General features: G+C 37.9%; 1 protein-coding gene across 1 annotated transcript; it reads right to left on the minus strand.

Moving 5' to 3' along the window:
- Positions 1 to 17,127: 17,127 nt before the first annotated feature.
- On the minus strand, positions 17,128 to 43,249 carry VSTM2A (V-set and transmembrane domain containing 2A). The gene is made up of 4 exons (XM_064290386.1): positions 42,683 to 43,249; positions 41,341 to 41,391; positions 37,648 to 37,987; positions 17,128 to 17,303 (listed from the first exon to the last, which is right to left on the minus strand). Exons 1-4 carry the CDS (start codon positions 42,866 to 42,868, stop codon positions 17,227 to 17,229), a joined length of 654 nt encoding a protein of 217 aa, XP_064146456.1. The 5' UTR covers positions 42,869 to 43,249; the 3' UTR covers positions 17,128 to 17,226.
- Between the last annotated feature and the right edge of the window lie 28,840 nt (positions 43,250 to 72,089).

The raw sequence follows: 72,089 nt of genomic DNA on the forward strand, positions 1-72,089 counted from the left end.
TGAAGTGTTAATGCCTTCTTTTCACATTTATATCTTTAAATATTAAGAATATAATCCATTTATCTGTTACATATTTTGCCTCTTGTTCTTTTCAAGTTGTCTTCCAAATTTTTTTTTACTTACAGAAATTTTATATTTCTCTGTAGTAGAACTACTGATTATTTTCCTATAATACAACCCTTTTATTCAAAAATTTTTCTTGCTACATTTTCCATCTCTTTTGTTTTTTATTTAATTTGTTAATTCCTAGAATACATTTGGACTCATGGTGAACAGTTACTATGTAACCAATTCTTTGATCAAATCAAAATTATGATTGAACAATCTCACTTTTCCAACTACTTGTTCATGTTACCTTTATATACTATTTCTTATACACACTTGAGTAGTTTCTGGAATACTCATTGTGTTTCATTTATCTCCTTGTCAATTTTTGGGCCAGGATCACATTATTTTAATTGTTGTACTTTCATTATCTAGTAGGTTAACACTCCATTCATTACTCTTTTAAAATTTTCCTTGGCTATTTTCCCTCATTTCTTTTCCAAGATAAAGTTTATAGTAATTTGGAAAAATTCCAAAAAGAAAGAAAGAAATACACCTAGCTGGAATGCGTTTGGAAATGCATGGCTTCGGGAAGGATTGTCATCTTTACAAAGACTCATTCTGGATTTCCTGACAATTAATCTTCTTTTGTGCCCTCAGTAATTTTTTTTTTTTTTAAGGTCTGCATCATCCTTGATATTGCCATTTTTGTTCAATCTGTTTAGTGGTGTGTTCTCACTGTGAATACATTTCTATTTCCATGTTTTTCTAATTGACATAGAGGAAAATGTTCTTTTCAGATATTAATATTTTATCTTTTATCATATTGCAGTCACTTTCTAGCCATAAAATATGTCCATTTACCCTCCCGTGCTTTTCAACAGAAAACTATATTACCTCCAAATTATGATCATTGTATACATCTTTCCAATTTTTGTTTATTTCTGTGTTTTGCACTGGCTACATCATCAGATCAATGTTAAATATTAAATAACAATAGCAGGGATCTTGGTTATGTTTCTATTAATAAGGCTATAGAGGTGATCGCTATATTTTTTTACCTATGTTACAATCTTGTATTACCTTAATAACATATTATTAATAAGTCAGTAAATAATAATTTAATTATTAATGTTATTAATATAAATAAAATGTAAAATTATTAATATAAATGATGTGAATAAATAAATAATGATAAATAATGTTTGGGCTCAACAACTTGAACTTCCCCTCGCCAAGATTGCTCCGGCTATAGCAACTGCTGAGTACCCAATCTGTCAATAGCAGAAACCAATGCTGAGCCCCCAGCATGGCCCCAATCCTAAGAAGACCAGCCAGTCACTTGGTAGGAGGTTGATTACATTGGATTTTTTCCATCATGGAGGGGAGGTCATTTGGCTGTCTGGAACACACACGTATTCTGCATACAAATTTTCTTCAGTCTGGTAATGTTTTTGTCAGCTACATCATCCCAACATTGTATCTGATCAAGGAATCAACTCCACAGCAGAAGTGTGGTAAAGGACTCATGATAGAATTCACCAGTGTTGCCACATGTCCTATCACCCAGAAGTAGCTGGCCAGATAAAACAAACGGAATGGCTTAAACTCAGTTATTGTCCTAACTGGTATAAACACACAGGAATAAAGAGGTTCTATTTTTTTTTTTATCTTAAAGATGGAAGGAGCCCAGTGGCATGGTGGTTAAAGCACGTGGCTACTGAAAGGTAGGAGGTTCAAAACCACCAGCTGCTCTGTGGGCGAAAGATATGGCAGTCGGCTTCCATAAAGATTACAGCCTTGGAAAACCTATGGGGCAGTTCTCCTCTGTCCTCAAAGGGTCGTTATGAGTTGGCAACGGGTTTATCCTAAAAGTAGTATATGATTTGAATCAGCATCGATGTGTGGTGCTAATTTTTTCATAGCCAGAACACATGGGTCAAGGAATCATGGGTGGAGGTGGGAGTGGCTCCTCACTCTTTTGTTGTTAGGTGGAACTGAATTGGTTCTGACTCATAGCAACCCTGTACACAACAGAATGAAACCCTGCTTGGTCCTATGTCATCTTCACAATCATTACTATGTCCACTGTTGCAGCCACTGTGTCAATCCCATCTAGTTCAGCGTCTTCCTTTCTTTGCTGACCCTCTACTTTCTGAAGCATGATGTCCTTCTCTGTGGACTGGTCTCTCCTGACAACATGTTCAAAGTACATTAGACGAAGTCTCACCATCCTTGCTTCTAAGGAGCATTCTGGCTGTACTTCTTCCAAGACAGATTTGTTCGTTCTTCTGGCAGTCCATGGTATATTCAATATTCTTCACCAACACCATAATTCAAAGGCATCAGTTCTTCTTCAGTCTTCATTGTTCATTGTCCAGCTTTCGCATGAATATGAGGTGATCGAAAATACCATGGCTTGAATAAGGCACATCTTAATCCTCAAAGTGATATCTTTGCTTTTAACACCTTAAAAAAGGTCTTTTGCAGCAGATTTGCCCATTGCAATATGGTGTTTTTAATTTTAGACTGCCACTTTCATGGATGCTGATGTAGATTCAGGTAAAATGAAATCCTTGACAATTTCATTATTTCCTCCATTTATCATAATGTTTCTTATTGGTCCAGTTGTGAGGATTTTTGTTTTCTTTATGTTGAGGTGTAATCCATAATAAAAGTTTAGATTTTTATTAGTAAGTGCTTCCAGTCCTCTTCACTTTCAGCAAGCAAAGTTGTATCCTCTGCACGTTGCAGGTTGTTAATAAGTCTTCCTCCAATCCTGATGCCACGTTCTTTTTCATAGAGTATGGCTTTTTGCATTATTTGCTAAGCATACAAATTGAGGAAGCATGGTGAAAGGATACAACCTTGACATACACCATTTCTGATTTTAAAACACTCAGTTTCCCCTTGTTCTGTTTGAGGGACTGCCTTTTGGTGTATGTACAGGTTTCGCATTAGCACAATTAAGTGTTTTGGAATTCCTATCCTTCCACAGGAAACCCTGGTGGCGTAGTGGTTAAATGCGATAGCTGCTAACCAAAAGGCCAGCAGTTTGAATCCACCAGGAAACTCTATGGGGCAGTCCTACTCTGTCCTATAGGGTCACTATGAGTTGGAATCGACTCGACGGGTTACGCTTCTCCATGTTATCCATAATTTGTTATGATCCACATAGTCAAATGCCTTTGCATAGTCAATAAAACAAAGGTAAGCAACTTTCTGGTATTTCTGTTTTCAGGCAGGATCCATCTGACATCGGCAATGATATCCCTCATTCTACATCTTCCTCTGAATCCAGCTTGAATTTCTGGCAGTTCCCTGTCTATGTACTGCTGCAACTGAATTTTCATTATGTTCAGCCAAATTTTACTTGTGTGTGATATTTATGACCTTGTTTGATAATTTCCACATTCTGTTAGATCACCTTTCTCTGGATGGGCACAAATAAGAGTCTTTTCCAGTCGGGTGGCCAGGTTGCTGTCTTCCAAATTGGAATTTGAGACTGCCCATTTGAACTTCTCATGCCACTGTAGCTATTGTGTATTGGCACGTACATGACATTCTTGTACAACTTTTAGTGTCTCATCTCTCATTATAAGTTGTAAAAACGTACTTGTTTTCTTCCCTTTTACTTGAGAACATCATCTGGAGTTTTGCCTATTTTGTTATTACTTGTTCAAACAAGTTACCCTTCTATCTACTTTTTTTTTTTTTAGGATTTTTTATTGTTTAGTTCATTATTCTGTACCTTTATTATTGCTTCTTTGAAAAAAAAACTTATTGTGCTTTAGGTGAAAGTTTACAGTGCAAATTAGTTTCTCACTTAAAAATTTATACACAAATTCTTTTGTGACATTGGTTGCAATCCCTGCATTGTGTCAGCACTCTCCCCATTTTCTTTTCCACCCCGGGTTCCCTGTGTCCATTCATCCAATTTTCCTGGCTCTTCTTGCCTTCTTGTCTTTGCTTTACTTGATAGAACTAAGAAGCATGTTCCTCATGTGTGTTATTGCTGTTTTACAGGCCTATCTAACCTTTGGCTTATAAGGTGGAATTCAGGAGTGGCTTCAATTCTGAGTTAGCAGGGTGTCCGAAGGCCATAGCCTTGGGAGTTTCTCTGGAGTCTTTCATACCAGTAAGTCTGGTGTTTTTCTTTCTTTCTTTTTTGTGAATTTGAATTTTGTTCTACATTTTTCTTCCTCTCTGCCTGGGACCCTCTATTGAGATCTCAGAGCGGTCAGTGGTGGTAGCTGGGCACCATCTAGTTCTTCTGGGTTCAGGCTGGCGGAGGCTGTGGTTCATGTCCCTTGGACTAAAATTTTCCTTGTGTCTTTGGTTTTTTTCATTCTCTTTTGCTTCAGACGGGATGGGGCCAATAGATGTATCTTAGATGGCTGCTTGTAAGCTTTTAAGACCCCAGACACTACTCAATGAAGTAGAATGTAAGACATTTCCTTTATGAACTATGTCATGCCAATTGACCTAGATGTCCCCCAAGACCATGGTACCCAGCCTTCAGCCCCAGTAACTCAGTCCTTCAAGGTGTTTGAATGTTTAGGGATCTTCTATGGCTATGCCTTTGTCAAGTTGTGCTGACTTCCCCTATATTGTGTGTTGCGTTTCCCTTCACCGAAGTTACCACTTTCCTACTATCCACTTAGTGATTTTCACTCCCCATCCGTCCCCTCCACTTCCTCATAACTATCAAAGATTGTTTTTTTCTGTGTGTAAACCTTCATGCAATACTTGTCCTTTAGTGATTGACTTATATCACTCAGCATAAAGCCCTCCAGATTCATCCACTGTGAGATGTTTCTCAGATTCATCATTGTTCTTTATATTGTTGCATAGTATTTTGTTGTGTGTATGTACCATAATTTGTTTATCCATTCATTTGTTGATGAGCACTTAGGTTGTTTCCATCTTTTTGCTATTGTGAATAATGCTGCAATGAACATAGGTGTGCATATGTCTATTTGTGTGACGGCTCTTATTTTTCTAGGATATATTTTAGGAGTGAGATTCCTGGATCATATTGATAGCCAAAGCAGCCAGGAGCTGCTTGGCCATTGTCAAGCAAGACCTACTCCTCCTATCCATTAGCAAACAAAACCTTAGGTGATGGTGATTGGTGTGGCTCCATCGGGAGCTGCCCCCACCTGTCCATTGTCCTTAAAGCACTAGGTGTGGCTCAAGCCAGTCAAACTCAGTTTACTAGCCTACATGCCAAAACAAAAGATGCAATTTGTCTTACTGCACCGGCAGGCCATGATAACCTATGTAGTCTATAATGTTTGTATGTACTTCCTTGTGAGAGACGGTACAAAAGTCACTGCCTCCCTTTGTTCAGGGGAGCTTGATTTGAATGAAGTATACACCTCCTTGCTCCTTGCTTGCATGCTTGCAATAAACTCTCTTCCTCCCTCCTTACCTTGGTGTGTGTTTATTGACAAGAAGCCACACTGAGCAGAACCTGCTTATGGTAATAATATGGTATTTCTAGCTTTTTAAGGCAGCACCATATCTTTTTCTGTAGTAGTTGTACCACTCTACATTCCCATCAGCAGTGCATGAGAGTTCCAACCTCCCCAAAGCCTCTCCAACATTTATTATTTTTTAGTTTTTTGATTAGTCCTAGTAATGTTGGTGTGAGATGGTATCTCATTATAGTTTTGATTTGCATATCTCTAATGGCTGATGATTATGAATATTTCCTCATGTATCTGTTCATATCTTTTGACCATTTTTTACTTGAGTTATTTGTCTTTTTGTTGTTGAGGTATTGAAGTATATACAAAAACCCAGTGCCATCGAGTCTATATAGATCTTAGATATTAGACCATTGTTGGATATATCGTAGCCCCCAATTTTTTTCCCAGTCCATCGGTTCTGTTTTTACTCTTTTTGATGAGCATAAGTGTTTAATTTTTAGGAGCTCTCAGTTATCTAGTTTATCTTCTGGTGTTTGTGCATTGTTAATTATGGCTTGTATTGTTAATTATGCCATGTATTAGGGTCCCTAGTGTTGTCCCTACTTTTTATTCCATGATCTTTATCATTTTAGGTTTTATATTTAGGTCTTTGATGCATTTCGAGTTGGTTTTTGTGTATGGTGTGAGGTATGGGTCCTGTTTCATTTTTTTTTTAATAGATGAACATCCAGTTTTACCAGCACCATTTGTTAAAAAGACTCTTTTTTTCTCCGTTTAATGGACTTTGGTCCTTTTTAAAGATCAGTTGACCATAGGTGGATGGATTTACATCTGGGTTCTGGACTCTGTTCCATTGCTCTATATATCTGTCATTGTACCAGCTGTTTTGACTACTGTGGTTGTAAAGTAGGTTCTGATATCAGGTAGTGTGAGGCCTCCTACTTTGTTTTATTTTCTTCCAGAACGTTTTGTTTATCCAGGGCCTCTTTCCTTTCCATATAAAGTTGTGGATTAGTTTTTCTACCTTGTTAAAGAACGCTGTTGGTATTTGGATCGGGATTGTATTATATATGTAGATCGTTTTGGGTAGGATTGGCATTTTCACAATGTTGAGTCTTCCTATCCATAAGCATGGTATATTTTTCCATTTATGTGGGTCTTTTTTGGTTTCTTGCAACAGTGTTTTATAATTTTCTTTGTATATGTCTGTTACATTCCTGGTTAGATTTATTCCTAAGTATTTTCTGTTTTTAGGATATTATTTCTCCTTATCCTGTAGTTCATTTAAATGGTAATTTTTATCTTTGTGGGCTGGAAATATAATTTGTACAATTTTTTTCTTCTTTGATAATGAAGCACTACAAATCATCAGTTTTCCTCCAATTCAGAATATGTGCTCAAACCCGTGGTCTCATTGTTAGTGCTTTCTTTCTTTTCAGTGACATTGAATCTTTTCGTATGTGTTGACTATCTACATTTCTTCTCTTGAAAAATTGGATTATGTTCCTACATTTTTAAACTGAGTTTTCTTTTGCTTAATGTTTTATTCATTTTTTTTTTTTAAGGTGTGAGAATACTATTTTTGTCATCCATAAATCAGGTTTGAACTTCTTTCTTCCTGGAAAACTAATTCCTGTGATGTTATAAATGTGGGTTGAGTGAAGATATACAATGAAAAGGAGTAGGAAAATTTAGAGTGCTACTTTTGTATGCAGATTACCTGTGCCTTCAGGCTTTTCTCAAATACCTTCTTACTTCTACTTGATGAAGAGCTGTTGTAGTATGCCTGACTTTATGGATAACACAAAGTCAGGATGGGTTGCATGATTGCCTGGTGTCCCACTGTTATTAAGTCTCTACCAGGGAACAATGGTAAGCTGTTTTTTCAGTGTAATAGAGTTACTTACCAGAAAAGGCAAGGCTTTGCTACAAAAATCTAGGGAGGGACCTTCCCAGTGATTCTCCTATCAAGGTTTTAAGCAGGCCACGTATAAAACAAACAAACAAAAAAACAAAACTTATTGCCATCGAGTCAGTTCTGACTCATAGTGACCCTATAGGACAAAGTAGAGTGTCCAAGGAGCTCCTGGCAGATTTGAACTGCCGACTTTTGGGTTAGCAACCATAGCTCTTAACCACTCTCTCACCAGGTTTTCCAACCAGGATAATATCCATGGGTACAAGAGTTAGGATTTCACACATATTTTGGGGGGACACAATTCAATCTGTAACAGCAAGCACAACTGACAGTAATATGTGTGTCAACAAAACCCAAGCAGGCCCATGAATCACGTGTCTCTTTCCTAGTGTTAGAGAGTATAAGGTGTGACTTACTTCTCTATTACGAAGGGATTTTCCAGCATGCTTCAGACACTAATTTTGACTATTCTTTTACTTTGTGTTAATAGAATCCTGTGGAGCCCTCCTGCCATGGTGGTTAAAAGCTATGGCTGCTAACTAAAAGATCAGCAGTTCAAATCCACCACCTGCTCCTTGGAGGGCCTATGGGGCAGCAGTTCTACTCTGTCATATAGTAGTGCTTTTAGTTGGAATCGACTCAATGGCAATGGACTTGATGGGTTACTGTATGTAGTCTTGCTTTTAATCAGTCATTGTGTTAAGATTTATCCATGATGTTGTAAATAACCCATTTATTCATTTTTTTTGCTGTCTAGTATTCTCTTTTATGATTATACAATTTACTTACATCTTTTAGTATTAAAGGTCTGTTGTATTCTTTCAAATTATGAGTTTATTAAAATGCTATTAACATTTGTGTATGGTAAATAGATATGGGAGAGTGGGCATTGTTCCTCATTCCTGATTTAAAGGGAAGTACTCAGTGTGTCACAATTAAGTGTGCTGTTTGCTATACATTTTTTGAAAATATCCTTTATTTAGGCAAGGATGGACCTCTCTATTCCTACTTTTCTAAGAATTTTTTAATCATAAAAGGTGTTGAATTTCATCCAACGCTTTTCTTCCTTCTACTGAGATGTATGTATGCCTTTGTGTTTTATTTTGTTAATGGTTGGTGAAGCAGGAACTGTTCCAGCCCATATCCAGTGGGTCTTGGCACTCAGTATGTTCAAGTGTTTCCAGGTGTCAACATCTGCAATTTTTTCCTCCAGGGCTGTCTTGGAAGCTGTAGAAGACTGTTCTTCCCCTGCACAGGGCAGGCTTGAGACGCCTGAGAATTAAACCCCTGTGCTTGATCCCCCATTTCCCCCAGCAACAACAATCCTCAATTAGGACCGGTACGAATTGATATTGAAATACTCCATCTTCTCCTTTGGTGGAGGATAACTCTGAAATATATTTTATACCATTTGTAGTTTCCCCATAGTTTTAAACTCTAGTTGCTAACAGGGGTAGCTGGCTTGGCTGGATACCCTCCTTCATCGACTGCTTTCTCTTGCTCATCATGCTTTCCCCTCCCCTGCTTGTGGCTCCTGTACCACCCAAATACATTAATTAGACTCACATCTTTATCTTAGTATCTGCTTCTGGGAGAATCCAACCTAAGACAGTTGTGAGTTTCATTGTTGGTTTTTCTGATTTTAAACTAGCTTTGCATTCCTGAATAAACCTTTTTCATTTCAGGTGATGAATTATATACTGCTGGATTTGTTTTGATATTATTCTATGGAAGACTTTTTTTTTTTTTTTTTTACCTATTGTCACTGTTGTTTTTAGGTTCTTTTTTTTTTTTTTTTTACCAAGGTAGCACTAGCCTCATAAAATGCATTGAAGACTGAACATTTTTCTGTTCACTGGAATAGTTTGTGAAAGATTGGAATTATTAATTCCTTGATTATCTAGAGGGATGTTTAAAGGTCTCCATGGGCTCATTTTTTTTTTTTTTTTAATAGAGTTTATCTTTTACCCTTAGAGTGTATGCATATATTTAAGGCATTCTCAGTACATCTTCATCCTGATCTCGGTCTCATTAGCAAAACACCATTAATATAACAGATCATTAGGAAAAAAAAAAAAAAAAGACTTCCCCCCACAAAAAAAAAAGACTATCTTAGGGGCTGTTGAGGCCAAATAAACTGTGGCACTGACCTGAATAGTCAGTGCAACTTTGAGGCAAAGTAGTAAAGAGGTACTTTCATTCCTGCCAAGTAGGGGCAAAAAAAAAAAAAACTTATTTTTTTTCTAATTGGGATAAATTAGCAAATTACCAAATTATGACATGCATTTCAGATGCTGGGAGCTGTGTTAATTTGCAATAGTAATTGTCATGAATTGCATTGTGTCCCCCAAAAATATGTATATCAATTTGGCTAGGCCATAATCCCCAGTATTGTGTGATTGTCCTCCATTTTGTCATCTGATGTGATTTTCCTATGCGTTGTAAATCTGGCTTCTATAAAGTTAATGAGGTGGGATAGGCAGCAGTTATGTTAATGAGGGAGGACTCAATCTACAAGATTCAATTGTGTTTTGAGCCAATCTCTTTTGAGCTATAAAAGAGAGAAGTGAGCAGAGAGACAGGGGGAACTCATGCCACCAAGTAAGCAGCGCGGTGAGCAGAGCATGTCTTTGGACCTTGGTTCCTGTGCAGAGAAGCTCCTAGTGCCGGGGAAGATCGATGAATGGGATCTTCTGCCAGAACCAACAGAGAGAGAGAGAGAAAGCCTTCCCCTGGAGCTGACTCCCTGAATTGGAACTTTTAGCCTACTAGACTGTGAGAAAATAAATTTTTCTTTGTTAAAGTCACCCACTTGTGGTATTTCTGTTATAGCAGCACTAGATAACTAAGACAATAAGTAACCTATATCTGGATTAGCAGCTACAATTGCACTCAGAACCTAAGAATGCTTATGACTTTGTTGGTGTCCCTTATTTCTGCCTTTCCTCCAGGGATGAGGCATTCCTTTTTATTGACTATTTTGGTATGGAGGAGGTATGCCGGGGTCCTTCCTACACAGTATTAATAGCTATTACCTTATGGGACAGGGAACCAATATGGTTTCTTCCATCGCTAAAGGTATACATTTTCAACTGTGTTTTTAGGAGCTGGGGAAATAATTACAGGAGGGCATAGGGTCTCAATGGAGTTCATAGGTGGTACAAATGTTTAATACACTCAGCTGTGAACCCAAAGGTTGGAGGTTGAGGCCACCCAGAGACAGCTCAGAAGACAGGCCTGATCTACTTCCAGAAAATCAGCCATCGAAAATCCTATGGAGCACAGTTCTACACTGACACACCTGGGGTCACCATGAGTCAGTATTGACTTGATGTCAACTGTTTTTTTTTTTTTTTTCACTGGTTTACAGGGTCTCAGTGAGCCAACAATGGACTCAGGTAAAAACTTCATTCATCACCTGCCCCTTAAGTCTTTGACTAGGGCATTCCAGTGACATTCTGTGACTCCAGGATATAGTATTTGCTCCAAGCCATTGTCTGATAACACAGGCAGCTCTGGGTATTTCTCTTCTTTTGACATACAGTACTCTGACAAATGGGTTCAGTTCCCTTTGGGGGAAAACTGGGGATAATAGTTCTACTATTCACTTAAAATGTTATTTTTGGGATCTTCCTCAGGGGTACCTTGCAATGAAGGGGCTCCAAGTCTGTGAACTGGGTGGTGGTGAAATTGGATGAAGAGTGTGACTTTATTGTGGTTTTTCAAAACTGTCTTTAAGAAATGGAGAATTTTTCTTTTAAGGTTATCCAAATCAAGTGCGACCTCAAGAGGCTGCCCTCCTGTTTCCTTTTTAGAGACCTCATAATTAGCTGACCATTCAAAACTGGGTCAGGCTGTTCTGATTGCCTTTCTAGGCTTGCTTCTTATTATAGTCTCCACATAGGCTTTTCCTTCAGTGATTAAATGTCACAATTTGACCTCTGCTACCACTCATCTGTGCTGAAATTAGGGATCTCATCTAAACTTCAGTGCTTTCCATTACTTCTATGGTACATGGAGACAGTCAAGGAAGTAGTCTTCATATACGTTGGCATGCTACTCTCCATTGTATTTATTGAAAGAACTGTCTTCTGGGCCTCATTGGCTGTAACTAGGGGTTGGAGACAGAAGGCGGTTCGGATGATGATAAGCTGGGAGATACAAACCAAAAAGCAAAACACAAAGACCGCAGACATGTACAATAGTCCCGTGACTCCCCGACCCCAACATAAATCATGGCCACTTTAAAGAAGTAGAGTACAACAAATGTATTTTTTCTCTTTCTTTGATCATCTCTGATATCCTTGTTTTTAATAATATAATTAGAGTTTAGAACTCCATTAAAGTATTGTTTTAAACTATATATATTCCCATTTAATTGATTTTTCCATTTGTATGATATGTTGGAATGAAATACACCTGTGATTTTTTTTTTTTCAAATTATGGGCTGCCAAGTCAATTTAATGTTTTGTGAAAAGCATTAACAAAAGAGAAATAGAACAAAAAGAAAGTATCAGAGTGGGTTGCATGCACAAAATGAGGGTAAGTATTGTTTTGTGAAACTTTTGTTTTTGTTTACATACAGTACAATACAGTAAAACATTCATTGATCTAGAGACTTAACACAATTTCAAAGTGCATATGATAGACAAATTTATATTATGCCTATTTATTTTTAATCTCTTATATTTGATTCATTTCTCACTTGGGGAAAAAAGGCAAGCATAGTTTTCAGTAAGAGTACCTAGCTACTATTTTTCTCTGAGCCTAGCCTACCTTAGAATAATTTTGTTTTTGTTTTTGCTTTTTTCCCTTAGCAATGAAAATGTAATTTAACTAAGTATAAAACTATTTTATGACAATCTTTTCCCTGGCAAATACTGTATTCTTTAATCCATCATCTCGGGGATATGCATTAGAGAGCTCTAAGGACTTATTTTTTGATTTTTTCATAACCTTTTTTTAATTATTATTCTTTGTACATATCGTACAATTTTTCCTCTCTCCCTCTCCCTTTTTAATTACAGTGTTTTGCTAAGTGTCTAGATGCGAGTCTCCTTTCTCTCAGTCTGTCTGCCCTTTGAATTTACACACGTAAGCCTTTATTTCAAATTCTATTTGTAATTATTGTAACTAGTTCAGTTCTACGCTCAGAGCAGTTCCACTTATCTCTCCATCTTTCCGTTTGCTCCTCAAAATGATCAACTGTAACTTAACATTGAAATGCCGAGTTAAATTCTCTCAAGCTTAATATAGCTCTGCAGTTTAAACAAAATTATAATGACCTCTGGAAAGATTCGAGGTTGTCCCCAAAGGTGTGTGGCTTACAAGTTGAAACGACATAGTCAGCAGAGAGAGAGAGCTTCGGCATGAGCTTGGGTGCTGCTTGCAGAATGACAGTCCATAGTAAAATTTTCATAAACTCGTGCTCTTGCCCTGTCCTTGGCTTACTCTTATTTGACCTTCCTTTGTCTGACCCTGGTGGCGAAGTGGTTAAGTGCTATGGCTGCTAACCAAAGGGCTGGCACTTCGAATCTGCCAGGCACTCCTTGGAAACTATATGGGGCAGTTCTACTCTGTCCTATAGGGTCGCTATGAGTAGGAATCGACTCGATGGCACTGGGTTTGGTTTGGCTTTTTGGTTTGCCTGACCGTGTCTCATGTCACTCTCCCTTTCATTATATTCTTGCCCTAGCCATTTTTCTAGTCGCTGAACAGGCCTAGATGATTCCATTCCGGGAGTTTTGCACAAGCTGTTGTTCCCTCTACCTGAAAGACTCTTCTCCCAGATCTTCCCTTGGTGGCTTCTTGTCATTCAACCTTTACTTAAATATCACCTCCTCAAAGTAGCCTCCCCTGATCACTCCTAGACACACCCTTTTCTGTCATTCTATTGGAATTTCTTAACTATCTTACATTTTCTTGTTTTGAATCTTCATTGTCTGTCTCTCCTTCCAGACAGGAAAGGACCTTGTCCATTTCGTTGCTGAAATTGTAGTCTATAACGCTTTGTGAATGACTGAGTATCCCTAATTTAATGAGTGATTCTAAAAACCAAAATTACTTCAGCTTAATATTTGAAAATATGTACCCTGCTGCTGTCAAGTCGATTCCGACTCATAACAACCCTATAGGTCAGAGTAGAACAGCCTCATAAGGCTTTCAAGGCTGTAAATATAAAAGATAGGCTGGTGGGATCCAATAGCTGACCTTTCAGTTAGTAGCCAAGTACTTTAACCACTTGACCACCAAAGCTCATTTCAAAAATATGTACACACATTTTTTACAGCTTAGAAGTCTTAATTCTAAGGGAAAATAATCAAGGTTTATGTGGTATCTCAGAAACCCTGGTGGTGTAGTGGTTAAGTGCTACGACTGCTAACCAAGAGGTTGGCAGTTCAACTCCACCAGGCACTCCTTGGAAACTCTATGGGGCAGTTCTACTCTGTCCTATAGAGTCACTATGAGTTGGAATCGACTCGACGGCAGTGGGTTTGGATTTTTTTTTTGGTTTTATGTGGTATCTCAGACATTAACATTTACCTTTTGTGATTTATTTTTCCTTGTAAACAGTATCACAAAGTTATATTTAATATTTAACTTAAATAAATTTTATAGAGAATCAATACCAGGGCCATTTATCTGAATGGCATCTGTGTATCTTTTGCAAAATTATATTTTAAGGTATTAACATCCATTCTAAAAATTCAACAAACATCACCCCATATCTATTACTCCATGCTGCATATGACAAGTTTCAAGGAAAATTTTTTTTTCTGAATTTAAAAATACATATTTTCTTTGCCAAAAAAATACATGTGACCTAATACATTACTCCAAACATGTCTTGCTTCCAAGAACTTTAAGGCAAATCAGTTCAAAATTACAATAATCAGGTCCTCAAAGCATCCAAGCACTCCTCTTTTAGACCTGCAAATCATAATCAAATCACTTGCAGAATCAACGAATGTGAAGGACCGTCTCCAGAAAATATATATACATATGCAGAAATGTGCATATAATTTCAGTGGGTTGAGGAACTCCAAGTTTATTGACTACCCCAGATTAAGAACTTCTGCTTTAGACGATTTTTGTTATAATATCCTCAAGGGTTTTAGTTTGCATTGTTTCACTTGTCTTTAATAAAGATACCCAAGATATTCAACTTTAATTCAGGTAAGTCAATGTCTTTTCAACTTCTTATGATTCTGTCTTTTGAAAGACGGTATATAACCTTGGAAATCAAGGTTGAGAAAGTCAGATAACTTTTTGTTTCAATCTTTATTCGTTTCCACATTCATTTTTACATACAAAGTTATAGTCCCGGAGGGATGCAATATAATGTGAAAACCACTAGAAGACCTCATTAGTACATTATAGTTTCTCTCCCAGTATTTAAATTTCCATATTAACTTTCTGATTTCAGAGTAAATAGATAGTGTGCCATGTTCTTTCCTAAAGAGGACAGTGTGTCAGACTCTCGTTAGCACAGTGACAAAGAAGTCTTCATTAATGTTGGACACTGACACAATGAAGCTAGTGAGATTTCTTCCCAAACTAGCATATGTCCTTCATTATGAACAGAGATAGCTGGTACAGACACAAGTCTGTCTCGCTTTAGCATTGACTTATCTCATGACTTGAATTTTTAGCAAGTAAATTACAAGTAGATTTTCCAAATTTGACTGAATTTGAATCAGTATGTTAATTTATGCTTCAGTGTATGCAATCTTTAATGTCCAGATGGACTTAATTAATCATATTTATCTTATTATTTTATATATTTATAATATCAAACTTTGGAAGAAAATAATTTTCTAGGTTAATAAAATAGCACAATTGAAACCTTTATTTTTCTCATTCAACTAAAATAATAAACCTAACCAACCAGAAAAAATGGCAATAGAAGAGTTTGTGTGAAACATTACGTCTTAGAAAATAATGCCAGGATTACGAAAATGTGCACATTGCTCTTAGTTGAACTGCAGAAAATCAAATGCATTTACCTTTGAAAACCAGAGTATTCATTGCCTTCAAGCTTCAGTTCTGAACCTTAGGCTGGGAGCTGATGGTCACACATAGATGATCTTCTGGTTTTGTAATGAAAGAAAATGGAGGAATCTCTCTGGAAGGAAAACTTGGGTCATTTCTATCTCCACCGGTAACTACTCCATGATGTACATATGTACATGGAACACATTAATAGTTCTGTCCATCTTTTTTTTTTTTTTTGAAGAGTAGAAAACAGATTCTAAATAAAAATAGTCTGAATTATCATAAAGCCAAAAATAAGAATGGAATATTTAAAATTATAATTCACTTAACTAGTGACAACTGAGCACATTATCTTCTTTAGTGATTTGCAGTCATCCTTTGCATATTATATTCAGCCAGCAACCAAATTTTAATTTTTAATTAGAAGACATTAAAATGTAATTAGCAGCAAATAACAGAATGACAAAGTGACAAAAATTCATAAAGGTCAAAGGAAGCAGCATTTTTAGCCATAGCAAGAAGTATTTTTCCATGAATTTAGGGAATCATAGTCACCTCGTCACCTCCTCCTCATTCACCTCCAGACAGAATTCCTAGAAGCAACATTCCTTTGTGGACAATAATAAAATAATACAGAAATAGGCGTTAAAACCAGAGTGGACATTCTTCAGAGTCAAAAGACCCTCAAAATTTAATAAACACCATATATGAAAGAAAGGAACATAGCAAATTGCAACACAGCATACACATAATAAAATTAATTCATTCATAAGAAGCCAATACAATGTTCAATGTGGATCTTCCAGAAGGAAGCAGAGGGCAACAGAGACCATCTGCAGCTGTCAAACCTGTGAAAGTGAACCAATGCATTACAAAATTCACACAATATATGAATTCTAAATGAAAAACAAATGTTTTATCAAAAAAGTTGGTTGGTGGCCCGACATAGAGATATTTATATGGATATATATATGTATATATATATAATGATAAAAATCAGCTTGCATGAGGGTCATAATATATCTGCTTTGAAGTTATATCACACACACTGTAAGCAATTTACAGAATTTGTCAGGTTTGCATATACAAGAATTGTGAAATGAATTAAAATACACTGAAACACAGAACACTCAAATTATTTCTATGAACCTCCCAGAATTAACAGGGATTGGCCATAAGCAGCACTTGCCACCACTGAACAAGGGATGTGCCAAGAACAGAAGAAAAATTCAAGAAGGCAATTAAAAAAAAAAAAAAAAAAACTTTTGTTATTCCTTCCTTAAAATAATGTTCTCTTGGTTGACTTGCAGTGTTGATAATTTTCTTTTTCCCCCAACACGGGGGTTTTGTTTGATCATAGTTTGTGTTCTGTATGTTTTTGATCTCTGTTTGCTTCCTGGAGAGAAAGGGTCTTTGAGTGAGTAGGAAATCGGTGGGTCCACAGTAAAAAGTTACTAGACAGATGACGTTCAGGCCAATCCCTGAGCAGTCAATGAGATAGACGATGCCTTAAGTCGCCGAAGGAAAAGAGAAAAAAAAAAAAAAAGACTCTTGCTGTTAGAAAATGTCCTATCGCTTCACACTAATTCTCTCGAAATAAAAAAAGAGCAGTGATTTGCCAAAGAAAATATGATCAACAAAACGTTTGATAGCCTCTTCGTCTATGCTTCCGGAAGCAGGCGCTCCTTGGGTAGGTAATTAGAGTACAGTGGGTGCAGAGTGGTGCTTGGAGTTTAGGGTCAACTTTGCTGTCCGCTCCGTAGATTTTACAGGCGATTTGCTCTTTGCTTTAAGAAGAGAAAGTGATATTGGAAAAAAGTCAGCACTTTAGATTAAAGCAAAGCACCCTTCACAAAGCCACAAACAAGAAGCAGGACAGAAAGTCCATGGCTTGTAGCTATCCTCGCACCTGCGGAAGAAGTTATAAGATATTCGCTCATCTTGAAGATTTCCAATGCTCCTTATTAGGCTGTTTTAAACACATACACATATATATTTAATTAGCTCGCCAGCTTGGCTCTGGTGCTCATGAATGTCTTGGCATGCACTGCAAATAACAACACATACAAAGTATTTCAGTCCCAGGAAGTTCGTCTTGTCTGTTTTCACACAATGCCATGCCCACGGTTGGGAACATCGAGAGGAACAAATTCAAATACTTTTCTCTCAAGTGATTCCTTGAGAATCATTCCCTATCGCCATTTGAGTTTTCCTACCTTGTTTTGTAAAATCACATTGCCTGTTTTACTGCTGTATAAGCACAAAATCACAGGAGATAAAAAAAAACTGAGCGCAGCAGGCTTTACAATGACCGGGGATGTACTCTAAAAATTCTAGGGTGGGTGTATTTGGGCATTTACTTTCCGAGTTGGGTATTTCCCAATTTTACATCCTTGACACCCGAGGAAAAGTGAGTCCTATCAAAAATTAGAAATTTTGAAAGCGCTCCAGGACTAAGAGAATTAAATTGCAATTTTCCTTCATATATTTTGTCCAATAAGCTCAAAGCTATAAATGACATGCTACTACATTTATTAGTAAAAAAAAGATGGAGATGTGGTAAGACTCAAAATGTATATATATATTTTTAATTTTAATTGAAGAAAGGCTAGAAGGATTGGAAGAGGGTAAATGTGTGGGAATTCAATCTTTTAAATATTTCAGCTAAATCATTGTTGAATTTAGCAGCCCATGGCAGCAATGATAAAAATTGAGGCACAACCACGTGTTCTCAAAAAGTCATTATAGAATAAACATTTGGGGATTCTAAAATGGTCATTTAGGAGGCTGATGTGACTATTTTTCTGCCAGGTTACTTTAGTATCATTGGCCTTACTTTGCCTTTGTTAAATGAGCTGTAGATTGAACACACCATCTCCTGACTGAAGACCCAGAAGGTTAGTGGTGGGTCTCTGAAGGGCGTTCCTTCATTCCAACTGGGTGATAAGGTACAATAATGCAAAAATGATAGCCCAGTCCTTGTGTAACTCTAAGTACAGATACCGTGGAAGGACAATAGATCCAATCTATGTGGAACCCTTACCATTAGAGCTTCCCCAAATTAAAGTGTGTTCTTGGAATCCTTGAAGAGAGATACTCCAACAAGGTATTCTTTATACGAAAAAATAAAGGTAAAGTAAGTGATTATAAAAAAAAAAAAAAAAATTTTTTTTTTTTTTTTCCTCACTGAATAGCTGATGGCACTTGACACAAAATATGTCTGGCTTTGAATAAAAGTTTTAAAAATGCTAAAAGGAATAAAACTAGATAAAATAATATATTCTTTGAAAAAGATTTTTTTGAACTAGCGAATTCCTTTTTGGTGTGGGCATTACAATTGGCCCCAAATTGTTGAAACTATACAGTGTAATGTGTAGCCCCTTCCCCAATTAGTCAACCCTTCACTGGAAATCCTGGCCCCATCATTCCTGTAAGATATTTCATATTTGACCCAACATTTCCCATCATACTATGCCCTGCATGTGCAAGTTAAAGCAAAATTCACATGAGTGTTATAATTGGAAAGACACCCAATTATGTACTGTAAAGTCAATGTAGAAAATAAGAGTATTTTAAGGCTACTAAAATTTTGAAATGCCATCAGGTATGAAACGTACCATTAAAATACACTACCTTAAGGTTGTAATCAGTCATCCATTCTAGATACATGCATATCCTAGCATATTTTTAATTAAATAAAACATTCTGTCAGGCCAATCATAGATAAAAATGTTTTTCCCACACAATAAATTATAAAATAAATCTGTTTTTCATCAAATCACTGATAGTTTTTCCTTTTTTATGTGCTTTATTTGTTCAGTGACATGTATCAAATGATATTGAACGGTGTGTACTGAATATGTGATTAAGGTGAGTATGTATCCCCAAAGCCCTTCAGACAATGAAATCTGAGCATCTGCCCTGTGTTATTTTACCAGGTAATTATTTTAGCCATTTTCATTCAGGTTTACATTACTCCATCTATATTATTTCTAATAGGAGCCCTCCTGGTGGCGCAGTGGTTAAAGCGATCCACTGCTAACTGAAAGACCGGTAGCTGGAAGCCACCAGTGGATCCGCGGGAGAAAGATGCGGCAGTTTGCTTCTATAGAGATTTACAGCCTTGGAGACCCTTACAACAGTACAATACTTACAGATTTAAAATACTTCTAGCTGCACTATTATTGTTTCTCAAACATGCTATAATTCAAGGTCTATCCTATAAAAACTTTATTTTTCATCAAAGGGAACGTTTGGCCACTCATCATGCTCTAGTCTCATTTTTACGTTTAGAAATATTTTGCTTTTGTGAAGGGGAGTCAGAAGTGCAGCCAGGAGCCCCAACAGGTCTAATTGCCTCTGCTGCCTTTTGTTTTTGAGATCCCAAATAAGATGCTTATTTCTTCTATGTTTTCTAAAATGAGCACAATAACTGTTCATTTTTCGTATTAGTAGGCTAGACATTGTGTTGGGATAAGATCACTTCTTTATTTTTTATTGCTTTCTTTTACTCTATGCGTAAGCCAAGCAGTATAACCTAATTTACCCCTAGGGAGATCATGCATTTAAACAACTTTGCCCTTAAGTAACCTGCGTCCATTCCCACCAGTTAATTGTAACCTCTCTTTTCTGAATTTCAGTAGTATTTTGTTTTTCCTTCTCCTATGGCCCCAGTAGACTTGTAAGTAATTGTATTCATGTCTTATTTATCTGATTAAAGCTCATTAAAGACTATAAGCTCATTAAAGACTAGGGGTAAAACTTCAGCATTTTTTTTTATTACTCTCAATGTAACAATGCCTTGACAGTTTTTAAACTCTTGTGCCCAACATACAATACCCTGTGAGGAAGAAAAGGAGATCCTTTTATCTCAATTATGTGAAGGAAATGCTGTACAAAGTAGCAAGCCTAGATGAAGAGGAGCCAAATGGAACCTAGATATTTCTTCTCTCTGACTCAGATGCCATTTCACAACACTCTTCTGCTATTTAGTGATGATGCCTTTCATTTGTTTTTATGCTGAAAGATCTTTATAGTACTCTCTCATGTGTAATTCCTCATATCTTTGTAAGAAGACAAGGTATTAGTAGGGAGATATTTTCTCCATTTGCAAATAGGAAAGTCCAAGAAGTCTTCTTAGAAGTCTGTACCGCAGAAGTTTAGCTTGTTTCTCGTTTTCTTTTCCTGCCTCGTGCAATAGCTACTGTTGGTATCTCCTCTAAGGTGAGAACAAGCAAGCATTTCTCAAGAGCGTATCTGTGACAAGTGAGAGTTTGACTAAGGAGAAACAAACAAAAAAGCATCAAGAATATTATCCTCTCTATAATTATTATTTCACAGAATAACAAAATGCCATCTCCTGCTTTGGAATAAAACAAAACAAGACAAAAAAATCCACCAAACAAAACTAGTGCTTGAGACCTTGGCACCCTCAGCAACCAGGCCAAAGACGATAGGCAGTTCTATTATCTTCGGTGTATCTCCTGTACACCATCAGAGAAAATTATTCCCATGGAGAGGTTAGTACCCTATATAACTGTCACCACCCTATTTAAATTGAGCACAACTTCCAGCCAGTGAAGTCAGCAGCAACAGTCAACTCTTCACCCTCCTTCTTGCTCCTTGCCTCTCTCATCAGTCTGCCAAATGGAAAGACTTAGCTCCTTTTTACAGCTGCCATTGAGTCGACCCTGACCCATGGCGACCCCGTGCATGTGAGAGTGGGACTGTGTTCCACAGGGTTTTCAGTGGCTGATTTTTCAGAAGTAGATTGCCAGGCCTTTCTTTTGAGGTGCTTCTGGGTAAACTTGAACTTCCAAACAAGCGACTTAACTGTTTGTACCACCCAAGAACTACTCCATCGGTGTTATTATCACTCCCCTGTGTCTACACTCACTAAGCTGAAAGACACTGGGCTGATTTAATCAGACTGCATTCTTTTTCTTGCTCACCCTAGTCTATACAATGACTGTAACGTGTTGGTCATCTACTGCGTGCTAGGCAATATGCATCAGGCATATGTTGTTTCAGCTAAACTTCCCAGCAACCAGCTGTAGTAAATACGATGATCCTCCTTGTACAGATCAGGAAACTATAAATCATCAACAGGAAATAACTCAGCCCAGCTTACGTGGGTACAAGGTAGTAGAGAAATGAAGACACAGCAATGCAATCAAGCCAACATAGAATATGGACCTGCTTCTTTCTGAAACCCCCAATTTCCCTTCATCTGTTAAAGGAGATATGAAGCTATTATCTGAGTTTATACTGGTCTTTTCAGAGAAAACGCACTGGATACAACACAGTTTAGAGAAAAAATTTTTCTACAAAATGTCTCTTTTTCCCATTTTAAACTTATAAATATTTGATATGAAAACATCAGCATCTAGTTGTCCTAAACAATAATAATGAAGGTTTATTTTGATCCTTATACGAACTATTTTCTGATATAATCATATTTTGAAATGTTCATATCATAGAATTTCAGGGCTTAAAGTTTCTTCAGAATTCATTTAAATATTTGAGTAAGCAATGGCTCCACCATTATTCTGAGATGTGCCTCTCCTTTCTAAGAACTTTTTTTTTCCATGCTTTAGATTGCAAATTTGATAGCCTGGAACCAAGGAAGGGTAAACAGATTATTCAAAATGCCACCATTAGTTAGTGATAGGGAGAGAATGACAACCAGATCTCTTTGGCTACCAGGAAAGAAGATCAGAAGAAGATAGGGGTATTTTATTCAAAGCGCAAAGTGGAGAATTGAGACAACTATCTACACAATTTGGCCCATCTAAATTTTACTAGCTCTTCAAATACCCACTTTCTCTTGCTTTGAACATTTTCAGATGGGTTGATTTCCTATATGAGTACACTTTTTGTTGGTTTAGATATGGGTACAAATGACTATTCAGGGCTTCTGTTTGCAACTTTAGGCATGATTCTTCATGGGTTTTCCTCTTCTTCTTGTTTGAGTATCTAGTGGAATCCAAATGGAGCAAGAAAACAATTTTTTTCCCTTTCTGGCTCTACTGCCTCACTCTTGAATCTTTATTTTAATAAAATTGGACATTAATGATGCTTAACATATGAACAGGAGACATTGGTGGTTCAGTGGTAGACTTCTTGCCTTCCATGAGAGAGACCTGGGTTCGATTCCCAGCCCATGCACCTCATGCACAGCCAACATTCCTGTCAGTGGAGGCTTGTGGGTTGCTATGGTGCTGAACAGGTTTCAGCAGAGCTTCCACACTAAGATGGACTAGGAAGAAAGGCCTGGCAATCTACTTCAAAAATCAACCAGTGAAAACCCTGTGGGTCACAACAGCCTGGAGTTGCCTTGAGTTGGGGGCTGACTGGCCAGCAGCTCTCAACAACATGTGAACAAACCTAAAAATGGAAATACTCTAATAGTAAGAGAACCCAAGAGAAGCAATAGTCAAATAATTTTTGTCTGTGAAAATGCCCAGGTTATAAAAAACTGAGTGTCCATTACAGCCCTCAGAACAGCACACCTCCCTTTGACATGGTTCTTTATTACAAATGCCAGCCTTAAGAAATGAAAATAGCTGTGTGAGAAAATTCGAGCTAGCTTTTAACGCAATTTTTATTCAGGTTTGCACATACTAAATCACCATTTAAGGGGAAAGGTCAAATAATAGGATGATTTTATCCTACAATTTTTTGAGAATATCATTTTATTAGAATTCTTATGGGTCCGCTGCCAGTTTCTTCCAGAAATCCATTTTTTTGAAAGAAATGTGCTTCATTTTGACCTACTACATAAATAGCCCGTTTTATTGTGCCCTGGCACATTAGCAACAGCTGTTTAAATTTCCTTTACTGCTTTCCTTTAGTCAGCAAATTTACAGCTCTTTTCTAGTTATGAGGCCTCTTTTCGTAGCTAAGGGAAAAAGTGCAGTTGCCCACGGATACAGGGTTTACATAGTAAGGCACATGGTGATACCCTGTTCACCACAGAATGTTCCAGACTTTCTCTTATAGCCAGTCACTGCGGCCTTTCAAGGTTTCTGTTCCTCTGCAGTAAATAAAGAATGGCCACAAACAAGCAATATAGCCTCTCCCTGGTGAGGCCTGACCAAAAAAAAACAAAACCAAACCCACTTCTGTGGAATCCATTCCGACCCATAGCAACCCTATAGGACAGAGTAGAACTGCCTCCATAGGGTTACCAAGATCGTAAATTGTTACAGAATCAGACTGCCACACCTTCCCCCCTTAAAGCGGCTGGTGGGTTAGAACCACTGAGCTTTTGGTTAGCAACTGAGTGCTTAACCACTGTGCCACCAGGGCTCCTTGCTGAGGCCATAGTGCACTTTAAAACAGTACATTGTCATTGTAACTCACCCATCCAAGTAAGAAGTGATCTTGGTGCAGATATAATGATGATAGCAGCAACTAATATATATATATATATATATATATATATATGTATTTTGAACACTTACTATTTCTTTACCCTTTTACCATGATCCTATGAGGTTATTGTAATCATTTCACTCATAAGGGAACTGAAGCTGAGAGGGGTTGTGTAGCTTGTTCCCATTTACTCAGCTAGTATGTGGTGGGGCTGAGATTCAAATCTAGTTCTGTTTGACTCTAAAACTAAGATGCTATCAATTAATTTGCATGGTAATTTTTCCATCGGATGTTTCTGCACATTTGATGACTATACCTCCCCAATTCTGCCTGTGGGAATATGGAAACGTGAGTGGTTTTGGCAAAGCAGAAGTGAGCACAGTCTAAACTAGTGGAACAAATAAGCAAAATGTCTTCAAAGGAATGAGGTTTTACTACCACATATATTTAATAACTTCTTTAATGCATAAATAAGAATGATTTATAATTAGCACTACCTTTATACCATACCAGTTGCTGTCGAGTCGATTCTGACTCATAGCGACCCTATAGGGCAGAGTAGAGCTGCTCCATAGGGTTTCTAAGGAGCACCTGGTGGATTCAAACTGCTGACCTCTTGGTTGGCAGCCATAGATCTTAACCACTACGCCACCATGGTTTCCAGCATTACATTTACTGGCAAATAAATAAATACTGCTAAAGTGCTTGAAACAATTTATTCACGGAATTTAAATATGTCTCCTGTGAGCATGTTTTCATTATTAATTAGCAAACCCTTTATTTACAATGCAAAGGTAGATGTTAATCCAGACCTTGTTTGAACGATCACAGATTTCATAATAGGGATTCCAGACACCTGTGGTTTTGTGTCAACGACAACATTGGTAAATAATGCCAGATTTGACTAAAGGCTTAAATAAGTACATTGAAGTTGAGGACTGGAATAAAGGAAAATACGAGCACAATTGGTATTGATGTGGTCTGGCTTCGTTACAGGAATTGTGCTCCCAGAGCATGCTGGGATAGCTTCTCCTGAATTAGGAAACTGATACAAAGTAGGACCCCAGCTTGTCTTATTGATTATTGAGTGAAGTGGCAAGAGAAATGAATTATAATAACTCCTCTGAGTTGAGGAAGTGGAAAGTCAGTTTGGCTGAAGGTTTGAGCAATCTCTCACCAACTGGAGAAACAAAGAATATCTCTTCCTATCCCACTCTTTTTGCATTTTATTATAGATGCCCATCTCCAGCACCATGAGAGAAAAATTCACCCTCAAATAAGGAAAAATATCTCATATTCTTAAAGAAATGACAACTGAGGAACTCAGAGTTAAAAATAGAAGGAAAAGAAAGAGAAGGAAAGAAACAGCTGTAAGTGATTTCAATCCCCACATTATATTAACTGTTTGCACTGCCCAGAGATGGTGCTATATAAATTGATAGTTAATTAAAGATACCACCATAATTTACAAATGCAGTATTCTGGAAACATTGTTCAGCAGTGTTTGCTTCTGAGGAAAAAACAAAAAAAACTTGAGGTTCTAATGCCAACAGGATGTTAAAAAAAAATCAATTATGTGGCCTTGGAAAACATACTTATTTTAACATAAGGAAAATATCTTAAGACTTTATCCATGTGTTTTCCAAAGCAGAACCAACGGCTTTACCCTTTTCTCTAATCTTGAGCTTCCAAAATTATTTAAACTAGGATGTTTTATTTCACAACAGAAATTATCTTCTTAGCTACAGGAATTAAGTAATTAACAGAAATAGCTGAAGCACAATTTTTAAATCCATATCCTGTTTACCAAGACATGCAAATAAATAAGAGAAGTAAGTGATTGCCAATGATTTTTCATCAGACTTCCTAGACATCATTTCTTGATTAAATACCAACCAAAACACCAAACCAAACCTGTTGCCATCAAGTCTATCCCAACTCATAGCGACCCTACAGGACAAAGTAGAACTAACCCATAGAGTTTCCAAGGAATGGATTTGAACTGTCAACCTTTTGGTTAGCAGTTATAGCAGCTGTAGCTCTACAGCCACTGATGCCACCAGGGCTCTGATCCAATACCCTGGTGGCTCAGTATTTAAGAGCTCAGCTGATAACCAAAAATGTTGGCAGTTCAAATTCACCAGCTGCACCTTGGAAACCCTAGAAGGGCAGTTCTACTGTGCCCTTAAAGCCTCTACCAATCGGAATTGATTCGACAGGAATGGGATTAAATACCATATAAATAAATTGGTACTACTGTTGTCATGGGTATGTAATGAAGGATGACCCAAGTGCCATTTTCCAATCCTCTGTGTCCATTAACACGTGTCATCTGGGGTGGTTTTCTTAAATATTGGACAAATTACATAAAAAATCACCCATATTCTTAGCTATGGTATTATCTTCATAAATGTGTGCACTACGCATAGACCAAAACATCATTTGCAATCCCTGAACAAGTATTGAACTCTAATTACATGCCACATACAGAGATGGTTATACAATAAGGCCAAAAGTATCAGGTCACAAGACATACCTTCAAAACCCAGTAGTTTCAGAGAGTTTGAAATAGACTGAGTTTTTAAATTCTAGAGTTGTCTATATTTAGTGATTGAGGTTTTACACTTTGCTTCCTAAATGCAGCATTTTTCAATTTCATTATTTCTAATGCTGGCAGAAGTGAGGACATTGTAGCATGAGAGCCTATTTAATCAGAAACACTAAAATTGAAATATTTTGCAAATGGCTGAAGAAAATGCTACTAAGGATGTGTTTGTAAAATATCACATCCAAATTAAAAAAAAAAAAAAGAATAACATTGATCTCAGAATAGAGCTCTCCATTGCACAGCGTTTCACACCTTTACATTTTGAAATTTGGTTGGATGCTTTATTGCTTTTTCATTGTTGTTAGTTGCTATCGAGTTGATCCCGACCTATGGCAACCCCACGTGTGCAGAGCAGACCTGTTCCACAGGGTTTTCAAGGCTGTGACCTTTTTTGGAAGTAGATTGCCAGATTTGCCTTCCGAGGCACCTCTGAGTAGCTTTAAACTGCCAGGCTTCCAGCTACCAGTCGAGCAATTGACCATTTTCACCACCCAGAGATTCTTGTCTTATTTATTATCATTTGAAATATTTATTTAAAAGATTATTTGAAATATTTAATCTTACTTGAAAATCAGCTGCATTATTTAGCCTTCATTAGGTTTATGTCTGTGCAGATAAGAAAATTATTTTATTTAATTCCCTCTCTCTTATGTTTCATTTCCCCAAGAGCTGCACGGCTTCATGGAATACGAAATTTGACCACCACTCCCAGCTTTCTCAATTAGCTTTAATATAAGCACAGAGAGCTTAATTTGTATTGGGCCTATTGATACATTTAGGACTACAAATTCACAAAAAAATGCTCTCTCATGCTTTTTTGAAGCAGTCATACTAAGTAAAATATAATCCTTATTTATAAATCTTCCCATGTATTGATTTCCCATGACACTTCCGATGACTGGGCCGTCACTCATCACTTTGAACTCTCCATGAGTTAGGGGCCACACGAATAATACAACTGGGAGGAAAAATGAACGCATGGCATTTTTTTCATGGATCTTATATGCAATTGATTCATTTAACCAATATACATTTATCAAGACCACATCCATTATGGTTAGAAAAACAAAAAAGAATAATCTGATGGTCAGATTCCACGGTCTACTCCCAAGAGAAATAAGATATAATGTTCTTGATTTAATTTCTGAGTAGACCACTTCCGTTGCAGCACTTTGTATGTATACATATGCATACATGTAGATGAATATGTATGTATATATATGTTTATGCATATGTAAGTGCATGCACATAAATATAAAAAAAGCACATAAATATATACATTCTTAATTTTGTCATGAATTTCCTAATCACTCAAAGGCATTAGTTCACTTAGCCTTTCTTTATTAGTGGAATATATTTTATATGTTTTCTGATTTATTTTCTTTCCCATCAGCTGTCTGCCTCTCATTGGCCTATTTTCAAATAATATTCATATTTTTTCTTATAACAAATGTGAATACATTATCATTGGTCAAATGCTACAAATAAAAATAAAATAATTAAATATTAAAAATCATCACTGCGACCTCTGATGTACATTTTTCATATATTTTCTTTGTGTCATCTTTCTATGCACATAATTACCTCAGATTGTATACATTGTGTTGCCGTCCTTGAGTCCATTCTGATTCATAGCCACCCTATAGTACAGAGTGGAACTGCCCCACAGGGTTTCCAAGGTGCAGCTGATGGATTTAAACTGCCGACCCTTTGTAGCTCTGCTATGGCTGCTAACCAAAGGGTCAGCAGTTCGAACCCGCCAGCCACTCCTTGGAAATCCCATGGGGCAACTCTGCACTGTCCTATAGGGTGGCCATGAATCAGAATCGACTTGATTGCAACGGGTTTTTTTGTCGTTGTTGTTTATACTATATTTTTTACTATAAAGCTTGGTCGTTTATATATTTTTTCACATTATATTTTGAACTGAGTCTTTTCTACTTAAACATTCTTGGAAAATATGATTCTAGAATCTGCTTACTAGTCATTGGATGATTTTTAACACACTTATTAGGTGATTACTCTTGGGCTTTTTGGTATTTCCAGTTATATGAAGAGCTCTGCGATAAACATCCCTGTTCATGGATCTGCCTCACTACTGATCTCCTTGGAATTTCCTCCCAGAAGTGCAGTGTCAGGGCCAAATAGGCTGCACAATCTAAAGCCCTGTGATTGATCTTCCCTTCCAAATTCCTTTCAGCGGGAAGTGCCAGTTCGCCGTGCAGCTGAGGCTAGAGCAGAATGCTTGATCCACTGCAGCCTTGCTGACACTTGTTGGTTTAAAAAATCTTTGCCAAGATAGTCTGTGTCAAGTTAAAAAAAAAAAAAATAAGTAGGGATTTTTCCTGGGACTGCATCAAAACTGTAAATACTTTTGAAAAACCTGACTATTCACAATACTGAGACTTGCCTTAAAAAAACAGAATGTCTATGCATCTATTCGAATCTAAAGTCTCTCAATCAAGTGTTCTAATGGTCTTCATATTTTTACCACTTATTTGTTATTGTCTTGAAAAGAAAAAATAACCTAGATGTTTTATACCTTCTTCTTCTTGCTACTACTGTGGATTACAACTTTTGCCCAAAATATTTTCTCTTTGTTATTTCTGCTATATTGAGAGTTGATTTAAGTTTGTACCTTTATCCCAAATTTACCCATTTTACATGATCACGTTTGATATATCTAAGCAATTTAAGCGAATTACATTACCATAAAACCAAACAACAACAAAAGCTCGGCAGTTTAAATGCTCCTTGGGAACCTCATGGAGCAGTTCTACTGTGTCCTATAGGGTTGTTATCAGTGGGAATCGACTCAACAGCAATGGGTTTGGGCTTTTGGTTTCTCAGTTTTATAAATAAAGACTCAGGTTCACAGAAATTTTGTGAGCAATTCACTTAAGGTGATTAGTTAGTAGATGGTGAATGTAGGGCACAAATCTGAATCTAACTGCTACCACTAACCATGCCATTTTTATTGCACATTGCTGTTCCCATTTTATTTTCTCCTCTTTTTAAAGCTTTTAACACTTGTTTATGCTTTCAGCTGTATTTTTAATCATTTTATAATTTTAAGAATTCAGAAGGTCTTTCCTGAAAGCTTAAATTTAATTAATACAGAATCTTGTATGTGGTTTCTAAATACATATTATTTATTAAGCTCATACAGCTAAACTTAAAAAGCCTTTGGAATTTTATTGTATTTTGCAATAAGGAATTAGTTACAACCTTGGACAGGACAGCTGGTGGGTAATATGGAACAGCTAAATGGAGGAAATATTATCATCAATTAATGGTGCTATAACACAGGGGGAAAAAAAGAGAAGGAAAGCTCTGAAATTATAAACACACACCAGGAATAAAGGCTCAGTCTTCCTTCTTTCACTCATCACCTGCACACACTCAATCAAAAAATTTTGGCCTAGTAGAACCAAAAAGAGAAAAAAAAACATTAAACCTGTTGTTGTCAAGTCGATTCCAACTTGTAGCGACCCTATAGGACTGAGTAGAACTGCCCCATAGAGTTTCCAAGTAGCCACTGGTGGATTTGAACTTCCCATCTTTTGGTTAGCATCTGAGCCTTTAACCACAGTGCCACAAGGGCTCTAGTAGAACCAGGTAGTCTAGATAATTTACTGTTATCGTCCATTGCTGATAACGACAATAAAATTTAAGCACATGTAATAATATTCATACCAGTGCAACTAATAATTACCATTTATTGAAGTTCCTGGGTGGTGTAAACAGCACGCTCTGCTGCTAACCCAAAGGTTAGGGGTTTAAGTCCACCCAGACGAACCTCAGAAGAAAGCCCTGCTGATCTAGTTCCACTGAAAATCAGACACTGAAAACCCTGTGGTCACAGCTCTACTCTGACACACATGGGGTTGCCATGAGTCAGAATTGACTCCAGGCAACTTTTTTTTTTTTAAGTGCTGAACTCTATATGTATATAATTCATGTAATCCTTAAAACTCTTTCAGGATTGTACTCTAGTTCCCATTTAACAAATGCAGAAACTGAGATACACAGCTATTATGGAGAAAAGATGTGAACCCAAGTCTGCTTTCTTAACCCCTGTGCACTACTGTCTCTCGTGGTGAACAACCAGGGCCAGATGCAAAAGGTCAGAGCAACACCCTGCCAGTTCATTTCTATCCCTTCTACAGCTGAAGCGAATGCAATGGTGAGAGGGTATAGGTGGTGGTTTACTTTGATTCTTTCCAGCAACCTCTTCAGTGGCTGATTCAGTAGGTGAGACTTGACCATTTGACCACCTATCCAGGCAGCTGCTCCTATGACAGCCTTCTGAAATCAGAAGTACCATGAAATAATTTAAGACAAGAGCTCGAAACACTGGAAAAATTGGCTCAATTATAAAGGCCCTGGTAGTCACAAGTGAATCCTAACGTGGCCAGCCATGAATTGAAAAGCACAACCAGTCCACAGCTAATCACCTGGGTCCTGGTTTTTTATGCCCAGGTAGTTACTGAATTTCAATGAGTAAAGTTAAATATGGTTTGCAAGGGAATTTAATCAGTATAGACTCTTCTTAATCTGCCTAATTCCAGTCTAAACATATCTCTCAAAGATTCCTTGGCCTATATTATCCAAATCATCACCTCCAATCTATTTTTCATCTTATTCATAGATACTTGATTTACATAGTAGCCATTTATCTGATAGAATTACAATGATTAAATTAATGTAGCCTGTGTAAGCAGCCAAGTTGGATCGTTTAAACCAAAATCAACATTAAGGTCTGAACTATATAAGGTTGGCTCTGTACCTCAATGCAGCATACCACTTACTCATCCATTAAATCAGAAACACAGTTTCCCTGTAAGACCCACAGCCTAGATCCATGGAAACCCCTCATTTGCCTCCTCCCATCAGCTCTGAAATTCTGTTTTAAGATCATTCCTGCTAAATCTGGCCACTTTTGGAAAGCTGCCATGTTTACCAGCAGCAGAGAGGCATCAGTGAGCTCTTGGCTTCTAGCAGCTGTAGCCCCAGCTGCCTCTCAACGCTCAGGTTCACATCATGGTGAAAACACAATAATCATACTTCGGAGCTCAGAGAATCAGCATTCCTGCTGAGGGACTACAGACTCCACACATGGAAACATAACTACCTTAACCATGGCCACTTGTCTTACAAATACCAGCTGTTGACCACAGTAGTGAAGAGCACAGCTTAACAAAAGTCCTTCCCAATACTGGAAAAATAATAGCGAAAGAACAGAATCTCTAAAAAAGAGTATTTTGCTGCATGCCACACACATATACAACACATACGTACATATAAATATATATGCATACATAATATGTAGTAAATTATATTTTTTCTCACCTATAAAAACATTTTAAAGCTAATAATTCTCATTTACTGTACATAAAAATGTTTGTTTCTGGTTCTATACTCAGAGACTGTGACTGAGAAGGTGCCGGGTGGAGTCCTGGAATATAAATTGTTACAAGCATCCTGATGAGTCTGGCATTAGTAGTCTGCATGGCATACTTTGAGAAACATTGTTTAGGAGCCTTCATCAGTTTTGAAATACTGGCAAAATGATTCATTTATGAAAACAAAATTATGAGAAAAAAAGATAAAAACAAAAAATAGTTTCCCTCTCTTTTCCTTCCTCCCCCAAACATTACTGAGTTTCACTGTGTTCTAAGCACTTAGCTAGACTCAGAGAGAAGGAAATACAAGTTGTAATATTTGTAGCCAAGGAGATACAGTTAAGGTGACCAACTGTCTTCGTTTACCTGAGACTGAGGTGTTTCCTAGGAAGTGAGAATTCTAAAACCCAAAAAGTCCTGGGAAAAGCTACCAGAAGAAAGCAAAATAAGGGCTTTCAAGTAAATGTAAACAAAACCCAATGGAGAGCTGGATGAGGAAACAACCAGTTCTGACTAAGACAATAGAAGAAAGCTCTTTTTTTTAGAAAATAATTATGCATTTGAATAGGAATTCAGCAAATGGGGAAAGACCCAGACAAACAAAGAGCATTTACAAAGTCATAGATGCAAGAAAGTATCTGAAACCTATCTGAATGATTCAGAAACACCAAGCAGGAAGATGAGGGTGAGGATTAGGAACTCAGGAAGAAGGGGTAGAAATTAGACCAAAAAATTGGTGTGATCTGTTCCTTGCATTAGAATTGAAAGGAGATAGGGAACCTGTTAGGAGAGTTTGGAATAGATGAGGAAAGTGAAGAGAATGTTGAGAATGAAGCCAATATTGGTGGAACCAAACTGATGCAGAGTTTTTCCAGGATATTCTGGAGAGACAATCAGTAGGACTGAATGACTAATTCAGTGTGGCAACTGACAGAGAAGGAGCTAAGAGCATGTTCATGGTATCTTCAAGATCTGCAGTCATGATGCTGTTATTAAAAGAGTTTGAGAATACAGAAGGAAGAATATTTCTTTTTGGTGAGAAAGTTAACAGATTCAATTTTGAATATTTAGGTTTTGGGTGCCTGATCTGGCTATCTGTTGTTGTTTTGGGTATTGGGAAGTCAACCCCATGTGATAGAATAGAATGGCCCCATCAGGTTTTCTAGGCTGTCATGTTTATGGAAGCATATTGCCATATCTTTCTCCCTTGGAGCTGCTGGGTGGGTTCAAAATGCCAACATTACAGTTAGCAGCTGAGAGCTTAACTGTTGTACCACCAGGGCTCCTTGGGTATCTACTACTGTATAACAAAGTATCCCAAAATGTAATGTTTTAAAACAACAATTTATTGTTATATCTTACAGTTCTGTGTGTTGGTTGGGCTCAGCTGGGTGTGCTTGTTTGCAAGCTCTCAGGCTGGAAGTAGCCTGGATATCCAAGATGGCTTCTTCATGCAAATGTCTAGTGCCCCGTTTGAGCCTCACTCAATAAGATGGTCTCAAGGTAGTCACATTTTTATATGGTGGCTGGCCACCAAGGTACAGCAACGGAAGTTACTAGTCCTCTGAAATGCTAGGTCTGGAATTGGCGTATCATTGCTTCTGTCAGAGTGATTCTCTTTTGGTCAGAGTGATCACAGGCCAACACAGGTTCAAGGGGAGGAAAAATAGACTCCACATATCAACTGGCAGAGTGAAGACAAATGTGCTGCCATATTGAATCTGTCACGATGCTTATGGGATGTAGATGTAGAGATGTTTTGGAGATAATAATGAACCCTGGCTTGGATTTCCATAATGAAATCAGAGTTAGAAATGTGAATGGGGAAGTTTTCCACAGAAATGTTAACAGTAAAAACGATGGAAATGGATGACATCAGGGAGTTGAAAATAGGAAAAAGAACTACATCGAAGAGAGGAATTTAGGAGGAGAAGCCAATGAAGGAGAGAGAAGGATGCTAATAAACAATAAATAAGGGACTGAACCTGAAAAGACAAGAGAGGTAAGTCAGGAAGGAGGAGTGATCAGTGGATAAATGCTGCAGAGAAACTGAGAAGATGAGGTACAAGAGGATGCTGAAACTGGGGGCATAGTAGAAACCAGTGACTTGCAAAAGATCATTTTCAGTAATCTAGAGAAAGAAGGATTTCAAGGGGTTGAGGTGTATGGAAGGAGAGACAACTAGCCTACAAAGCCTGGCCAGAGATAGTGGCTGGCAGCAGTGGTGTATACCCTCCTGACAAATTGGGCTCTGAAACGATGGGGAGAGCTGGAGCAGGAAGCCGCATGCATAGTTCTGTTTGCCTGTTTGTTAAAGCATGCTTGTAAGGGGAGTTGGTGGTGGGAAAGGAGAGACTGAAGACGGAAGAACATTAAAAGGACAGATAGAGGTGATATATGGAGATGTTTGGCTTCTGAAAATGAGATGGGAGGAAACACATAGAGAGTGGTTTAGCATATTGAGATGTTTGAGGATGCATTAAGAGGGAGTGGAAGGAAGTCTCTGTCTCTTCTCTTTGTGAAGAAGGGACTAAACCACTTCACCCTGGTAGAGAGCCTGTGGTTTCCTGCGTCCAGCTCTACATGGTGTCATTCTCCTCTGTGAAAGATTTTTCTTCCCATCTTTGCTTATACAATGTCTCCCTGTCTTCCCAGTCCCTTCTTTCAGGATGCCCTCCATGTGTCCTCCAGCTAGATAATTTTCCCTTCTCAGAACCCTTTTAGAACATTTCATAAACTTCTAACTCTGTGTATTGCTTTTCCCATATATAATATTCATTGGCATTTTCTCTCCTTTTCTAAGCTTCTAGTAAATTGAGCAAAAAAAAAAAAAAGAGTTTTGATGGGAATAATGAATAATGCTGGTCTTGGATACATAAAATTAGAAAGGCTTAAAAAGAATAAGTGACAAGAAACTCTTACAGGACTGCAAAATCCATATTTTACCTATTGCTTTATCAATTTTCTTCATTACTTTGGTTGTAATTACTGACTGTAGGTAGAATCGGAATAATTTTAAAAAAAGATGTCATAAAGATAAAAAAAATTTCAGGGCACAGTAACATGCTCACTAACTTAGTCAACTAAACCAAAGGCTTTGAGGAAAATAAAAGGCAAAGTAGACAAGCCTTTGGTAACACAGGTTGCTACTACAGTGTCATGTATTCTGTGGCTAACCATGTGTCCCTGTATCAAATGCCACACAGATAAAAGATTAGCAGAGCTCTTGGCCTGTGAAACCAAGATTTTAATTTTCATGTCCTCACTATGTCTTGGTTTTGATGGGATAAGAAGAAAACAATGCATGATAAATACAATTTATGAGTATTTTCTCAAGACCTAAAATATAAACTCCTTCTGCGTTTTCCATTTTTGTGTCAATGTGCCTGGCATATGAACTACTGGAAGGGATGGAGTGGTGAATAAATGAATGAATGAATGAAGCATAGACATTGAAATAAGCTTTATTTGAAGATAACCTGAAAAATTATAGAGCAAGACTAGAAATTAGGATGTGGGCATTACAGTGAATATGGTATGTAAATATCCATCCCAGACAGTGTATTAGATACAATAATCGTGCAAGCACAGAAACTTACACACGAATCAAGTAGTGAGGTAAATAAAATACTGTGGGCCTCCCCAGGTTCCAAGCTAGAAGTTAGAAAATATTCAAAGTACATAAGATGTTTTCCAGTATTCACTGGCAGAAAAAAATAGAAATTAAATACTTTGAGACATTTTGAATTAATTTTTCTATAAGCAGATTATTTTTAGTAAAAAAGGATTTTAATGAATATAGGCTTCCATGAGTCAGCACTCCTTCTCTTCTTTCACCCTTACACCAGAAAAAAATAATTTTATACCTAAGAGCCAGGGGGATATCGGTGGGAGGAGGCGGGTGGTAGTGAAAAATGGGCAATGATTTTTACTTGAAGCTGTTAGAAGATACCAGGGTTTACCATTTTGCTCCAATAACAACACTATGACAAATATACTAACTTTACAGGGTGCATTATTTAATCCAGAAAGTAAAGAAAAAAAATCTAAACATAGAACGTTTCACTTTTTGCTTAGAATCCCTCATTCGGACAAGGCACATAGTCTGATTTTATTTCTCAGAATGGATTTATGATATCTAGCTTGGATTCTAAGCAGGTTAATAATTTCACTTTCCATGACTGGGGGTTCTCACTAATTAGGTCGTAAATTTTCTGCAGAGGCTAATCTGTAATTTTGCATGTAGTATCTAGCATGAAGGCACCCTGGTGGAGCAGTGGCTAAAGCGCTTGGCTGCTAATCGAAAGGTTAGCACTTTGAACTCACCAGCAGCTCCACGGGAGAAAGATGTGGCAGTCTGCTTCTGCAGATTTACAGCCTTGGAAACCCTTTGAGGCAGCTCTACTCTGTCCTACAGAGTCGCAATGAGACAGAATCAACTCGAAGGCAATGGGATTGGTTTGGTTTGGGATCTAGCATGAAGGGGGAGAAAGGACAATGCCTTCAAAGAAATTAAGTCTGTCAAATAATGGTTACCAAAATTATAATTAAGGTATTAACATATTTATTTACTCCGGATATGCTGGTTTTGTCCTTTAATTTGGGAAACAAAAGATACGGTAAAGAGGACCATAGGAGAAAACTATCAAAACTGGGCTTCGGAGAGGCTTCAGAGAGGCATCTCCTCATCACACTCTCAGACTGATATAACCAGGGCAAGTAGGGATAGTTGCCTATCTACACTTAAAGGACAGTGAAAACTCATAGGGACCCCCAAACCAAAGGTCTTACAAGTCACATTCCTAAACACATGAAGTATTAAGGAGAAAACCTAGGTTGACACACATTATTTTAAAAACATTGTTCATGAGGAAGGACTTAAAGATATATATCTCACTCAGAAATCATCCTCATAAAGTGACTAGATTTTTAATGTCCAAAGACGCCTTGAATAATAGCAGTATCATTTTCTATTGCCAATAGTGATATCAGTAACCCTTCAACGATAAACTATAAAGGGAAAAACTCAAAGAAAGATAAATGTCATATTTTGTGCTCCTTACGTCCTGCTACATTACGTCAAGTGCTTGGAAAAACAACACAGATTGGCCAGGAGATTGCGTAGGATATTGCTTATTCCAAGAAGACATTTATCGCGCATCAAGGTTAGAATTTCAGTGAGTTTCCATTGGCTGAATGACTGCATAAATTAATGCTATTCAGAACAGCTTTAACTTGCACAGCTGACTTAGGAAATGTGTGACTAAGCTCCTAAATTGGCATCCACGGCACATGGACAGGAGTTGTCTTATCACTGCACCACTTAATGCCTTTTATCCCCCCTCACTTTCTCCCATTATAATCATCACATGCAGCTGAAGTTTCTCCTTCAAAATCAAAAGCCCTTGTAGAATAGTCCTGGGAAAGCTATGGGTCACTGAAAATGTGGATGGTATGGCGTGCTTCTCGCATTTGCATTTTGATTAAGTGGAAGTCTCTTAGTTTGGGTCATTATCAATACATAAATCTGTAGAGAAAATGAACATGCATTTATAATGTAAGCAACATTACATGATTTATTGTTCTTATAATGTGTAAATACAGGGGGAAAAAAAAGAAGAAGAAGAAGAGTCCAGCTCTTAAATCCCCTGGGCCTGAAGCACTGCCAATGACAAATGTGGCAAGCTCACATCCTCTGTGAAGGCCAGCCTCAGGCTCACAATGTCGCATCGCTCATTATGGCAACTGCCCTAGGTCTCCAATTGTAAAAACTGTCATATATAAATCTATCTACTCTGCTGGACTGATCTTCCTGTGGAGGGTTTGTGAGTGTAAAATGAAAGGCTCAAAATGGGTTTCCATACCTGATTGTGGACTTTGTTTGGGGATTTTGGCTACCGCTTGAGGGCTGGAGGTGGGGTGCACACGCTGCTGGTTGGCAGAGCTGTGAATGCTGCTGGGAACAGCCGAGGAGACATTCTTGCGAGGCTTCATGTCTTGCAGCCACATGGGCGAGGCTTCGAAGGCCTGCATCCTCCGAGCGTGGCTGTTGGCGTTGACTTTCAAGTAGGCCTGGGCCTTGTGTTCCTGAAGCTCTCCATAATTGGCATCGGTCACCCTGCACTCATATAAGCCTTCATCCTTTTTCCTCACTTTGGAAATCTGAAGCTTGTGAGAGATGTCATTGCCTTGGACTTTCACTGTCTGAAAAATTGCGGGTAAAAAAAAAAAAAAGCGCTACATCAAATGGTTTTGCTCACATTCTTTGTGGGGAGCTTGCTATTCTCTGAAAACTAAGGTCTTATTTGTCTCACAGGTCCCTAGGTGGTGCAAATGCTTTGCACTTGACTACTAACTTAAAGGCTGGCAATTTGAACTCACCCTGGTGATTCAAATCGCCTGGTGATTCTGCTTCTGTTAACATTGCAGTCAAGGAAACCCTATGGAGCAGCTCTCCTCGGTAACACGTGGGACAATAGGTTGGGCTTGATTTTGAATGGCCTCACAGCCACAATCAAGGGGCTTTTTATTTTCTCAACAGTAAAATCTGAAGGTCTTATTTATCCTACTCCACTAACAACTGGGTTCACAGAATCATGGGATCATGGGTTTAAACCAGCCCGTCCCAGATTCAGTTAGCCATGTGATTCCCATTCCCCAGGTTCCAGTAGCAGCTCTGTCATTTTCTAATCATGGGACCAATCTCTGTCTAGTTAGCTCAGCTGAATGAAGCACAAACTAGGTAAGAGCAAGTCTGTAGCTTGTGTCACATCTTTTCTTCACTGTGGGCTGCATACTAAGCCCTTCAACTCTGAGAGATCACAATACTATTTTGTTTGTCACAACGGAGTCCAGGTGAGGATGCACCCTTATCCACACATTGGGATGACTCCTAAAGGCACTGACAAAATAGCCTTGGGTATTAGAGATTTTTCTTCTCAACATTTTTGGTGCATTCTTGCCAATAATCATGGAGCGGCAGGATTAATGTCACTTGAAGTCTATGGCTGAGACTATACATCCCCAAGGTTGGCAGTTCGAGTCCACCAGCCATTCCTTGGTAACCCTATGGGGCAGTTCTACTTCTACCTGTAGGGTCGCTGTGAGTCCAAATTGACTCAATGGCAACAGGTGTGGGTGTGTGCCATCATAGCAACTTTATAGTACTATAACTCAGGATGCCATCGATTAAACAGAAGTATGGTTTGCAAAATTGGAATTTACTCTCTTACTTCTAATAATCTTTATTCCACATTAATAGTGAAATATATATTCAGTTAATTTTTATCAGAAGCGTTAGATTTGATATATATCATATATTATTCATGATTGACAGATTAGTGGATTTTATAAGATGCAGAATTTAATAATTTAAATAATTTTGAAAGATAGAGAAAAGAGGCAAAGAAGTTAGACATTTGTTTATTTTGCTACGGGGCCATCACACTTTCAAATGGCCATAAATGGACAGGAAAACTTGGGAAATGTTCATCTGTTTTTTACGTGTAGAGATTTATATACAAATAAATAGTTTTCAATGTTTGGACAATCACCACGAGTAGGTATTTATATAAATGCAAAATTACATATAACTCCTACTACAAAAATAATGGAAATTAGTGGTTTCAAGTATATTCTCAGTGGAATCTCCTAATAAAGTTTGAGGCAGCCAAAGTATTTATATTATTAATATCCCGTTTTAAAGTTGAGTAAAATGAGGCTTAGGGGGTTTGATTCTGTAATTCTCAACATCAGCTGCACATTAGAATCACCCAGGGAGCTTTTAAAAAATGCTTTCACTTGGGTTAATGCAAAACTATTAAGTCTGCATCTCTAGGGGGTGGAGCCAGAATCTGTAGCTTATAAAAGCTCTCCAGGGAATTTTAAGTTAATAACCGGGGCTTTAGGAGATAAGTTCAAGGTCACATCATGGGTAAAGTGGGAACTACTTTCCACCTAAATCTGTGTCTAGAACTCTTTTCATTTCACCAGATTTTATGAAGTATTGGCCTATATCATACTGTCAACAGTCGTGTGTATGGTTATGTATGTGATTATGTATCTGTATCTATGCGCCTTTAGGACAGAGTGTGTGAGGCTATTTTTTTGTTATTGGTCTTTGGGAAATATGGGTATAAGTAAATGGTGAAAGACGAGTAGTCGACCCCCAATCTCTCCAATTATACATATGAAAAATGAAATACTCAAGAAAAACTTAATCTTCACAATTGATCTTACCAGTAATGCTTTTCCGGCATTGTATAAACACAACAGTTTCTGTCATACCAGAATAAATGAAATTGAAGAGTTCTAGAAAATCGCTGCATTTATGAATATAAACTGGAGCTTCAGTTTTATAATATCGTATTGCATTTGATATTTTCTTCCATGTTGAGATTATGCATTTAGATTATAGAACTTGATTCTATTAGTACAGTACATGTTTACACTTTGAGGTATGCTGTAACCCCAATCTTATGCCATTGTATGAATTGTAACAGCTTCAAAATAAATTTCAGTTTTTAAGTGCATACGCTTGGTTATTAAACCAAAAGCCCATTGCTGTTGAGTCCATTCCAACTCATAGCCACCCTGTAGGACAGAGTAGAACTGTCTACCATAGAGTTTCCAAGGAGCTACTGCTGGATTCAAACTGCCGACCTTTTGATTAGCAGCCATAGCATCTAACCATCACACCACCAGGGTTTCTGCTAGGTTATTAGGTTCCTAAAAAAGAATATATTCATGCTTAGCATATTTCTCCTTTCTTATTGTAAAACTATTGCATTTTTAGTAATGAGAACTTGTTTACTCTTCATTCATAAGTTATGCAGTTTTATTAATATAGTGATTTCTATGTGGCTTCATTTGAAGCATAGTAAAAAAATAAGATTTTCATTTTTTTAAATAACACACTAAATTATAAAAATAATGACCTGTACGGTAGAAACACATCTCTGCATTTTTAATAGGTCAACCTCCTCCAATTATGTTTTTCATATTTGTACTGATATATGATTTTGAACCGTGGAATGAGAAATACATAGCATATCTTTTATTGGGATTATGAATGACATTCTAAAGTGAGTTTTTTTTAGAACATTAACATCCTATCAGATGTTTTAACTCTTTCTGCCTAGGAAGATTTGTGGATGTTAATATTTTAGTTCCCACTAAAGAATAATTGTTTCTGTAACATTGAATGGATATTAGTATTGCAAACCTTTACTCTTACAATTATATAACTGTTACAAAGATCGAGGGAAGAAAAGTGTCACACAGCCTCTTTGGATGGCAAAATGATTCTCTAGCTCACTGGTTAAATATTTATATGATTAAAATCTAAATTTGTTTCAATTTTTCTGTAACCAGTGAGGTAAGACAAAGTCTGGCTCTCATCCTAGGTTTGCAAAATTGCCTTTCTCAGAGACAAAAAAGTAGGGATAACTGAAAAAAATTTTGAAAATCTAGAATTCTTGAACTAATCTCCACCTTGGGCCGGCCTGGCAGCTGACTAAGGCATGCGCCCCCTGTCGCCTGTCCCTGTGACTACTCACACTGATCTTGGTCCCGTCGTTGTCTGGATCTCTCTCGGGTAAGAGCTCCACCTGTGGGAGAAAGACATAAACGCTCAAGCCAGACTCCGGCCCCCTTTCCCGGACCATCCGAGTTCTGACCCAGGAGTACAGCGTGCTAGGTCGTGCCGACTCTATCTTTCGAGAACAATGTCTTTGCGGTTTTCGAAACATTTTAATTGAGGCAATTTAGAAAAGAGAAAGATGAGGGACCCCTGCCCCATCCGTGTGCAGTTCCTGATCTAGAAACTCCACTGCCTGTCTCGAAAGGCAGCCTCTGTAGGCGGCAGATCCCTCGTGTGGCGAGCTGGTGGAAGTCACCACCGCGCTCGGAGTTCGCGGCCGCCACCAGCGCGCGCGGAGCCTGCGCCAGGGGCCGAGCGCACCTCGGATCTGCCTCGCCTTGGGATAGCGTAGGGCAGGCGGTCCCAGGAGGAGTAAGGAAGGAAGGCTGGGTGAGCCGGGGCGTGCGGGTGGGTGGGCGAGTTCCGGGCGGCTCCCAGCTGCCTTCTCCCCGAGGGTATCCTCTACTGGGTTTCTTTTTCTCGCCCAGACAGGTCCGCAGCCTCTCTCGCTTATCTGCCTTCCCAACTGTTTAGACCCTCTTTTCATCTCTTCCGCTCTTCACTTCCCTTTTCTTCTTCCCCTCCTTTCTCCCCCCCCCACCCCCACTCTCTTTCTCCGGCTCTTCCACCCTCTTCCCCTTCTCTCCACTCTCCTTTCCTGACTCTTTCCTTCTGTCTCCCCTCCTTGCCTCCGTTTTCTCTCCTCCCTCCTCCTTCCTCATGTCCTCTCTCTCCCCTCTTCTCCCCTCCCCTCCTCACCTCTCCCCTCGTCTCTCCCCTCTTTCCTCCCCTCTCCCTCCCTCCCCCTCCTCTCCCCTCTCGCTTCCTCTCCCGCCCTCCTCTCCCACCAGTCTCTTCTCTGTTAAAAGCAGACGGACGAGAGGATCTAGTCGATAGAGGGGAATGGAGGCCCCGACCCAATGTTTCCCCTCCGCCACCCCACCCTTCCAGAAAGGTGGCAGTGAGTCCCCTGGGATGTATCAGCATGGTCGTGTCCTCCTGCACATCTTAATAATCGTCAATACCAAGAGGAGGAGGGTCTTCCCAGTTTTAGACTTTCTCCTTGGCTTTACCTAATGTCACCGGGAGAAATTTCGTCTCCCTGCCATCCCTGGACGTCGCTCAACCCGAAAAGGCAGGGTTGGTGCAGGGGGCGCCCAGACACCATTTTGGGCCCCGACCCTGGTTGGACAGCCAGAGGACTAGGGGAGTGAGTGGGGCAGTAGTAAGGGGTGTTGCGGGCCATGCGACTCCACTACCTGCGCGCTGGCCACCTCAGCCCCCGCCTCCAGGTCCTCGGGCCCCCGCAGGAACCACCACTGGATCTCCAGGTACACTGAGGCCGAGCCGCTCTGGAAAGCGCAGGACATCTCCACATTCTGCCCCTCGATTGCCGTCACATTCCGTGGAAACTCTGTGAATTTTGCTGCAAAAGAGAAACGCATCCTTTTGGAATATCTACATCATTCTTGCCAACGTCTCTTTCTTTGAGAGCTCCCTGAAAAAAAATTTTTTTTGGACTGAAAACCAAGCACAACAAAAACCCCTCTATGACATCTCCGACTTTGCCTGGCTCCCCAACCCCTTTTCCTTTGCTGGTCTTATTTTTGGTATGGTGCCTGAATCACTTGGTTGCTGATCAAGTCCAGGGAATGGAAAGGTTAAGGAGCTTGCCAATAACACCCTCTCTGTTAGCCAAACCGCTCAGTTAGATCCAAACACCTTTTGTCAGACTGCAGTGTTCCCTAAAACTTAACTGAAGGGTTCAGTGCAGCAGAATTTAGGCATCTGTCGACTTGATATATGAGGAGAGCCTCTAGCCTCTAAATTTCGGAACAAGCTATGACTAACTGGTTGTTTCATGTAATAGAGAGTGGATCATGACTATATGTCAAAATGCACATTCCTGATACAGCAAAAACAGTTATTAACAGTTGCGATTTGAAGCCTATAGCAGTGAAACAACTTGGACACTTTCTAAACTGTGCATATTTCTCTCTCTCCAAATTAACCTTCATATTTGTTTCCATCAAGCCATGTATCTTAAACTGTAACAGCCTCACATCAGGTCTAGTACAGATTGTACATTATTTCGAAGTCGCTACAGCTTTTTTCCCTCCCCTCAGTTTTTCATTAGCAACCTGGCCACTTCTGGTTTGCCAGATTTCATGGCAGCATGGTGAAACTTACAAAAATATTTCAATCCTCCTGAAGACTTTGTTTTAACATGGATTGCTTTGAATGGTAGTTCTTATCTTGTCTAAGGGACACTTTACAAAGAGCTGACAATTCCCTAAAAGTAGTCTTAGAATGGCTTGTGGCTGAGGGGAACGCACAGCTACAATACACACTCATGAAGAGGAGGATTGAGGGGACTGCAGGGCCGATTTAGGGTGAATGCACTTTCCCCCCACTTTTTAAAGAGAGACACCATTAGTGCCTCTTTCTATAATTTCACGAAATCCTAAAATGATCTCTATAGCAAAAGAACTGTATTTTTGCTTTAAAGGGGATGGGAGATGATGTTGAGAAGACATTCAAATCTGAAAAGGACTTTTCTGTTCAGGCTGGAAGGGATTATGGCATTTCTGCTTGCAGAGCTGATGCAGTCTTCTGGCAGTCGCAAAGGGATCTGTTCATGGTACTGAAATGATCACTGCAGCCTGTGAAGTCCTGAACAACTGGATTCAGCAGGGTGGCTGCTGCTTGTAATGCCAGTCCTGCTTTTTTTATGGGTCCTCAGAAGAGCCTGTCCTTTGATAAACACACATGCAAACAAAGTCATACGGACCCAGAAACGGGAAACTCTAAACCCATTCTGCCTACATGGAGAAGGACTGGCAAAGGAGAGTGCCCCAGCCCCAGCTATCTGTTTGTTTGTGATAATTATGTACACATGAGTGGTTACCCTGTGCATACACCGAGGTAGAAGGCACACACACGCGCGCACACACACACACACACACAAGCACACAGAACCCCGTGCCCCATTTGTGCTCACCCAGAAATCTGCCCCATTATCAGCCACCAACTCGGTTTGTATCAAACCCAGCTTGCCTAACATTTAATAAACTTTGAAGAAAAATGCCAAACAGAACACTCTCCATACAACCTAAACCCAATGTTACTTGCTAGGAATCTCACTACATCTTCCTGGCGATTCTTTGAATGTAGAGAACACACACACACACACACACACACACACACACACACACCATGCAAATGTCTATTTGCCAATGAGCACAGACTTACCTTGGGAAGAAAGCCCTTGTACATATAAAACAGAAAAGAAAACAAATCCAACAAACGCCAAAAAGATCCCCATCATTCCAAAAGGGGGGGGGGTCACATCAGTGTAGCCAGCAACCAAAAAGCCCTAAAAGAAAGGCGTGGAGATGTATCAGAAGGCTCTGTCTCAGAGCTCTGGGCGCGACACTGCCAACATCCTGCTGCTCACTCCGCGAGGACTGGCTTTGGGGAGAGGGAATTGCAATTCGCGAAGGTTAAAACCAGCTGGCTCTGATTCCGGGAGGCTTCCAGTCCAGACCCAAGCTTGACACGCTGGAAGTATTTCCGCTGCTTCGCTCCCTGCTATCAGCTACCTGGTAGCTCGTCCAACGTCAGCCCGCTGCTCCGGCTTGCGTGATCACTGCCCTCCCTGAACACCCAGCCAGCTCGGGAAGTGGGGAGTGGGCAAGGGGGGCGGGCTAGAGGACTTCACAGGGCTCGCAGCGCCGCAACTTTTCCCTCTAATGGCTGCGATGATGCCTTTAACCCTCTGCGCGCTGGACAGCTCCCCACCTGCGGGGAACTCGGCCAGGCAGCCCACAGAAGAGAGAGGGCTTGGCGGCTCCGACTAGGTTTTCCTTCTGGAGCGCAGGAGAATTTATTTATTTATTTTTCGATTTGCCACCGCCTCCCCCGGTTCCCCCCGCCCCAACCTCTTGGACTGAATCGTTCTTGCCTCGGCGGTGCTTAAGAGGACAATACAGTTGTACGATGGCATTGTGTGCTGGGGGCTAGGAGCTACAGATTTCTGGAGAAAGTTGGGGCATTGCTGAAGAGGAGAGGAGGAATGAGATGGAATGAAAGAGACTGCTTTGGGGCGATGAAAACAGCCACTTGAGGGAAATGTCGCTTAACTAGTTATTAACTGCTGTAACTAGAAGGATCACATGCTATTATTTCCCACGAATTTATTGCTGCACACCCTCCAGGGGAAGAGAAGAAGCAGCGCATGCAGGCACCATGTCACTGTAGCTGACAAATGGAAAAGAGAAAAAGTACAAAAAGTCACGTATTGAGAGAATTTTCCAGAAAAAAAGCCCACCGTACTGTTTCCTCTTTTTTTTTTTTAAATCCATGCACCCCTTAATCTTCCCTGCCTCCATCCCACATGTATTTTGGAAGTAGAGGAGGGGGTTTTAAATACCATCAACGTTTTCATTATATGATTTGTTTTTGTTTTGTTTATTTGCATAACTAATGATTATGTAATATATCCTGGGATCATATGAACCAGGGATATTATTTTAGAAACAGAATAACAAATGAGTCTTAGAATTTGGAAGAAATTTCGTTATCTGCCCTGAAGAAGGTTTGAGACGTATATTTCTTATTAAGAATCTAAACAACAGTATGTATCATGTTAAAGACTCTATTTGTCCTTGTGGAGTCCAAATATTAGTCAGTGGATTTAAATATTTTTAACAAAATTAAGATAATTTGCCATCTAGGCAGGGTACCAAATATTTTATTCCCATTATTTTTTCCACCTAGTTGTACCACAAATCATGAATATTGCTTGAAAATATGAGTCAGCCTTAACAATGCTGTCAGGAAACCAATGCAGTATATGTATTTTCATTTTACAGATAATTTGTAGTTGGCTAATATATTTTTTTTAATGCTTTAGCTGGCCAATAATAATAATAATAATATTAACTTTAATGTAGCTGTTGGGTTTCTAAATCACCTGTCTTTCTTCTGCTGAATACGGCACTTACTTTGAAGATTAGATATGATAGATTTAATAACACTATGATAGATTTTATGATAATACTGTTTATTTTCCAAAGCCATATCTATTTCCACTGTAGGTAGAAGTAGGATATGAGATTTGGAGAAAGTCATGGGGAATATTTTACATCTGTTCATATTCAGGACAACCCAGCTCTATTCATCAAAGGGGTTTAAAGCTTGTCGTTCCAAGAAAAGAAGTTTCTTTAGGCCCAAACATGCTCTCAGGGAGAATGGGTTCAGAGCATAGAAACATAAACCAACTTAATACACCTACCCCCAACAACAAAACTTTGCAAGTATTAGATCCTCAGAGGTTAACATTTTATGCCTAGCAAGATATTCTTGATGTTTAGCACTAGGTTTTAGCTTTATTTCAACAATTAGTGTAAACGTGAGATTGATATACCATGAAAACGACCTGAATCCAAGGTTATCTGCAGTTAGAACGGTTTTCAACCTAAAGAAAAGGACATCCATTTTAAGCAAGGGAAGTTCTGAATAAATTTAGCAAAGCATATCAGCTGCTGTTTGGAGGAACGTGACCACTGACTATAAAAGCACAATAGAAGTAAGATTGAAAGTGTGAGAAAAGCTTTTATAGGACAGATAAACTATGAAATTACTTTAAATAGAAAGTTACAAGCATTTAAGCTGCCAAAAAAAGGGAAGGAGGGAAGGGCAAAAGAGATGACAAATTTGGAAAAGCATTTTTTTTCTTTTGAAAAAGGCCTAGTAGACATTTCATGTTCAGTTTTGCCAGTGTATATCAAATTTTTTATCTTAAATGCCAGTTACGTCTTTTCAAGAACTATAAATAGTGCTGGTGAAAACATTTGTGTCAGCTTTGATAGAGTATTTATTCGCCTTATTGAAGACAAAATGTCCCTATATTAAAAGTCTGAGGGAGTCCCTGGGTAGTACAAATGGTTTAGCTCTTGACTACTAGCCAGAAGGTTGGTGGTTGAAACCTACCCAGAGGTTCCAAGGAGGACAGGTCTGGTGATCTTCTTTTGAATAGGGCCTCCATGAGGAGGCATCAACTCAAGAGCAACTAACAACAATATATATCTAAAATCTTTCAAATATTCAAAATAAAAAGTTTGAAATGCTAAGAAAATGTAATTAAAAAGTAAATACATTCAGCACATCAAAGTTCTGGTATTAAGTTCCATTACTTTTAAGGCCTTTTTAAAGCATGTGTTCTTCTGCAAGGTTGGAGGTAGCTTATCCAGAAAGACAACCTGCCTGTGTCTGGATACAGGAGAAATGTCTCCTGCTTATTTCTCCTCCCCAGCATGATTGCTGATGACTTATATTATAAAAATGACTACAAATATCTTCTCAAAAAAAAAAAAAAAACCCTATTTATGAAGTAGTGCTCCAAAAATAAAATCCTACCATCTCATCCTTCAATTGTTTCTTTCTCCTCTGAATAAGCTTTTGATCATTGCTTTGTTTTTTTTTTTCTTTTTTTAATATATTTTTTAAGGTTAAACACCTGGATGGTGCAAAAGGCTAAGTGCTTTGACTACTAGCCAAAATGTTAGAGGTTCAAAATTCACCTAGAGGTACCTCAAAAAACAGGCTTGGTGATCTGCTTTCAAAACGTCACAGCCTTGAAAACCCTACGGAGAAGTTCTGCTCTGCACACATGGAGTTGCCATGAGTTGGAATCAATTAGATGGCAACTAACAACATCTCCACAGCTATTTTGCCCCTAAAATTTATAATAGGGAAGCCTAACTGAGTTCGCACCTAACTTTCTCAGGCATACTGCAATCTGCTTGAGTTAATTCCATTGCCTTTCTTGGTCTTTTGTTTAGACTGCATTTTATTCTTCTAGCTCATATTCATCTAATTTTCTCTTTCAAAAACACTGTTTTCTTATGTAGGCTTTTACATAAGCTTTCAGAGCTATTGCTCCACCAGAAAGCTAAACTGGAGAGGGGGAACTTCAAGATCCATGGTTAGAGACTGCATTGTCCTTTTCCTGAAGAGGGCATTTTTATATCTTGAATTTGATGGGAATCACCATATTCAACTCCCATACACCAGTGGTAGGGTGGCTTTCCATAATCACACTTCCGTAATCTTTCCTTGAGGCCTAAGTACCAAAGGTAAGCTGTTAAATTTTCTAATTGGAAGATGCAAAAATTAGGTTCTTTTTTCGTCAAAAGCCTTTAAAAGACAACCATATGAAGAATTGAAAGATGATCCTTAGAGATGCTAAAGGTCAAGTTTCATTCCTTTACCTCCTCACAGGCATCTCACTGGGTGAGATGAGTCACAAATGCTTCTCCCTGCTGGGATTTGAGGTGCATCCTACTCTGTCCTTGAACACACTCTTTGGTGATGCTCTAATCTGTGCATAAAACCAAAACCAAACCCATTGCCTTGGAATCAATTCCGACTCATAACGACCCTATGGGGCAGAGTAGAACTACCCTATAGAGTTTCCAAGGAGCGCCTGGTGGATTCAAACTGCCGACCTTTTGGTTAGCAGCCATAGCTCTTAACCACTACGCCACTAAGGTTTCCAATCTGTGCATAGAAGAGATTATTTCCAGGGAATGAGGAAAAATTTCACCCACAATCCCATGCCGGGATTAGTAATTTTTGTCTCACTTGGGGAAATAAAAAGTAGGATATTAGGCAGTCTTTAAATACGGAAGCAATAAACAATTCACAGAAAAAAACTCTAATTCAGTGAAGACAGTAAGAGTCCAGGAGAAACTTACTAGCTCCTATCAGCCAAAGATGAGCTCTTAAAATGTGTTTTCTACTGAATAATGCAAGCCAATGCTTTGGCAGTGCTGGGTGTACTGGGCTCCTCTCCATGTCACAATTTCAAAGATATGGTAGAGTCAAGGGCTCATGACAATAGAAGAAACAACATGAATATTATCTTTTTACATACATGTACAGAACATGTCTTTACAAAATGAGTGGACTTCAGAACTGAAATGGAGCTTGTTGTCGTTATCTGCCATTCTCACGGTGACCCCAGGCATACTCGAACAAATGCTGCCCGGTCCTGCACCATCCTTACGATCAGTTGGGAATCAGACCATTGTGACCCACAGGGTTTTCACGGGCGGATTTCAGAAGTAAATTGCCTTTCTTCCTAGTCTGTCTTAGTCTGGAGGTTCCACTGCAACCTGTCCACCATGGGTGGCCCTGCTGATATTTGAAATACAGGTGGCATAGCTTCCAGCATCATAGCAATGTGCAAGCCTCCACTGATAGATGGTGGTGGCTGTGCATGAGGTATATTGGCCCAGAATTGAATCCAGATTATCCGAATGGAATGTGTGAGCTCTACCACTGAACTACCACTGCCCCCTTGGAATGGAACTTAGCAAGCAATTAATCCACTCTGCTTATTCTACAGGTGAGAGATCTGAGGCCTCTGGTCTGAGCCAGTCAGTTGTGCCACTAAAGTAAATCAATACATTGTTTCTTCAAGATCCTTAGCTCTAAACTACTTAAACGGTAAAGGGTAAAGATTTTAAGGTAAGAAAACAAAGAATTGTCATTCACGCCATTTGTTCTACAAATTATACAGAAAGGGTAGCCATTTAAAACAAAATTAAGGGTACCCCAAGTTTTTCCCAGACACTGGTAAACAAGTCACTTAAAATTCTGGGTCCTGAGATACTGTTTTAATCCCTTCAACACAACTTCTTGCCATATCATATCTTGGTTTTTGTAAGCAATTCATAGAGAGAGAATAACTGGTTGTCATTGGAAGCGATCAAACATTTTAAATAGCCTGGTGGCCTATATGGACGCTAACTGCCCATTATGTGGCTACTGCTCCTTTTAGTCTTCCAGATGGCATGTGTTCCTTTTTATTTTTCTTTTGTACGTGATTGAAATGTAAATTACTTAAAGCTGGCTTTTATTCTGTGGAACTCTATGTAACTTTGTAATTGAAGTTCACCAAGTTAGAACTCAAATTATTCATGAGGTCATGTTATGTCATTTTAAAACTGTAATGTCTGGCCTAGAGGCGACCTCTGAAAACAGCAAAAGGAAGTTTCACATTTTCTGTAGAAACTTAATATCACAGCCTGCTTAGATGCCCTCTATAAAACTCATGGGCCTTACATTCAATTTTTTTTCTCATATGAGAAATTAAAATGGGCCTACAGTTATATGTAAGTTCTGTCTACATATGATCTAAGACTAGGCTTAATTTCTTCATTAGCAAAAATGTTAACATGTCCATGCCCTAATTAAAAAAAAAAAATTAATTAGAAGTACAGAGTAGGAAAGATTGAAGATGAAGCTTAGTCTACTTTCTTCTTGCCTCAAAATTAGGCTGCAATTGAAGCTCAGAATTTGTAATACTACATTAATTTCAATATGTGATTCTTTGTTTAAAAAAAAGTCCTGTGGGTTTGATTAGACATGAATAACTACCTTCTACATCTATTTTTGTGCAAACAGATAATTATTTGAGGAAATAAAATGAAAATACAACAAAAGCAGCAATTTTTAATAGAGTCTATAATTTCCAAGCTTGTCCATGGTTCCATGCCTATATTTACAATTTGAATGAAAGTAAATAATAACTTGTAATAAAGCTGCTGAATATCTTTCAAGAAACACAAAGCAATTTATAAACATTTAAATAACTTTACATTTTTAAGGATAGTTAAAGGTGGCTTTTGAGTCTTACAGACCTGGGTTCAAGTTCCCCTTCGATATTTTACTATCTCTATATTCTTAAGCAAATCATGTAAGCATTCTAAGTCTTATCCAGTTTCATGTAAATAACAGTTTATGTTTCATACTTTTTTGTGAGAATAAAGTGAGATAATGCATGCAAATCCCTTATACAGTGTTGGGTATACAGTAAGTGGTCAATAAAATCTAAATATTATTTGTATTGCCATTTATCCTTAATTCATTATTTTTTTGGCTTGCATATTCAACTTTATAGTGATCTTTTGGAAAGAATGTGTGAGAGAATTCTGAGCATCTCCAGAGCCTAACTCTGATGAATTATAAGCTCGTGATATTAGAGGAATAAAGAACTGATATGTGAGAAAAGAAATGTAGTTAGGTCAAAACCAGACGACTAAATAAAATAAATAGACTAGGGCCTTGAGACTGTATTCATGAGATGTGAAAGAGAAGAATGCTGGGACAAGAGCCCAGAACTCTGTACCTGATTCTGCCTTACTCTAACATGGAGTTAGGTTGGGGAAGAGGTTTTGATATGACTCCCCTTTTCCCCGAGTAGTCTAAGGCAACTGGGCATGTTAGTCAATGGCTATTAAGTGATTCTATACAGTAATAAAAACAATTGGAATTATTCTGGCCGTATTAGGAAGAACCCAACAACCTAGAGAAAGGATCTTAGTTGTCTTAAGAATTTGGCGTACTTCCTGTACTCTGAGAATCCCAAACCATTTAACGGGCATCACGGAAGTGGTAGGTTGATTAAAAATATGATGACCATACCAGATGGGCCTAGTTCATGTCAGTTGTTCCTTCATAATTATTAATAGCATACCCTTTTGCTTCAAGGAGTGACCCTCTCTGGATTATAAATTTCATGACTACCTTCTAACCCTAGTTAAAGAGGAATATGAAAGTCTCATACCCAATATCAAGTTCAGAATCATGACCAAGTAACTTGCAAGGTACAAGGCTCAGGACTGTTTAAGGCTCCTTTAAATGGCCAGTATTTACTTGGGAGATTATTTGAGGTTGGATGAAAGAAAATTTTGATCCTAAGCCAGAATGTTCTAAATTCAGAGAGTAGGAGTCAGCTCACATCTCTATGGAGAGAACCACAGGCCCTGTGGGAGTAGTCCTTGATGGCTAGGCTGAATCATCAATTAGTCTTAGTAATTGCTAAGAAGGAGCAAAAGGCTATAGATTTAAGAAACACAGATACAGGGAACTATCCTTCAGTAAATTGCTTTGCAGTTTAAGGAGAAAAGAAACAGATTAGGAAGGTCTTCAGAAGTTCCTGGTCTTTATTCCGTATTTGGAGAGTTTGATTCTTAATCATGAAAAATGTGTTCACTATTCCAGATTGAAGTAGACTTGAGGGAGGGTTGCTGAACCAATGAAGTTCAGGTTAGCATGGAGCAGGGAAAAGAGAAGAAAATGTAGGATTAAAGCAACAGTGGAAGCTGGCACTCATTCTCTTGTAGTATTTCATACAGCTGACTTTACTGGGCTATACTTGTTGGATATGCTTGTTCCCCAGGCAAGATGTGTGCCAGTCTTCTCTGTACTTTGACACCCTTGTTCCCTTGCTATTACAGACATTCTCCATCGATTCTCCAGACTGTGAAGCAAGAAAAACAAATAAATTATGTAAAGATAGAAAAAGTTTAAATAAAACTGTCAATATATGCAGTTAATATGAGTAGATATGTAGGGTTTCCTCTCCTAAGATTAGCAAACTTCTCTACAGCTTCATCCTCTCACTCAATGCTTTTCTTGTTTCTTTTTTTCTCTCATTTAGTCCTTAATAGAAACCTGGCTCTCTCCATAATCTAGGAACCTTCTTTTCCTATAGAGACCATGTTTGCTCTTACACTTCAAATAACTAAAGATCAGAACTTTCAGACCTGATTCCTCCACCGTGAATTTAACTATGTCCCTCTGAAGCTCACGTCATTTAACTTAGAACATACCTCACTTCTCATTTACTGACTCCTTAATTTATCGAGAACTTGGCACTTTGTCCCTTTATCTCTAACCTATGGCCCTCCCTCACTTCTTAGTTACTTCAACCTGCAGTTTTATGATGCTTGCAAAAGTTTGACTTCTTAGATCTGTGGTTTTATAGTCTTCATCCTATTTGAACCACAAAAATCCTTGTCCTGTAATGAACTTTGGTATTTCTTGAAATTTGCTACTTTGAAATAATAAATCTAGCCAACTCACCTCTTACCAAAACCTTTTATTCTTTTGGGTCTTTTACTCTACTCCTCCCAAGATATTAGTTGTTTAACTATTTCACAAACTCCATTCCATGCTTTCCTCTAACAATTCCAAATATATCCTCTCACCCCTGTCTTCACTCCCCTACCATTCAAACTTAGATTCTGCATGTTGTCATTTCAACTACTCTTAGACTCGCTCCTTATTCTAAGAGGCCAATATGGCAATTCTGCAAATTTGTGAGTATATATCAATATTCATACAGAAATCAAGCAAACGGCCAAAAGGCTGCTCCATAGGTCCACCATATTCAGCATTCCATTTGTAAACATTTACAACCGTAAGCCCCCACTGTGGGGAACTATGGTAGCATTTCAGGTCCCTGGGCATGGTTGTATCAGTGAACTTCCTCAAGGGGGCCCAGACACTCCTTTAAACATGAGGTTTTGCGTTTGTGATCTAATTTATGTTTGGGAACTTGGTGAGAGTTTTTTTTTTTTTTTTGGTAGTGACTTGTTATGTTTCTATTCCTCAGATCTAAAGTTTTTTCCTTTTGCATAGATTAAAAAATAGAAGAGTAGCTATTTGTTTAATTTCTATGGCCATCTTGATCAATTGACCACAACTAGACATCCCTGTCATTGCCTCACCTTCACTTTGGCTTATTATTGCACATTTGTGGTTAAGTGCTGCCACCAAGTAATCATTAAAAAAAAAAAAAAAAAAAATTTTTTTTTTTTTTTTAAAGGATTCCATTACAATGATGCCCTACAGAATATTGACACCATAGAGCTGGAGTCATGGAAGCTAGCAATGCTTCACTAAGGCATTTCTCAAAGGCATTAGTAAAAGTGGTGCCTTCTGAGCCCACCTGTGGAGAAGGTTAATGTGCTTCACATACTAAGTACATACATTCCTATCTCCCTAAACCTTTGGATATTTTCCTGTACATCATGCTAGGAAAGTTTGACGTGTTGTACTCATTGCATATATGCTGTCTTTAAATTCATGCTTCAGTCACCCAACCAAGCAAGCTTTAGAATCACTTTCAACTTTTCTTGCTAATGTATTAAATTTTGACTCTCATTTAGTAAATGATTGTGGTAAATTTATAAAAATGTGATAAAACTAAATATCCACTTATGATATTTTTGAGTAATCACTCAGCATGCAAGGAATAGATGGTGACTTCCTTAATCTGATAAAGGACATCTATTAAATACTCATATCAAATATCGTATTTAATAATGGAATGTTAATGGGACTTAGACAAAGGTGACCATGATATTCACTACCATTTGCTATCATTGGAGGTACTAGCTAGCACATTAAGTCAAGAAAAATGAATAAATTATATAAGGATAAAAAAAGTTCAAAATGAAACTGTTCATATATATGCAGTCAATATGATTATATATGTAGAAAATACAAAATAATCTATAGATAAATTGTCAGAATTAAGTAAATTTTGAAAAAATTGCTGGGCATGAGGTCAACATATCAAATCACTTGTATTTCCATATTTTAGCAGCAAATGTTAGACTACTAAAATTATTAAAAAGTACAATTTAAGGATGGAAAAATATATCTTACACAAACAGTAACTAAAAGAGAGCAGGAGTGGCAATCATAATCTCTGGTAAAATAGACTTTAAGTCAAAATCCATTATTAGAGACAAGGAAGGGCATTATATAATGATTAAAGAATCAATCCACCAAGAGGACATAACTATAATAAAAATTTATGCACCCAACGAGAGCTCCGAAATACAAAGACAAACTCTAATAAAATTGAAAAGAGAAATAGTTCCACAACAATAGTAGGAGTTTTTAACACAGCACTTTCAATGATGGACAGAACAACTAGAAAGAAACTCAACAAAGATATAGAAGATTTAAATAACACAATCAACCAACTTGAACTCATAGACATTTACAGAACATACCACCTAACAGCATCACAGTACACATTCTTCTCCAACTCACACGGATCATTCCCCAGAACAGACCATATATTTGGTCACGAAGCAAGTGTCAATAAATTCAAAAAACATTTAAATAATACAAAGCATCTCTCTGACCATAATGCTACAAAACTAGAAATCAATGACAGAAAGATGGAAAAAAATTTTAAATATATGGAAACTGAATAACGCCTTACTTAAAAACTATTGGGTAACAGAAGAAATTAAAGATGAAAGTAAAAAATTCTTGGATTCAAATGAGAATGAAAACACAACATACCAAACTTTTGGGACACAGAAAAAGCAGTGCTCAGGGGAGAATTTATAGCAGTAAACGCACATATTTAAAACAAAAGGGACAAAATCAGTAGCTTATCCCTAAAACTCAAACAAAAAAGGAGCACCAAAATAAGTCCCCATCACCAGAAAAAAGGAAATAATAAGGAGTAGAGCAGAAATAAATGAAGTAGAAAACAGAAAAACAATAGAAAGAATCAACAAGACTAGAAGTTGGTTCTATGAGAGGATCATTAAATTGACAAACCACTGACCAAATGTGACAAAGGATAAAAAATGAGATGGGTGACACTGCAACAGAATAAACTGAGATGAAAAGGATCGCTAACAGAATATCATGAAAAATTTGAAAACTAGAAGAAATGGACAAATTTCTAGAAACATACTATCTACCTAAACTAACACAAATAGAGGCAGAAAAATTGAACAGGCCCACAACAAAAGAAGAAATGGAAGATATCATTAAAAAAAAAAAAAAAACAAAAACTCCCAATAACAGCAAAAAAAGTCCTGGCTCAGATGGCTTCGCTGGAGAATTCTACCAAACATTCAGAGAAGAGTTGACACCAATTCTACTCAAACTATTCCAGAACATACAAAAGGAAGGAATGCTCCCTAATTTATTCCATGAAGCCAGCATAATCCTGATACCAAAGCCAGGCAAAGACACTACTGAAAAAGAAAATCATAGACCTGTATCTCTCATGAATATAGATGCAAAAATTCTCAACTAAATTCTAGCCAAAAGAATTCAACAGCATACCAAAAATATAATAAATCATAATCAAGTGAAATTCATACCAGGGATATAAGGATGGTTCAACATTAGAAAATCATTCAACATAAGTCATCGCATAAACTAAAAAAAAAAGAAAGACAAGAATCAAGTGATCATCTCATTTGATGCAGAAAAGGTATTGGATAAAATTCAACAATGATTCCTCATAAAAATTCTCAGCAAAATAGGAATAGAAGGGAAATTTCTCAACATAATTAAGGGCATACAAAACCAACAGCCAACACTATTCTCAATGGAGAGAGACTGAAAGTATTCCCCCTGAGAATGGGAACCAGACAAGGATGTCTCTGATCACTACTCCTATTCAACAAAAGGTCAAAATCCATTCAACGGGGAAATTATATTCTCTTTAAAAAATGGTGCTGGAAAACTGGATATCTGTTTGTAGAAAAATGAAATGATCCATACCTCACACCATATACAAAAACTAACTCAAAACGGGTCAAAGACCTGAATGTTAAGACTAAAACTATAAAGCTCCTGGAAGACAACATAGGGACAAAGCTAGGGGTCCTAATTTTTGGCGTAAATACACTATCAAACGCAACTAAAAATGCATGAGCAACAGAAGATAAACTAGATAACTGGGACTTACTCTCATCAAAAGACTATACCAAAAGAGTAAAAAGATAATGTACACACTGGGGAAAATTTTTTGGTGATGACATATCTGAAAAGGGTCTAATTTCTGAAATACATAGGAAACTCTAACAGCTCAATAACAAAAGACAAACAATCCAATAAAAAAAGTGTGCTTAACAAGCAGCCAAGCATCTATCATTTTGTTACCTGGTGGTTTGGGAAGACTGTACCTTGAGAAAGTAGATCCCAGGTAACCTGTTTCTGCTGTGAGTTAATAGATTGGAATTCAGGATGAGACTCTATTTTTAAAAAATGCCTATAACACTATCTGTCTCACAATGAGCACTTTAATTTTGGAGTCCCTTGGTGGTGCAAATGGTTAACATACTTGTCTGTTGATCAAAAGGTTGGAGGTTTGAGTCCACTCAGGGATACCTGGAGATCTGCTTTTAAAAGATTGATTGCTGTAGACCCTGTGGAGCTCTAATGGACGTGAGGTCTCATGAGTCGGAGTCAACTTGACAGCAGTTGGTTGCTTTAAAAAAAAAAAAAAAAAAACCTAATTTATTGTCCCTTGATAAACTAAAAATCTGATTTTTGATCCTGTTAACCTGAAGTTCACAAGAAGGCATATACAGCTCAGTGTCTAAGCTGAGAACAGACTATTTTTAACATTAATTTTACTGCAGTTTTTACCCAAGGTTCCTGTAGTCCCCAAGTTTAGCTTCTCAGCTGATGGCACAGCTTGAAAAAGATCTGTATCCTGATGTGTGGTAAAATAGAACCAGTCCCTGCCTCATTCTCTCACTGCTCTCTAGGAAGAAAATGGTTTCATGCTGAGAATTCTCTGTACCACCCTAGCTATCTGCTTACTCTCTCAGGCTCTCTCTCCTGGGCCAAGAACAGCTTCTCTCAGCAGCCCCTGGCTCTCCAACTCCATTGGACATACTTCTCTGCATATAACACAACTCCAGCAAAATTTCTATTAAAAACAAAAGGCCCTGGCCAATTAAAATTGCTCTAACAGTTCAGAGCCTGACAAGGCTGGCCAGTGACCAGTGATATTTCACTTAAGGCAAATTTGCCCAGTCTGCCCTAAATTACTAACTAAAAAATTCTAAACCAGTTGCCCTCAAGTGGATTCCGACTCATGGCGGCTCCATGTGTGTCAGAGTATCTGTCCTCTGTGGGGTTTTCAGTGACTTTTTTTTTTTTGAGGTGGATTTCCAGGGCTTCCTTCCAGGGTCCCTCTGGGTAGACTCAAACCTTCAATCTTTTGTTAGTAACTGAAGGCTTTAACCGTAGCTAAGCACTAAATTATTTGTAGTAATTGACAAGCTGATTCTAAGTATCTTTTGGAATTACAAAGGGTCAAGACTAGCAAAGATACTACTGTAAAGAAGAAAGATTTTGTCTGCTGAATATCAAAATTTAGAATAAAGAATTCCTAGTTAAAACATTATAATATTAACATGAGGCTAGACAAATAGATCAATGAAATTAAAATAGAGAATTTAGAAATGTCTCCGTGCCTACAAGAACTTCTATATATGACAAATGTGACATTCCAAATGAATGGACAAAGAAAGTTTTTTTTTTAATGGTGTTTGGTCAAATTAATATTTCATAGAAATAAGGTGAAATACTATTGATACCTTACACTGTAAAAAAACAGGTAGATTATGACCTAAATAAGAATACCAAAATGTAAAGTCTCTATGGGATAATATAGGTGAAAATTCTCTGCATTTTGGTATATAGATTGCTCAAAAAGTGTACTAAAAGCACCAGTAGTAAAGGATTGATAACTGGACTTCATTAAACTTAAAAATGTCTATTCACCACAAAATTCACCACAAGACACAATTAATTGAATAAGGATGAAAGCCATACAGTGAAATAGATTTGGGATATATATATTTTATATATATATATCTACAAAAAAGAGGTTATATTCAGAATATTTAATTTCCACAAATCAATATGAAAAGACAGAATTTTAAAAAATTGGTAAAGTCTTAATACACTTCACAAAATAAGATATCTAAAAGGCCAGTAAATATGTAAAGAGATGATCAACCTCTTTAATAGTCACTCCAGTACAAATTAAAAGCACAATGAGATAATAGTGCATCCCCATTGGACTTGCTACAATTAAAAGTTTGATATTTCCATGTGTTGGCCTGGATGTGACCCTTAGGAAATCTTAGGCAATTTGGTGGGAGTACAAATTTGTATTGCCACATTGAAACACAGTTTGACATTCTATTAAGTCTAAGGTGTAATTACACCATAAATTATAATTCTATTCCTGTGCATGTATGCAATAGGAAGGTATGCCTATTTGTATTAAGAGACTTGTGCAAGACCATTCATAGCAGCATGGCTTTTAGTACCTCACAACTGGAAATAACCCAAATGTTCATCTACAGTACACCAGACAAATTAATCACAACATATTCATATAATGGAATAACAAACATCAAAGAAAATTAGCAAACTACAGCTATAGACAATAAAATTGGTAAATATCACAAATATTATTGAATATGAGAGGCCAGACACAGAAGAAGACAGATTGTAATGGTACCTGCAGAGCAATGGGTTTCTCTTTTTATACTGTATTTTTATGCAAACAACACAAGCCTTCTACTTCTGTTTGCTGACTGCTCCCCCCACCCCCTGGGAGGTATTTTCATAAGCATTCTATGCTAATTTCTGAAAAGAACATGTTAAAAAAATTGGCATAGCAACACTTCTGAAAATACCTCTGGGGGGAGGGAGTGGTTGGCAAATAAACATAGAAAAAAACATAGAAGGCTCACATTATTTGTGTAAAAATACAGTATGGCCTTTCTGGCCCTGGGTTTGCAGTTCTGCTAAGATGATTTGCTAAGCCACAATTTTGCAAAGGGATTAGTTAGTTTACTTGCAAATAAGGTAAGTAAAACCCCTGCAGGTATTGGTCAATTACTATGCAAACTCAGTGGCTGTGGCCTACCACGGGGACTGGTCAGTTTTTCCATATTGCTAAGTTTATAAGGACCAATCTCACGGAGGTTGAAGGGGACCTTACTACCATTAAGAAGAAGAGCCAGAAGCAGAGTGCATCCTTTGGCCCCAAGTTCTCTGCACTGAGAATGCCCAAGACCCAAGAGACAGAGAGAGCTCTAACACTGGAGACAGACAGTGCAAGATAGCACCAGACAGCACAAGACAGTGTGCACAATGAGAATCAAGAGACCACCGTGACATGGCTGCAGGGAGCTTCCTGGCCTATAGAGCGAGGCAGCTGCAGTGTGTTTGCCAGCCTACTGAGTGAAAGAGCTAAGTGCCTTCATGCGGGAGGCTTCCTGGAGGAGTGGGGTGCTTCCAGGTACTTACTGGTGGAGCTGAAGAGTTGTAACACTTGCCCAAGCAGGGCAGAGGCCAGACCAAAGCAAGGCTGCACCGTGGCCGAGAGTGAGGCCTTTCTATGGGCACTGCCAAGAAGAAGCTGAGAGCTATCTTGGTTGGAAGCAGTTCTGATCAGTGAACTATATCCTGTCTTTTGAGTTGTTGCTATAACTTCTAAATTGGTCCCGATACTGAGTTGTAACCTGTTGTTGTTGTTAGGTGCCATCTAGTCAGTTCCGACTCAGAGCGACCCTATGTACAACAGAACAAAACAGTACCCAGTCCTACATCATCCTCACGATCATTGTTATGTTTAAGCCCATTGTTGCAGCTGCTGTGTCAATCCATCTTATTGAGGGTCCCCCTCTTTTTCGCTGACCCTCTACTTTACCAAGCATGATGCCCTTCTTCAGGGACTGCTCCATCCTGACAATATGTCTGAACTATGTGAGACGGTATCTAAATCCTCGCTTCTAAGGAGCGTTCTGGTTGTACTTCTTCCAAGACAGTTTTGTTCTTTCTTTTGGCAGTCAGTGGTATACTCAATACTTCTTCATATACACCTTCTAGGATTATTTGCTCAGCATATGGATTGAATAGGTATGGTGAAAGAATACAACCCTGAAGCACACCTTTTCTGACTTTAAGCCACGCCATATCCCTTTTTGCTGTTTGACTGCCTCTTGATCTATGTACAGGTTCCTCACGAGCACAATTAAGTGTTCTGGTATTCCCATTCTTCCCAATGTTATTCATAATTTGTTATGATCCATGCAGTAGAATGTCTTTGCATAGTCAATAAAACACAGGTAAACATCCTTCTGGTATTCTCTGCTTTCAGCCAGTATCCATCTGACATCAGCAATGATATCTCTGGTTTCACATCCTCTTCTGTCTTGAATTTCTGGCAGTTCCCTATTGATATACTGCTGTAACCACCTTTGAATGATTTTCAGCAAAATTCTACTTGCCTGTGATATTAATGATATTGTTCAATAATTTCCTCATTCGGTGGGATCAAACCTTTCTTGGGAATAGGCATAAATATAGATCTCTTCCAGTTGGTTGGCCAGATAGCTGTCTTTCAAATTTCTTGGCATAAACAAATGAGCACTTCCATTTGTTGAAACATCTCAACTACTATTCCATCAATTCCTGAACCCTTGTTTTTCATCAATACCTTCAGTGCAGCTTGGACTCCTTCCTTCAGTACCATTGGTTCCTGCTCATATAGTACCTCCTGAAACGGTTGAATGTCGACCAATTCCTTTTGATATAGTGACTCTGTGTATTCCTTCCATCTTCTTTTGATGCTTCTTGAGTCATTTAATATTTTTCCACATAGAATCCTTCAGTATTGCAACTTGAGGCTTGAATTTTTTCTTCAGTTCTTTCAGCTTGAGAAAAGCAGAGTGTGTTTTTTCTGTTTGGTTTTCCATCTCCAGGATTTGCACATGTCTTTATAATACTTTATTTTGTCTTCTCTAGCAACCCTTTGAAATCTTCTGTTCAACTCTTTTACTTCATCATTTCTTCCCTTCACTTTAGCTTCTTAGTCACCTAGTGTTGCTGTAACAGAAATACCATAAGTGGATGGCTTTAACAAAGAGAAGTTTATTCTCTCACAGTCCAGTAGGCTAGACTTCTGAATTCAGGGCACTGGCTAGAGAAGAAGACTTTCTCTCTCTGTCGGCTCTGGAGGAAGGTCCTTGTGATGCATCAGTCTTCCCTTCGTTTGGGAGCATCTCAGCACAGGAACCTCAGGCCCAAAGGATGCGCTGTGTTCCCAGCACTGCTTTCTTGGTGGCATGAGGCCCCCATGTCCCTCTGCTTGCTTCTGTCTTTTGTATCTCAAAAGAGATTGGTTAAGACACTGCCTAATCTTGTAGACCTCATCAGTATAATTGCTGCTAATCCATTTTATTACATCATAGTGATAGGATTCACAACATATAGGAAAATCATGTCAGAAGATAAAATGGTAGACAATCATAGAATGGAATCATGACCCGGCCAAGTTGACAGATATTTTTCAGACACAATTCAATCCATGACACTATTCGAAATTCAAGATCAAGTTTCAGAGTCTCTTCTGACATCCATTTTGGTCTTTTCTTTGTTTCCTATTACTTCCCTGACAAACCCCATAACTCTGAGTGTGGTCTGTGAGTTCTGTGTGGCCGCTGCAACAAATTATCAAAAACCAGAGGAAAGGAGAGAGTGTCGTGGGGGGAGGACATCTGGTTTCAGAATTGGTAAAAAAGTTGGAAAGTGGAAGTCTATTTGACTTCCACTTCGTAGGAATCAGCTTTGAACTGATCCTGATCTTGATTCTCATTCCTCCTCCTGAAGTTAGACAGAGTGTGACTTCAGATGCTACTACTATTACTAGATTATAGTGCCATTGGATAAAATGTCAAGAACAGCTAAAACTATACTATGGTTCTAAAAGTTAAGATTGGAAAGAGAGGGAGGGACATTGTATGGGAAGAGACTCAAAAAGGCTGTTCACGTTATATTTCTTGACCCGGGAACGGGTTACACAGGTATTATTTCTGTGACAATGTATTGATCTAGACATTTATGTTTCATGGAGTTTTATCTAACAAAAAAGTTAAATAACAATAAATTCAATTCAAAAGTAATATAGTAAGAAATTCAATAAATAACAAGGAATGTTATAAAACTGACATCATTAAATATTCATTCTCATCAGGCTCAAATTGGCCCTCATTGATGCCTGTAACTATTATTTTCATGGTAGTAATAATAACTGTACTATTTTCCAGGCTAGTTTACTTCACATTTCCCACGGTTATTACTTCAAACATTTTCTGGCTTGCTCAAACCTTCAACCTGAAGAGCTATCTTTAATGACGTGCAAATACCCTTTATTCCTATTCCATATATTAGATAGAAGCTATCAGAGGAAAAGCTCATTCAACTTTCTGTCACCAAATACACAGACTAACCTGCAGGGTTGAAGTTAATTATTTAGGGAGGACATGTTTATTAGTTAGAATCGTATTCTGCTCAGAGTGATAAAAAACTCAAAATAACAATACCTTCCACAAGATTGAAGTTCATTTATCTGCCATGTAAATAATATCTGGAGGTCAAAGGCTTATGGTTTATCTGGTATTCTGCTCTTTTTCAAGCCTCTGAGAGGCAGGGTGCTGTCCTTGTCCCAAGATGCAAGATGACTACACATACATTACCGAAGCAGGATAATAAAAACAAAATAAAACAAAGCCGTTGCCTTCAAATTGGTTCCAACTCATAGCAACCCCATGTGTTACAGAGTAGAGCTACTCCATAGCATTTTCTTGGCTTTAATCTCTACAGAAACAGGTCATCAGGCCTTTCTTCCACAGCCACTGGGTGGGTTTGAACCTCTAATCTTTAGGTTATCTGTTCTGTTAGGTGCTGTCGAGTAAGTTCTGACTCATAGCAATCCTGTATACAACACAACAAAATGCTGCCTGGTCCTGCACCATCCTCACAATTGTTGCTATGCTTGAGCCCATTTTTGCAGCCACTGTGTCAATCCATCTTGTTGAGGGTCTTTCTTTCATTGACCCTCTACTTTGCCAAGTATGATGTCCTTTTTCAGGGACTGATCCCTCTTGATAACATATCCAAAGTATGTGAGAACAAGTCTTGCCATCCTTGCTTCTAAAGAACGTTCTGTCCGTACTTCTACCAAGATAGATTTGTTTGTTCTTCTGGCAGTCCATGGTATATTCAATATTCTTAACCAACACCACAGTTCAAAGGCATCAATTCTTCAGTCTTCCTTATTCATCACGAACTGTTGGTGCTACCTAGAAACAGAATAGAAGAAAGGAAAAAACAAAGGATAAAGATGGGCAAAGGACTTGTGACAGGTGTCTTTTAAGGACGTTTCACGTTTCTCTAGGTCTGGTTTTCAGTTTTTCTCATTTTCTATAGTTCACCACACACAGAGTACTACTGAAGTCACATTATTCCTCCAGACTGCCTTTGTAGGCCAAATTTAAAACTGGCTCCTTCTCCCATTTGTAATACATTTTGTCCGTGGAAAGCCATGGAAGTGACCAGCTCCAGTGCAACCAACTCATCTTTTGCAGCATGATCCCTGTTTATAGAATCCCCTCCAAAAAAAAATCACCTATAAAATGTCCACTCTTGCTCACTATATAAAAAAAACTAAAAAACTAGTCCTGCGAAATTTGGATTTTGCCAAAAAAAATTCACTGAAATTTATTTTACTAAGATCACTAAGAACTTCCTTGAAAGATAAAACCAACGGACATTTTTCAGGCCTTATGTAATTTGACTTCTTAATATCAGTTGCCTCTGATGGCCATCTGTTGCTTCTCAGTCTCTTTCCTTGATTTCTGAGTGTGATGTTCTCTTGATATTTTTCCTCTTATTATTATTAGCTATCCTCATTATTCCTTTGGTAACATCCTCTTTTTCTGCCCTTCTTTAAATGCCAGTGCTACAGAGAACTATCATATGCTGCCTCCTTTTTGTTCTTTGACAATCCTTAACAATCTCGTTCACTTCAGTTTCAATTAGTTTATTGAAAAATTGCAGACTTGTATCTTCAATCAAAAACTTCTCTCCTGATATCTAGGACTATCTAATCTTGAAAATATCCATATTATTATCTCCCTGGCACACTAAGTTCAACATGTCCAGGACTTAACTTGTGATCTGCTCCCCAAATCTCTGCTTATTTTACTGTTTGTTAATACATAAATGCCAACATGCTCTAACTCGCTCTGCAAATCAGAGTCAATTTGGTTTCTATCTTGTTTTTTTCTTTTCTCTTTCCCTGCGTCCAATGAGTCAACAAGCTCTGTTGATTTTACCTGCTATTATTTCTTCAATTCCAATTCTTATATTTAACACCAGATTGCTAGAATATCTTACCTGAATTACCACACAACCTTTGAACCCTATTATCTACTTTCACTCTTGCTCTACTCCATGTCTTTTTCACACTGCAGTGATAAGGATCTTTCAAAAATGCAAATCTGATTTTGAAATTATTTTACTATTGTCATTAGAATAATTGTCAAAATAGCTTTGGGTATCTTTTATGACCAGATCCCTGCCTACCTCTTTAGCTTTATCTCTTGCCATGGCACATTTGAATTTTATGTTCCTTTGTCATATTTTGTGAAGAACTATGCTTTGTAACTTCCTTACTGGACAAAACCTCTCCTACACACACTTCTCCCATTTCTAGTTTTAACCTGGATGACTCTAAATCAACATAAAGATAATACTTAAATATTCCTTTAGGAAACTCTTCTTGATCTTTCAACACTAGAATATACCTTCTCTGTAGTTAAAAATCATTCCATACTTCTCTTATAAAACTTACCATACTTTTGATAATTGCTTGTTTAATCATCTGTCTTGCCTGACAGATTTTAACTCTCTGTGTGCTAAATTTGAGTTATTTTGCTCAACATTTTTTCTCCAGTATCTAGCTCAATGTCTGACAATTTAAAAAGTGGTCTCTAGGCACAATCAGCCAACTTGACCTTGTAGACGTATATAGAACACTCCATCCAACAGCTACAAAGTACACATTCTTTTCCAACGTACATAGAATATTCTCCAGAATAGACCACATCTTAGGCCACAGAGCAACCCTCAAAAAAATCCAAAACACCTAGATAATACAAAGTATCTTCTCTGACCACAAGATGCCATCAAGGTAGAAATCAACAACAGGAAGAGTAAGGAAAACGAAATCAATTACCTGGAAACTCAATAACATCCTGCTTGAAAACCACTGGGTAATAGAAGAAATCAGAGATGGAATCAAAAAATTCCTAGAATCAAACAAGAATGAAAACACATCATAGCAAAACCTTTGGGACACATTAAAGCAGTCCTCAGAGGTCAATTTATAGCAATCGATGCACACATCCAAAAAGAAGGAAGGGACTAAATCAAAACATTAGCTGCATAACTCAAACAAATAGAATGAGAACAGTAAAAAAAAGTCCACAGCCACCAGAAGAAAGGAAATAAAGATCTGAGCAGAAATAAATTAAACAGAGGATAGAAAGAATCAAGAAAGCCAAAAGAAGATTCTTTAAAAGGATCAACAAAATCAACAAACCGCTGTCCAAACTGACAAAAGAAAAACAGAAGAGGATGCAAATAATCCAAATAAGAAATAAAATGCTGGAAATTACAACAGACCCTACTGAAACAAAATGGATCATAATAGAGTATTATGAAAAACTATACTCCAAAAATTTGAAAATCTAGAGTAAATGGAAAATTTCTAGACACACTCTCTATACAAACTAACACAAAATGATGTTGAAAATCTGAACAGACCCATAACAAGAGAAGAGACTGAAAAAGTAAAAAAAACAAAAAAACAAAAAAACTCCCAACCAAAAAAAGCCCTGGCCCAGATGGCTTGACTGGAGAATTCTACCAAACATTCAGAGAAGAGCTTACATCAGTACTACTCAAACTATTTCAGAACATAGAAAAGGAAGCTATACTCCCAAATTCATTCTATGAAGCCAGCATAACCCCGATACCAAAACCAGGCAAAGACACCACCAAAAAAGAAAATTACAGACCAATATTTCTCATGAATATAGATGCAAAAATTCTCAACAAAATTCTAGCCGATAGAATTTAGCATCATAAAAAAAAAGATACAGCAGTATGCAAGGATCGTTCAGCATGATGAAAATCAATCAACATAATCCACTACATAAATAAAAAGAAAGAAAAAAATCACATGATCATTTCTTTTGACACAGAAAAGGCATTCAACAAAGTCCAACACTCATTCCTGATTAAAACTCAAAATAAAATAGGTATAGAAGAGAAATTTCTCAACATAAAAAAGGGAATCCAGGCAAAGCCAAGGGCCAAATTCATTTTTAATGGAGAGAGGTTGAAAACATTCTGCTTGAGAATAGGAACAAGGCAAGGATGACCTTTATCACCACTTCTATTTAACATTGTGTTGGAAGTCCTAGCTAGACCAATAAGGCAAGAAAAAGAAATGAAGGGAATCCAAATTGATAATGAAGAAGATGAACTGTCCCTAACTGAGGATGATATAATGCTATATGTAGAAAACCAAAAGACTCCACAAGAAAACTACTGAAACTAATAGAAAGATTTAGCAGAGTGGCAGGATTCAAGATAAACATAAAAAAATCAGTTGGATTTCTATACACCAATAAAAAGAATGATGAAAAGGAAATCAAGGGATTGCTTTATAATAGCCTCTAAAAAAAAAAACAACAAAAAACTTCAGAATAAATCTAACCAGGGATGTAAAAGACCTATACAAAGAAAACTACAAAACACTATAGCAAGAAACCAAAAGTGTTCTACATAGATGGAAAAACATCTTGCTCATGGATAAAAAATAGGTAGGCTCAATATTGTGAAAATGACAATTCTACCCAAAGCTTTTTACAAATACAATGCAATCCTGATCCAAATACCGAAAATATCCTTTAAAAAGATGGAAAACTAATCACTAACTTTATAAGGAAAGGGAAGAAGCCCTGGATAAGTAAAACACTACTGAAGAAGAAGAATAAAGTAGGAGGACTCACACTACTTCAGAACTTGCTACCTAGCTATGGTAGTCAAAACAGCTTGGTACTAGTACAACGACAGATACATTGGCCAATGGAACAGAATTGAGAACACAGACATAAATCTATCCACCTACGGTCACCTGATTTTCCACAAGGGACCAAAGTCCATCGAATGGGGAAAAGACAGTCTTTTTAATAAGTGGTGCAGGCAAAATTGGATACCATCTGCAAAAAAATGAAACAGGACCTATACCTCACACCGTATACAAAAACTAATTCAAAATGGATCAAAGACCTAAACATAAAGCCAAAAACTATAATGTTCATAGAAGAAAAAATAGATCAATGCTAGGTGCCCCAATACATTGCATTAACAGGATAAAAACCATAGCCAACAACAGACAAACTCCAGCAGATAAGCTAGATAACTGGGATCTTCTAAAAATTCAACATCTATATTCATAAAAAGACTTCACCAGACGAGTAAAAAGAGAAACTACAGACTGGGAAAAAAATTTTTTTTGGCTATTACAAACCAAAGTTTTAATCTCTAAAATCTATAAGAAAATCACACTTCAACAAAAAGACAAATAATCTAATTAAAAAATGGGCAAAGGAAGAGACACTTCACTAAAGAAGGCATTTGAGAGGCCAACAGACACATGAAGAAATACTCGCCATCACTAGCCATTACAGAAATGCAAATTAAAACCACAATGAGATACCACCTTACCCTGGCATTAGTAGCAAGAATCAAAAAAACAGGAAATAAATGTTGGAGAAGCTGTGGGGAAATCGGAACTCATGCACTGCTGGTGGGAATGCAAAATGATATAACTATTTCGAAAATGAGGTGGTGCTTCCTTAGAAAGCTAGAAATGGAAATACATTATGATCCACCAATCCTACTTCTAGAATTATAAGCTAGAGAAATAAGAGTCGTCACATGAATAGATATATGCACACCCATGTCCATTACAGCATTATTCACAATAGCAAAAAGATGGAAACAATCTAGGTGACTGTCAACAGATGAATAGATAAACAAACTACCGTATAAACACACGGTGGAGTATTATGCAAGGATATAAAACAATGATGAATCTGCGAAGCATCTTATAACATGGATGAATCTGGAGGACATTATGCTGAGTGGAATAAGTCAATCATAAAAGGACAAATACTGTATGAGAGCACTACTGCAAAAACTCATGAAAAAGGTTTGTTCTGTAAACTTTCATCTAAAGTACAATAAAAAAATTCTGCCTTTGTGGAGTTTACATTCTTTGGAAGAAGGCACAGCATAAAAAAAGATGAATAAAGAAAAAAAAAAGAACCCTCATGAAAAGTACACACACACACACAAAAATCTTTTTTGATGGTTATAAGGGAGGAGAAGGGTGGGGATGAAAAAACACTACATAGACAATAAATAAATGGTAACTTTGGTGAAGGGTAAGGCAGTACACAATACTAAGGAAGCCAGCACAAACTGTAAAAGGCAAGGTCATGGAAGCTCCACAGACACATCCAAACTCCCCGAGGGACCGAATTGCTGGGCTGAGGGCTGTGGGGACCATGATCTTGAGGAACATCTAGCTCAATTGGCATAACATAGTTTATAAAGAGAATATTCTATATTCTCCTTTGGAAAGTAGCATCTGGGGTCTGAAAAGCCTGTGAGTGGCCATCTAAGATACTCCACTGGTCTCACTCCTCTTGAGCAAGGGAGAAAGAAGAAAATTAAAGATACAAGGGAAAGATTAGTTCAAAGGACTAAAGGACCACATCTCCGCTAGACTCAGTCCAGTACAACTAGATGGTGCCCAGCTACCACCACTGGCAGCTCTGACAGGGATCACAATAGAGGGTCCTAGACAGAGCTGGAGAAAAATGTAGAACAAAATTTTAACTTGCAAAAAAAGACCAGGCTTACTGGCCTGACACAGACTGGAGAAACCCTGAGATTATGGCCCCCGGACACCCTTTTAGCTCAGTAATGAAGTCACTCCAGAGGTTCACCCTTCAGCAAAGATTAGACTGGCCCATAAAACAACACGAGACTAAAGGGGCATACCAGCCCAGGGGCAAGGACTAGAAGGCAGGGGGGAACAGGAAAGCTGGTAATAGGGAACCCAAGGTTAAGAAGGGAGAGTGTTGAGGTGTCATGGGGTTGTTAAGCAATGTCATAAAACAATATGTGCACTGTTTAATGAGAAACTAGTTTGCTCTGTAAACTGTCAGCTAAAGTACAAAAAAAAAAAGTTGTCACTAGAATGGGGTACTGAAAACACAATAAAACATGAACATCTAGAACCTGGATTTTTTTTTTTCCTCAATGCCTAGGCCATTAGTGAGACAAATAATTGCTTGTTTTACTAAGAAACTGATTATAACTTGGAGATATTTCAGAATATGTATCCTTATCAGTGATTAAAAATAATGAAAATTAAATGAAGAAAAGGTAGTGTTTTCAGTAAATCGAGCTGGGACAATTGAACATCCATATGTAAAATAATGAGCCTAGACATACACTTAAGACCTTTCAAAAAAAAAATAATAATAACTCAGGATCACGGACATAATTGTAAAATACAAAAGTATAGAACTTCTAAAAGAAAATGCAGGAGAAAATCTATGTGACCTTCATTCTGTGATGGCTTTTTAGATATGATACCAACAACAGGATCTATGAAAGAAAAAAAAATAGGTAATTTGGACTTCATTAAAATTAAAAATGACTGCTCTATGAAAGACATTGTTAAAAGAATGACTAGACAAGCTACATACTGGAACAAAGCATTTGTAAAACGTGTCTGATAATGGACTTCTATCCAAAATATACAAAGAACTCTTAAAACTCAAAAAAAAAAAAAAGATAACAAACTACTCAATTAAAATATAAGCAAGGGATCTGGGCAGACACCTCATCAAATAAGGCACACAGATGATAAATGAGTGTGTGAAAATATGCCCAACATCATTTATCATTAGCGAAACACAGACTGCGACAACAATGAGATACTACTACACATCTATCAGAATAGTTAAAATCCAAAAATCTGACAGTGCTAATTGCTGGTGAAGGATGCAAAACAACATTCTCATTTATTGCTGGTGGAAATGCAATATGGTACAGCCACTTTGGAAAACAACTTGGCAGCTTTTTTACAGAGCTAAACATTATCTTATCATATGACCTAGCAATCACGCCCTTAGGTATCTACCCAACTGATATGAAAACTCACACCCACACAAAAATTAGCATGCAAATGTGTTACCAGAAGCTTTATTCATAATAGCTGAAAGCAACCAAGATGTCCTTCCATAAGTAAATGAATAAACAAACATTCATAGATTCACATAACGGAACGCTCTTCAGCAATTAAAAAAAAAAGGGAACGAACTATCAACCAATGCAATAGCGTAAATGAATCACGAATGCCTATTCATAAATGAAATAAATCAATCTAAAAAGGCTACTTACTGTGTGATGCAGTCTGTAAAAAATCAGTTGTTGACAGGGGTTCAGAGAGAGTAGAGTGTTGGAGGGTAGAATGGGTAAAGTACAGGGGATACTTTTTAGGGTGGTGAAACTATTATGTACGGCACTGTAATACTGGATACATAACAGTATGTATTTTTGAAAACAGATAGAACTTTACCACACAAAGAATGAACCTTAATGTATGCAAACAATCAGGAGTTTGAGTATTCCAAAATGGAATGCAGAATGTGATAAAATAGCTGTATTACAAATATATGAAACATTACTGAATGGGGTGGGGGAAAATGTGTAGACTTGGCAATTCTGGAAATGAGTGGAATCTGCAGGATTAAAGGGAAAAGGAAATGTATGTAAACACTGTTCTCTAGTTGATAACATTGTTTCCCATGGGAGCATCAAAAAAATCAAACCTGTTGCCGTTGAGTTGATTCCGACTCATAGCAATCATATACGACAGATTAGAACTGCTCCATAAGGTTTCCAAGGAGTAGGTGGTGGACTCGAACTGTCAACCTTTTGGCTAGCAGCCGAGCTCTTAATCAGTGCAGGTTAACAATTTTGAAACCACTATACATGCATACTGGAATTAAATCATTA

The sequence above is a fragment of the Loxodonta africana genome, chromosome 8 (assembly GCF_030014295.1).
Source record: "Loxodonta africana isolate mLoxAfr1 chromosome 8, mLoxAfr1.hap2, whole genome shotgun sequence".
Lineage (NCBI taxonomy): Eukaryota > Metazoa > Chordata > Mammalia > Proboscidea > Elephantidae > Loxodonta > Loxodonta africana.

What these genes read in the sequence shown, in the direction of transcription:
- VSTM2A (XM_064290386.1), bottom strand. Translation starts at nt 42,868, where the DNA reads ATGCGTTTCTCTTTTGCAGCAAAATTCACAGAGTTTCCACGGAATGTG. An exon ending in CTGAGGTGGCCAGCGCGCAG is followed by an intron (nt 41,392 to 42,682) that starts GTAGTGGAGTCG and finishes TTTCTCCCACAG; the next exon opens with GTGGAGCTCTTACCCGAGAG. An exon ending in ACGACGGGACCAAGATCAGT is followed by an intron (nt 37,988 to 41,340) that starts GTGAGTAGTCAC and finishes GCAATTTTTCAG; the next exon opens with ACAGTGAAAGTCCAAGGCAA.